This window comes from Coturnix japonica, chromosome 5 (genome assembly GCF_001577835.2).
Source record: "Coturnix japonica isolate 7356 chromosome 5, Coturnix japonica 2.1, whole genome shotgun sequence".
Taxonomy (NCBI): domain Eukaryota; kingdom Metazoa; phylum Chordata; class Aves; order Galliformes; family Phasianidae; genus Coturnix; species Coturnix japonica.
The window spans coordinates 26,001,866-26,059,941 of record NC_029520.1 but is presented as its reverse complement, the minus strand read 5'-3'; the positions used below and the strand labels follow the sequence as shown (position 1 = coordinate 26,059,941).

Here is a 58,076-nt window from a genome sequence, read left to right as displayed (position 1 = left end):
ATGACTACAAACAAAACACTTCATTTGGGTCCTACTTACTTTTTAAAATAAATATTAATGATATCGGATCTCCCATTGGATCTGAATGAAGTAACAAAATACTTCAGAAATCTTTCTGTATTTCCCTACTGAATTCTCCCCATCATCATCTGCAAGCACTCAGTCCTACAGCCAACAGCAGTTTTATTGCTGACTTCAAACAGGAGCAGAATTGGACCCAACCATTCAAATCTCCTCACACAGGGATTATCTGGAATCCAATCATTTCATAGCAGATGAGGATGTCTGCAGATTAATACCTGCAACTGTTCACAGAGGAGTGCAAACTGTTTCCAGTTTACTGCTCAACACAGTATACTGTCATTTTTTAACTCATACATTTTCTACTATAACTAAAGGACCTCCAAAAGTCAGTATTTAAACAGCGCTTTCCTATGAGTTTCCAGGCAGAGCCACAAAGCAACCCCTGAAATGCTGTGCACACAGCGACGCATTTACAAGCACTGGGTGGAATCCTGGCTCCACTGAAACGCGCAGCAAATTCTCACAGCCCTCCACAGGCCCAGCATTTCATCTGCAAGCCATATTCACTGGGAAAAATATTCTGATGAGCCACGGGTTCATGTGCCTCACAGAAAGCATGAAAAATAATCTACTGAATACCTAGAAAAATAAATGTGCGTGGTGGGCTTCAAATAGCAGCCAAGCAAAGAGGCAAAACATAACACTGGCTATTGAGAAAACCAAAGTGGTTACATCCCAGCGGATCAGAATGATTTTCTGCCTGGTTTATTACATATGAATTACAGAAAAAGTCTTATGTAATGTTTTCATAGTTATAGATCTGTATTTTTAAATATACAAGAAGGAAAAACAACAGCAGTTCCCACAGAACCATTTTAATTCCTTTTCCTCAGACCAAGACGGCAAAGCTAACATGGCTCTTCAGTAGAGTTCAGGTACATTTCCATTTCCAATAACTCCTTCACGTAAGTCATGGAGTTTCCTTTTTTGAGACGTTTAACTCGCGAGGGCAGCACCACGAGAAACAAAACAAACAACAAAATAAATAAATAAAAAAACAAAGAAACCTCCTCTAGAAAGGTATTTCCTCTGCAGGGGCCGTAAGCAGCAGCACCCGGCGTGCGCACGGAGTCACAAAGCACGTCGGGGCGGCCCCGCAGCCACCAGCCGCACTGCGAGAGCGCAGTAGCTCGGGAAACGTTTACACACCGGGCCCTGGGAGCAGCGCCGTACAGCGACATAAGAAACGTCTCGGAAAACACATTTCTACACGACCTCACGGGACTGAACCCCCGAGAGGAGAGAGAAGGCACGGCCGTGCGCGCTGAGACCCGAGTGGGTCCCGCACCCCGCCCCGAGCAGAGACTTCAGCGCGAGCAAGGAGCCCCCCGCCTTCCCCCGCCCCGCAACCGTAGGGAGGAACAGCGGGCAGCGCACCGGGGCATTTAGAGGGATGCGGTGGCCCCGAGGAGCGGGGTGCGGGATACACAGGGCCGCGCACTTTGCCAGCTTGCCTTCGCCGCGCTGCCGTCGGGTCAGGGAGGCCGCCTGCCCGGCCGGGCTCCCTGCAGAGAGGTGGCGGCACCGGCAGGACTCTCCCCGCGGGCGTCGGCCGCCGCCCAGACCCCCGGATCCCAAGGGGTCGCATCGAAACGGCCGGGCGGCTCATTCGCCCCGTCCGACGCCGGCAGGGCTCACGTCCAGCTCGGCAAGGGCAGCCCCGACGTCGAGGCCGACAGCTCCACCGGGCCGAGGACTCTCAGTAGCGGGGAGCGACAGAAGGACGGCTGGAGCGATCGGGGCGGCGGAGCCCTTCGAGTGCGGCTTACGTGGGAGTCGGTGGGGGGCGGCGGGGAGAAAAGGGGCGCTGCGCACGGCGAAGGCGCCGCCGCTCCTCGCTCCCGAGGACACGCGTAGTCGCACGCAGTCGCGTAGCCCGTGCCGCCGCCTGCGCTGCGCGGCCCCGACGGCGCTCGCCGCCTGCCCAGGCGGGACGTGGAGCGGGGTTGCTCGGCGGAACGGGACGGGATATGGGACGGGCCAGGGTGGGCAGCGGCGAGGCAGACACCTGGAGCTGCCCTCGACCCGCTCCGCGTAGAAGCCGGGCCGGGATTTCGCCGCGAGTCGGGTGGGCGCCGCATCCAATTTGTCGGGAGTGATGCTGTAGGCGGAGATGAGAGGCTTTTGCAATCCCCGCGCCTGTCAGGGGAGAGAGATGTCACAGCGCCCCGATCACCGGCGGAAAAGCTAGTGACAGCCCTGTGCCTCTGACAGGCGAGCCGGTGGCACCTCCGCACGCCCAGCAGCTTTGCTACGCACCGACGAACGACTCCTCCTCTTGCCCGCACCCCGGAGGTAGGAGAAAGGCACTACAGTTTTGCCTCCCGCACAGACTGGCCGAGCGGGACCCGTCTGCGCTCCCGCACGGCCCGGCGGCGCCCGGCTCACCTGCGCGGCGTCGGTGGCTCTTCGGGGGCCCGGCTCGGCGGCGGCTCCTCGGCGGGACGCGGCTGGGCTGAGTGCTGCGGGTCACTCGGCGGAGCGGGAGACGTGGGAGCCCGCAGCCACCCGGGAGTCCATAGAGGGCGAGGCTGGGATCCTGCCTACAAATTGCAGCAGCGCCGAGCTGTCTCCCATTTAAATGTCTCCCAGCTGAAGTCTCCGCTCCAAGCCCCTCCAGATCATTGGACAAGCGCCTCCGCCCCCTTTAACGCTTCCATAAACTTCCACTAGGGAAAGCTCTCTGGCGTGCATATAAACAGTCGACTACTTTATTTTAGGAGAATCGCTGTTAAGGTCACCACCCCTAGGAATTTTATCTGGAACCTACAGAAAATTCACATTTTCCATCCTCATTAAAGCATGACATTTAAGAAGAGCTCCCCCTGGCCCCGCCTGCTCCCTTCCCGTTCCCTCTGCCCAGGGCCGCGGCCCCGCTGGGCAAAGCTCGCACCCGTCCGGCTCCAGAGGGAGGGAGGCAGCGGCCTTCCTGGCCCCAGTGCCACCACTGAGGTTTGCTTCTGAAAGTGTGGCAAACAAACAAACAAACAACAAAAAGAAAGGTAGAGGGAAAGCCGCACTCGTAGCTCTGTATCACTGAAAGCCTTTCCCCTTTTTTTTTTTTCTTTTTTCTTTCTTTTTTTTTTTTTTTTATCACTGAAAGCCTTTCCCCTTTTTTTTTTTTTTTTTTTTTTTCTTTTTTTTTTTTTTTTTCCCCAGTTGCCCACAAGAGGCGGGACACCTCGGGTGGGCTTTTCCTCCCGCTTGTCTCTCAGAGGGCCGCGGGCACCTCGGCCATCCCGCGAGGTTGACATCCCTGAGTCGCCTGCCCGTCGGGGCTGAGAGCTCAGCCCGGCTCGAGGCCATGCCGTGGGCTGCCCGCTGCTGCCCGGCTCCGGCTCCCCTGGCCCTTTGGCGTCTTGCTGCAGGTCTTGATGCAACAATCTGCTGTTGTTTCCCTGGTTTCCGATGTGAGCTCGAACCACGAGGCACCTCGGTGGCTTCAGCTCACCTTGGGGCCAGAGAGAGGTGCAGATCTAGCAAACAGATTTGTGTTATCCCCGTTTTTGTAGATGGGGAGGACATACTGAAATTAAACTAAAAGGATCTGCTGCTTTAAGGATGCCAGGCCCAGGCAAGATGCCAGGTGCTGATCGTTCAGAGCCCTCAGCACCAGCTGGCTCCTTATTAGGGCTCCACTCAGTGCCAGCTACAGAGGTGAATGCTCAGTATACTGGCAAATTATTCCTTTTATTTTCATTCACACACATGGTTGGCAATAACCTAGTGAGAAAAAAATCTCTGTTCCTTGACCAGCAGCACATAGAAGTGCTGTAGAGGCTGCAGCCATGCCATGGTTGATTGCAGTATGAGTGCGAGAATGCGCTGGTGTGCGGGGGCACTGCAGTTCAAATACAATGAAGAAGGAAAGGACTACTGGCAGAGAATCACAGTAAGTGACATCTAGATGGATGGAAGGAGAGGCTTGGGGAATTTTTAGGATTTTTCGTTATTTTGCTCAAAAAAGCACTATTAGACTTCATGAATGTTTTTAATTAGCTGGGGTCCTTCTTTCTGAATCTGGAGAGAAAGTGATGATTCCCACCTCTCAGTGTGCTCACAGCCTTTATGTGCTTCTCCTTTGTTAAGTCTGGTGGTGGTACTGCTGTGTGGAACAGTGGCCTTGATCCCCTCATGTTCTGTGTCTCTGAACAACCTTAGGGCTAGGCTGGTCCCTAGGGCCACAGTGGGGCTGCTGCTGGTGGACCAGGAAAGCAAATGGCTGTAGCCATATGTGTTTCCATCAGATGGATGAAGGTAGAGGTAAAAAATAGGTGGCAGAAAGGAAGAATCATTGACGTTATGTTTATTTCTTAATGGTTGAGGGAAGCAGGGGAAAGCTTTTATTTTGTCCATTGTTTTTTTTTAGCATCAGGTATCTAGGTCATCTCCAGCTTAGAAATTTGTATCTCTTCAACTACTTGGTTCTGTAGCACAACACTCTGCCTGAATGGAGCTGCACTGTCAGACCCTGAGCGGAGATGGGGATCTCTTCAAGGTAGTGGGTGCACCTGGCATTGTGCTGAGGCCCAGCAGTGCTGTTGGCTGAAGCCCTTCTGCACTGAGTGCTTAGTGTAGAGCAGTCCTATGGGAATACGGACGTTTCTGTGGCATAGGTTGGGGCTGAAGAAGAGTGATGCCATGGTGCGATGGCAGCATGTACTGCCAGCCTGGCTGGATCCAGCTTCCTTCTCACTGATGTTTTTTTTTGTTGGTTTGGTTTGTTTGTTTGTTTCATTTCCTCTCCCATTTCTCGCTGGTATTTAGCGTGTGAGTTGTTCTTTGTTTTAGTGGAACAGTAACAATTGTTTTAAGCTTAAAAGAAGTGCTGTACTTAATTCTTGCATAGAAGAATGTTATTGGGCTGAGCTCCTGTCTGCTACCACTGCCTCTGAGCTCTGCTCAGTGCCTCCTCCCTGCCAGGACAGTTGGCGCCTCATTAAAAGCCTTTGCAGAGGAGCCAGGGCCTGACAGGGGCCAGATCCTCCTCTTGAGCACATTGGAATCACTTACAATAACTTCAGGGAGATGTCACCAAGTTCTGTCAGTGAAGGAGCTGGCCCTAATGCACCCCAAATCCAAACACTATTGGGCACATCCCTCCAGCTCAGGGGAGGCAGGAGAATGGACACCTCACCTGGGCTCTAGACAACTCTGCTGCACGGAATGCAGTGTGATGTGCAGGGCCATGTGTCTGGCACTCAGTTACAGAGGAGGAGCTAAAGGTGTGCATAGAACTTAGCTGCTGATGACAAAATGACTGATGCTTTCAGTGTTTTTATATGGCAGCAACATGAGAAACTTCCTCTCTGTCAGTAACATTCAAGAACAGTAATTCCAAGCCAGTCTGCTTATGTGTTTTGAAGGGGAAAATGTGAATGTGTGCATCCACCCATCAGCTCAGGCTGCCCAGGACCCCATCCAACCTGGCCTTGAATTCATCCAGGGATGGGGCATCTACAGCTTCTCTGATCAGCCTGTACCTGTGCCTCACCACCCGCTGAATGAAAAATTTCTTCCTAATATCTAATCTAAGCCTCCAGTACGACCATAACTTTCCACTTTGTGGCTTGCAGTCAGCTCTTGTGTTTGGAAGCTGGGCACAGGTGTTCCCAGCTGCCCTGGAAGGTATGTGATCTGCAGAGGGGCCTGGCTTTGGGAATGTGTTTTGCAGAACATGCTCACAGAAATGAGAGGTGTCATTGTTTTATGGGCACTGTGTCCTTTGGGTGGTGAACACATCTGGTTCCTGACGTCCAAGAAGAATGAGATGAGTGGCGCCTTGAGAGCAACCCATGCATAAGCAAGGCTGTATGCAGTGCATGTTGGGTAGTCTGCCCGGAGTGATGTAAGAAAAGCCATGTGGAAGGAAGAGGATCTGGGGCTGTTATTTGACAGCCAGCTGAACATGAGCCAGCCAGGTGCCCAAGTAAGCAAAAAGGCCATTGGCATCCTGGCCTGTATCAAAAATAATGTAGTCAGCAGGAGGAGGGAGGTGATTATCCCTCTTATCATCACTGATGAGGAAACATGGAAGTACAGCACTGAAGGATGTGGTTTAGTGGGCATGGTGGTGATGGGCAGATATCTGGGCCAGATAAACTTTGTGGTCTTTTCCAGCCTAAATGACTCTATAATTTTTGTGTTATCAGTCAGCATGGAAAAAGGGTTTTCACTTTTTATTTCAGACATTTTATTTAAGCAGGCAAAGAGTAATAAGTGACATAAAGTAAGGGAAGACTTCCTGTGCTTTCAGAGCCCTTTGTTAATGTACCAGTCCTGGGTTCTTTTTCAGACATTTACTATTTATTCTGGTGGAGATTATTATGTAAAAAAACCCAAAAAATCCCTTCATATACATCGAGTTGCTGAATTTTTATCTCAACATTATACTTTGTATCAAACAATATAAAATAATATATGAAAATCTGAAGCTAGTGTGAATTACGATAATTTTTTCATAGAGTCTAATGGATAAACGGTCTCCAGACTATGCTTCACATTTAGATTGACAGAACGTCATTATTTTAATGTATAGATTTTCATCAACAGAATGATTAAAAAATAAGCAAGGGGTAATGTTTATTGGTGTTGGTTGGTTGTGTTTTTTTTAAACTTTGCTATTGTTTTTTCAAAATATCACTTTGTCTAGACGTATACGTGCATTTCATTTATGAGTGCTCAGAAATAGGACATAGGAAATCAAAAGTATAAGTTGTTTTAAGATAAAATTGCTCGCTTCACTTCAAACACTTTAAAAGCTTCTCCAGCTCTGAAAGGAATGGTGTCCTGGAATGTCTGAAAAGCTTTCTTGTTTCAAATATAATATGTGTACAGTCAGTTTGTGTGCTTGTAATGCTCTCTGCACCTAGGAGCCATGGTCACTCACCAGAATCCACAGCACTGTGTGCTGCAGACATAGAATAAAAATATGTTTTCTGGCCTGAAAACACCTACGTATATAATGCATCCCATATGTGACTATTTTTCAAAAGCGATTTAGAAAAGCTTATTTTACTAAGATGAAGTTTGACTGTTGGACAAGTATGAACTTTTGTACCAAATGAGGAAATACAATTGGTCAAACTTACCTTTTATTTCTGTTTCCACTGTTTTGTTGGGGTTTTTTTTTAGGTCTTTTTTGTTTGGTTGGTTTGTTTGTTTGTTTTTTAAATTCATCCTTGGTATTTGTGGGCTAGAGAAAAAATCGCCAAGAAAATAAAAGCCATAAAATAGCTCTGAAAAATACTTCTGCATTTGCTTTAAACATCCTTCATGGTGGTACTGGCTGCAGGACCTGGGGGAGGTGTCTGCTGATGGGTTCTACATTCTGGATGGTTCTGGAGCAGCATGCCAGTAGGTGACTCCACTCAGCACTCTGGAGCTCAGAGGCCAATGTAGCTTAAAGCTGTGGCTGGGTATTAGGAAGGAGGCATCAAAGGAGCCTGGGGTTTTATTTGCTTACGTATTTTGCTCAATGACATGACAGGTATGAAATAGAGTTTCCAGTTATTCTGCAAAATGAACTGATTCCTTCCTGTGCTGTGCTGCATCCCAGGTGTGGGTGGCAGCATCTCAGACAGATTGCGTGTGCTTTCAGAACCTGTGTAGATGTGCCTTGGGCAGTTCTGGCAGAGCATTGCTGCCCTGCCATGGTGCTGAACAGTGCTGTGCTGTAGCAACATGGGGTGCAGCCATTCTGCACAGAACTGAAGGAGAGCTCTGTGTTACAGCTTGGTGCAGCACCCCAGAGTGTGATGCTGGCTGTGCAGCTAGGTGAAGTGACTGGAAGCTGAAACCTGGGCTTCTCCTGGCTCTACCACTTACTGTCTGTTGCAAAAGAAAAAGGAGTAACGAAAGCAGGAGAAATGTTTCATGATATATGAGGGTTCATAAGGTTTTTAGTTTGGGTTGTATGCTTTCCCATTGCCCTCTTCTTAAAATTCACATCTTATCTGTTTTTGTTTTTCCTGGCAACACCTAGGTAAAAACAGAATGCCAGATAAAGAAGTGGCTTTGCAGGAATGAAGGAATGTCAGCCCTCTTCAGGCTGTGACAACTTATTTAGACCGTGTGCAACTTATGCCTTTTATATTTGAAATGCAGTGAGACAAACACGACTGCTGTGTTACGGGAAGGGAAGAGCTCTGTGAAACCATTGTGTTCATCTTCTCTGAGTGAACGCTAACACATTCCTAGGGAGGAGGTAGTAAGAAACAGAGCCTGTCCTTACTGCCATGTTGTGTTTGGATGGTCTCTGCGTCAAGACGACGACAATGCATAAGATGTACAAGAACCCTCCCACTCCCTTCACTCACAGCAATTTTCTCACTGCCTCCATTTCCCCTGTGAAAGTGAACAGAGTTTTCGAAGGAGCCAGAATTGATTTGTAGTAAATCATTAAGGCTAGTTCAGTACCAAACTCACAATGAGATAAGCAGTTAATTGTAGTAAGAGAAGCTGGGAGTTAATATGAATCTGGGAAGACAATTTTAATTTTAATTTTATTTTTTATTTTTACCTTTTGCGTCTCCATACCTGAATGCATCCATTTAAGTTTCTAAAAGCTTTAAGTGGGGAAGAAGGCCTTCTGACTTCTGCAATTCCCCACAATAAAAAAAAAGCTATTTCCAGAGAATAAGCCAAGTTTTCATTGCTGTGGACAAAAAAAATAAAAATCTACAGGCAGACAAAGGAGTGTTTTAACCTCTTGTGGTTATCTAAAAAAGCTGCTGAAGATAAGGCAGCAACCCAGCAGGCTGTGTTGATTTTAACGGCATTTCAACTATATGCATAAATGCAAACACGCGGTTAAATCCTTTGCTGAGGAAGGTGGTCTTATGCGCACACTTCTATATTATTTTTTTTTTAAACAGAGATTGAGACCCCAATCCTGTAGGGACCTGCCAGATGCCCGCCTTTGTTTTCAGTGAACTATTCAGACTGTATAAAGTGAAGCGCATGCAAAAAACCCAGGGGCTGAGTCAGGAGAGCCTTCCGAAAGGACCCTGAAGTGATGTATGTGTGCCTTTCCTTGTAGATGTGTATATTAGAATGTTAACCTTTGCAAGCTGAAGAAATAACAGAACAACACAGTAATAATAAAATGCACAAAAAGTCTATATTTTTTTTATCTGTATGGTTACCAAAAATTTACTCTTTCAAAAATTGCCAAAAAAATCAGTTCTGGGAAACTACACAGGCAAGTATGGGGCCAAATCTCTTGTCCTGATATTTCCAACAGCTCTGTTTTGCTTCTTCTGTTTCCTTGTCAGAAGTATCCTGTTCAGCCTGTTTGGCTAAGGGCAGTTGGATATTTATTCATTGATCCTTCCCTTTCTTACAGTATCTTGAATTCTAATTAGCATTTTTCAAGTTATTTCACTTTATTCCCCAAATATAGCTACAGCAGACCTCATTCTTCCCCTTTTCTGGAGCTGTTCAAAGCCATGGAAGAGCTGTCATCCTAGGTTCTGTAACTAACCACGCTGCCTATAAATTCATCAGCTGCTTTCATTCGCAGTTTGATTAAGTTATATTTCTTTTTACACTTAGCAGTGTGCCTGGTAATGAGTAAAATCACTTGGTGTTAGGAGAGGCTCTGCAAATAGTTCAGGAGCTCTCTTCTAGGTGTTTGCAATTAATCAGGCACCAAACACTTGGAACATTTGGATGCACTTTTAAAAAGTCTGGAAATGTAAACAGGAAATCTTAATGCACTAAAGACGTAAGCGAAGAAGTTAAATTGCAAGTGACCAAATCAATTACACTTCAGATCAGACTGTGGCAGGGCTTTTTGGTCTTGGACCAGATGGAACAAGACTGTTTGTGAAGGAGGTATTATTATTTCTTGTCATGGTTTCAAAATGAGCATATGAATTCACAGTAAAAAATACATATTTTTCCTTTTGCAAAATATATTAAAGCATTTAGAGGAAAGAATCCTTGTGATCGGTGTCATCAAGAGCTATTGGATGCATTTTAAAAAATATATGTCTCTGTAATTATTTCTTGCTCTGACCTGACCCAAGCAAAACCAGAAATGAACATGACATCTTCCACTGGTATGTGGCAAAGTAGAAAATTCTGCTTCTTAATAGAATAAAGTCTTTGGAGCTTATGATTTCTTTTGTCAACGTTTTTCCTGTAGGCTGAGGTTTTTTTGCATTGAGGCAGCTGTTGTGAAGTAAAAATGTACCAGTGCAGTTTTTTTGTTTGTTGGCTTTTTTTTTCCTCCTTGCTTTAGTTTATTGATATAAGTCTGTTCTGTAACCTTGATTTTTCTGGAGACACAAAGCACTTTTATAGTCCAGTGGGAAGAGATGCGACAACTTGTTGAGAAACCTCTGCACAAGCCTCTGAGAGGAAGTGACTGTTGGAATCAAGTGTAACAAAACTTGCTTCCTAGATAAAGTCATCGTAGTCAAATGTAACTACTTTTGTTTCTGGTTTAGAGAGGCATTTTGGAGAACCAAATACTTATGTTTTGATATGTCAGATCAACTTGTTTGCTTTATTTGGCATCCCAGTCACTCTTTATTTGAGTATACCACCACCATCTTTTGTGAGAGCTTTGAAAATCACTTTAGTATTTGGCCCTATGTATTTAAAGAAGGAGAATTCCACTCGAAACCACCTTGGAAGGAGTTATCTCTGCTGATGTGGAGGTAAAGACTGTGACTGAGCTTTGGCACTGTAGATGGTTATAATCAGACATGTCCTGCTATTCAGAGTTGTCCATTACATGACCCTTAACAGGGCTTCTTAGCTATGCTGGAGCCATTGACCAACAAACCCCATACATGCTGAAATTTGCACAATTAGATTTGTCACTGGAATGCTAACAGTGAATAAGGAGATAAGGTCCTAAATGCTCCTTTTTCAATTAGCTAATGTGCTAATATTTTATTTATTTTATTTTATTTTATTATTTTATTTTATTATTTTATTTTATTATTTTATTATTTTATTTTATTTTATTTTATTTTATTTTATTTTATTTTATTTTATTTTATTTTATTTTATTTTATTTTATTTTATTTTTTCTTGAGTGCTGGCCCATGACCCAGATGCCATGTATTCACCTTAGACTGAGGTGAGAGCTGCCACACAGAGTACTTGACAGCATTTGGATACATGAGGTACTTCATTGACAAGAAAGTATAGGTATGTTTAGACTTCAGCTGCCTACGGAATAAGGTAAAGGGGGGCAGGATCTTCTGATCACGTATTTCGGTGTTTGTGTTCTGCACCAGATGCAGTGTAGGCACTTAAGGCTTAAGTGGATCTTGCCCTCAACCTCTTCACTTCTGTTCTACCATCTGTCAAATGGAAGTAGCTCCCAGTACTGCAGATGTTCAGCAAAATAGACACAATGGTTTTTTATGGAGCAATTGGTATTTTAGGGACTGTCTTTGAAGGTGTTATCATCAAGTTTGTGGGTAATTCTTGTCATTTTGAGGTCTCACAGGTTGATGCTGGGAACAAAAAAGGACAGCATGAAATGGTTGATACTGTTAGAGAGACAGAGAAACTAGAAAATCATCTCAACTATAAGAGTAGGGGATAATGTGGATATTTTAAATTGAAAGAAATGTGCACACATGGCTTTTATGTTGGATAGTTCTCATGAGAACTCCTGAAAAGAAGTCTTCAGAAAGGCTGCAGCAAAACTGGAGAATAGCTTGGAGAAGAAGCAGGGTGAACTTTTCTGTGTTTTTAACAGCATGCACATTACCTGTGTATGTACGTAGCCCTGCAGAAGCTGAGTCAGAGTGTTGTTTGGGAATTTAAACAATAGCTGTGGACTATGTGTAAACTTACAGCAATGTTTATGTGTTAGGATAATGGCTTTTTAAGAACTTGCTTAAATCAGTTATGTCTCTTTTTATTTGATAAATATTTTATGCAGCAATAAGGATGATTTTGTTAGTTCAAATTAAGTAACACAGCTCCAAGGACCATAAGTCTTACAGCCACCACACTGACAATTGTAGCCCCTGAAAATGTTGCAATCAACTTTGTTTCTGGTTGCAGTGTTCTTAAAAAATATATATATAAATCAAAATTAACCAATGATGAATTATTAGTCAGTCTCTGGATTACCTGCCTTTTTTTCTTTTATGGGTATGTTATCTTCATTTGGAAATACAAAATGCCATGATGTGGTATTTTATTTTATTTCTAAATATGGAGAGATGTTTTGCCTACGATAGTATGACTCTGGACCACACTTACCTATGAGGCTTATACCCCTTGAGTTTCAGACATTTTTTGATGATTTTTAGACATTAGGATTTAGGTAGCGCTCTGAAGAACTGTGTATGTTAGGTTGGTTTTGTTGTTTTGTATTGGTTTTGTTGCTTTTGGGTTTTTTGTTTGTTTTTCTTCTCAGAATAAAGATTTAATTATTTAATTTAAGTAAATTAAGACTGAATTCAGCATAAAACTGTATGCCCTTTCTGTGAGCAGCTCTTAAGTATTAGGATGCTCAGACCTAAAAAAGCCCCCAGACCTGTCTGTAAGGGTGGACTTCAATGGCTCTCAAGAAACTTACATTGTCACATGGTGATCAGTTTGGGACAAATGTCTGGAATAAAAGTAGTCTTTCTGTAGTGTTTATATGTTTTAAATGGTTTGTAAATGAATGATGCCAGTTAAAGAAAGAGGGTGAATTTGAGGCACACCATTTATATATTCTATTATGCCTCACTCCCTTTACAATGAAACATAACCACCAACTTTCACGACTGTTTTTCTTGGAGAGCAAAGTAGGTTGAAGAAACGCAACGATTGCATGTAAAAGACACCTGTGTTGTAATGAGAGCTGTATTCATATCTTTTGGTGACAGGAATTAGAGGAAAAAGAAAAGGTGATTCAGGTCTAGCAGGTCTTTATGTTTTGAAGCCATTCTCAGTTCCATCCACCTTGGGACATCCCTTACCTACCTGTGTCATGTACTAAAACATAGATATTAGTGACACTTTTCAAGCTCTCTCAGTCCCAGTCGGTAATGTTGTTGCCATGATATTCACATCAGTTAAGATTTTTTGTGCTCCCATGTGTTGCACACGTGGCCAGCAGCTATTCACAGAATCATGGCAAAGCATTTAGTATCATAAATGAAACAAATGTGGGCAGATACTACATACTTCTTCTGGTGAATTTGGATCATGAACTGGAATTCAACCCCATTCTTCACCAAACAGCAGAAGGCTTGGGTGTGTTAGACCTTGACCATGTATGTACCTGAGAATCAGTCGTTTAACTCTTTCATGGTCTCATATTTAGACAGCTTGGCTTAGGACAAAATACTGTAATATATTTGTGGTTCATGGGGCCCTTCATGATGGCAATTACACCCTTATACTTTCTTATTAGTTTTTAGCTAGTTTGCATCCAAGTAAGTATATCATTGCAAGCAGCTAAGCACTTTAAGAGAACTTACCATTTTTGCTCATGGTTAAAGGCTTGTGCCTTTGGCTAAGGCTAAAGCCTTTGGCTTTAGGCTCTGTGAGCAGGCAGGACCTTTTAAGGGACATGTTAATTATTTAAAAAGAAGTATCATTGTTTGAAATGATTCCTGAACATATTTTAAGATTACCGAAGGTACTTGCGTGAATCCAAATAAAACTGATTCACTGCTAATAAAGCAGCGAACCCATTCATCTCCCCGTGAGTCATGTGAAACTGTCCTTATACAGTTTACATTTCTGTGTAGAAGATGTTGTAGCATCTGCCCACTTTCCCTTTCTCCTCCCATAAATCTAAGTCTGTGAGGTTGGCTGAGAAGTTACCATCTTTGAACTCTGCAGCCTCACAATCCAGACATTCCAGACTGGCATGTAAGAAAGAAATATCTGCTTGAAAATTAATTCACGGGACATCACTACAAAAGAGGTAAGACCTGGTTTGACAAGCTTACAAGCCAAAAGGCCAGAAGTGTACAACTTTGTTTTGTGTTGATGTTGCTACAGGCTTTTTTCAACAAATTTAAATGTTAGAAAAATCTTAGAAAATGTTTTGAGTTTTGTACAGAATGAAAATGAAAACAAAGTCTTTTCAACTGTTTCATGCTACTACCAGCTACAGATATGGTTTGAGAGGACATGGTTTTAACTCTCCTCTCTCTCTCTCTCTCTCTCTCTCTCTCTCTGTATATATATGTATAATTTTTTTTTTTTTAAGTTCTTCATCCTCAGCTTCTGACATTTAGAAAAATAAGAGGCTTGAATGTTGCTTTATTCACAGCAAATCCAGAAACTTGGTGGTATTTATCTTTCTGCCCATATCTTCATCAGTTTTGCAGACTAAATTAGTTTACCACATTTCAGTAGAATAAGATTCAGATTGTCTTTACTTTGTGGTCCTGTGTATGATGCAGACAGTCAGCATGGTTTCGTTTGCCAACAGAATCCTGTTATTTTGTATAGATTCCTGCAGCAAATTTTATCTGAAATGTATGATAGGTAACTAATACACTTGTTTTATTAAAAAAAAAAAAAATCTAAACTTCTTTGTTTTCTAAATAATGAAAATTCTAAACAACTATAGGTATGTTCATGCCCCTTAATTCACATACCCAACGAGTGCAGCAGGGATGATTACACCTGTGAGAGGTGACCATCTTTTTCTGCTTTTTTTTTTTTTTTTAATGAATACAGAACTACTAATCCCAGTTCAGAAAGGTAGCTCTATTAAGGAACTGAAATTAGGTTGATAGACTCCATTAACATGGTGCAATAGCTGTATTTAATCAATATTTCACAGTAGTGCTACTGAGCTTTTGTGGGTGAATACTAAAGCTGCCTGCCTGATGGACTCAGACTGTGGCTGGTATGGCTCCGTATTTGACTTTTTCTAGCAGACAGTTCCTGCAAAACACAGCACTGTATTGTGCAATATATAAAAGTAGGTGGGTTTTTTTGTTTGTTTGTTTTGTTGTTGTTGTTTTGTTTTTGTTTTGCTTGTATTTAAGACAAAAATATCTCAAAAATATTTCTAAGGTGTGCAGTTTTCCTTTGCCTTCTGTGTGCACATCTGTCCCAGGTGGAAGGGCAGCTCCTCAGCTCTGGAAACTGTGAGCTGACTTGTGGAAGTCAGTTGGAGCACTTCTGATGCTATTAAGAATAAATTACCTCTTTGCCTCCCCTTTTTTTTGCCCTATATTTACCATATACTCATCCTTTATTGGTTTTTACCTTTATTACCTTCCTTTTTTTTTTTTTTTCTTTTTTGTAATTAAAATGGTTTTTACTGTAGATAACAAGGACACAGTGTAGCTTAAGTTTCTTTAAAAGTAGGTAAGAGTTGTGCAGCTGAAGAAATGCTGGATTCCTAGCAGTGGAAGTGGAGGCACTGGCCAACCAAAACCCTTTGTGGCAGCAGCAGGACTGGCTGTGGGATCAGAAGATGGGAATGGCAATCTGGGGTCCTCCACAGCTCCCAGTGCGTGAGTGAATATTGAATGGGAGAGAGGACAGTAATAAGTGTAGATGTGTCCTACCCCACAAGCAACTGGCCTGCTCTTGCCCTGCTTTAAGGCACTGAAAGCTGAAGAGACTCAGCATTTCATAAAACTCCTCAGTTTCATGCCATACGCAGTTATAAAGCCCACTCTTAGTTTTCTTTTCCAGCATTTTTATTTTTTTTTAAAGTGAAAATAAGATGAAAGGTATTAGTGCCATTCAAAGCTGAACTATGTTTTGCAACCCACCCATAAATAACTTGAGAGGAATGACTCTCTGCATGCATCATTTATTATGAATTACTTACTGGTAGGACAGAAAAAGCAAGTGCTATGCACAGTCATGTTTGTGACGTTAAATCATACGTAGCTAGGACCTTTGGTTTCCATTAATGTCTTATCTGTTTTATCTAACGGATCACTGTTACTTTACTATGACTCTTTGTAGGACAGGAAAGGAAGCTGTACAATTATTGTTTTATTCCTAGATCTGAACTTCAAAGCTGAAAGCTAATGCTGTTCCAGTGTCTAGTTGGGCTTATACGTTTTCAGATGCATCCTGAAAATAACAAAGATCTTATTTGATTTTATATTCTTGCATTCCAGAAAGCCAGACCTTAGTGTGCTGCCATACAGAAGTTCCTCAGTTTCTGATAGTAGAAGGACGGTGTCAGTTTCCCAGAGTGACATCCAGAGCAGCTGTAGCTACCAGTGTTATGAAGTACCACAGCTTTTCAGACCATCAGCTGCAGTCACCTTCACATCCTGGGTCTGCATTTGGAGGACGCTGGTACATCCTCGTTAACACAGATAACAGCCTCTGTCTTCACTTATCATATCCCAGGGTCATTAATTTAAGCACTTCATGAAGTGCAAATGCTGCTGCTAAGGCAAAAGAACAGAGGGGGAGATTAATTCTCATTGATAAAGAAGGAATATGTGCAAAAGGTTCAGGGACAAGGAATGATTCAAACTAACAAGAATATTTGAGTGGATGGATGCAAAAAGAAGCTCTTTAATTTTTAAATTTGCACAGAAATAACCGAGACAGATGAGCCTATGAAATATTTTGGAAAACGTCACTTTGCAAACCTTGTATCTTGCTTAAATGTTTATTAAAATAGACCGAAAGCCAAAATTCTCTGGTTAAGATAAATACTTTGTCTTTGCTAAGTAACAATATTTGTGAACAAAACATAAAACTATAATTTTCATGTGTCAAACATAGTAACATTTAAGGTTAAATGCTAAAGTAAGACAGGGCATTTTTTTTTATTTTTATTTTTTTTACATCTTCCTATTTACAAGCTGCTCATTAAGCCCATTTACCTCACGTTAGCTATTAAAATGACGAACATTTTTAAAGTTTTCTCCATGACTAAAATAAAAACAACAGAAATGTCCTTTTACCATAGCTTAACAAAAAACAGAACCATATTTTTGTTATCTAGGAGAACATACTGTTATAAATACAGCTGTTTTTCATCTGCAATTATATAAATAATAAACATGCTGCCATTCACAAGGATTTTAATAGATGATTATATATAAGCAATATTACGATCTAGCAGAGGATGGCATAAGTTTTCATCATTCATTTTTATTGTACTTATTCAGAACCCTTGTCTTCATCTGAAAAATGTGGAACAGACTTCTTTGCTACAACGTTGTCCAGTCGCTGTCCTTGCAGATATGGGTTCACACTCTGAAAAAAAAATATTTATTTATTTATTTATTTATTAGAAGCAGGGAAATGTAATGAGGGATAGTGGATGTATGAATATATTTCTTATCTGTCAAATACTTACAGACAAAAAAAAAAAAAGAGAAATGTTTCCCAGAGAGAAAATCTACAGTCAGTCACTGCTTTTTTTTTTTTTTTTTTTTTTTTCCTTCTAATATTTCTCTGTGTGTGTGAGAATTCAGACCAATCCACTGTAAGAATAACTAACTGCTACCTAGCCCACAGTGCAGGCAAGTAGAGGAGGCCTGCCCTGAGTGCCAGTCAGGCTGGGCTAACACTGTTCTGTGCTCTGCTCCTCCTTTTCCAGGTCGGCAGAGAGGTGGCAGGTCTACTCTCCGTACCCTTGGGACAGGACAAAACTCACCAGGAGCATACAGGTACATCTCAGCTTAAATCACTGCTCCCTGGTGGACTTCAAGCTGGGAGAAAATATAGTTACCACAACAGCTTTGACTGATGTTTCTTCTTCAGCACATCTCCTCACTGGGAAACCCATCCTTGCTTCCTTTCTTGATGCAGAGATTAAAAAAAAAATGCTGGCCCAGAAGCAGAGCCAAGCCAGGCCTTGGCGTAGGAAATGGCCTCGTACCATTGCCAGAAGGAGGGAATGCTGGAAAGAAGATCCCTGGCAAGAGCCTGCCTTCACTTTGTACCATGTAAGCAGCCCAACGTGAGACTGAAGATGAACAGACCTTGTCTCATACTGTTTGGACATCACGGTAATGTAGAAAGCCTCTGCTTGAATTTTGTCTATGCCGATGAAATAAAATGTGCTAACTGTATTTGCGAGTATCAAGCTGTTTTGCAGAACTCAGAAATAAACTTAAGTATTATTTATACCCACTGTATCTGTGTAAACAAAATTCAAATATATGCTCTCTTCATCACAGATATAGACAAAAAGTTTAGTGCTGCTTTTGATGACAATAAAAATCATTTGCCTCTCTAACTATAAACTCTGGAGGAATGCAGTGTTTCCAGTATCTCCTAATTCTCATCAAGATGCTATAGCATAGAAATTACTTTTCTTGAGATGCTTCTTTTACTAAAACCTGTGAGTTTAAAATAAGGCCAAAAAAAAAAAATCTAATAAATGCACAAAATATTTATATTCAAATAATTATCTGTAAGAGCAGGAAAAGTTTTGGGATTTGTCTCTATTTATGCCTAAGCCCTTGGATTTGTCTCTATTTGGGGAAGAGATCATTAATGCTTGATCAGAGCACAGAACAGCCCTTTTGCTTTGTTGTATTGTTTCTGAATGCTCTGCTTGCTACAAGTGAAAACAGAAAAATAGTAAGAACCAGAAATGAATGCGGAAAAATCTTTGAACATAAAACTAACACTAATTTAATGCTCTAAATTGTTAAAAATAAGACACATGTAAATGATTTGTTTGTGTTTGTTAAAAGAAGTTCTGTCTAATGTTAATTTAGTGAAATTCAGCTGTTGCATAAACTTCTAGGAATTATTTGAAGATTCTTAGGAAGATTAATTGGTCTTTTTTTGGAATGGTACTCGCTAGCTACTTTTTGAAATAAAGTAGAAGAGAATGAGAATACATTAAAAAACAAATCCTCAGCAGACAAAAGGGAACACAAAATATAATGCATAAATCCTGGCTGATATGGCTAAAATATTTTTAATTCCATACAGCTGTGCTGAGCTCAAAACAGTGGGGTTTGTGAGTACCTTTGCACACAGCTCCAAGTCCACACCAGTGTAATTCTGTTGTTACAGAACACTCTGATACTGAGGACCCTAGGTTATAGATCAGAGCGTGCTTGTGCCCAGCTTCAGCAAATGGAGAGCCGCTAGTTAAAGGCTGCATCATTTACTCTGCAGAGTGCAAATAGTTAACACAGTAGCAAAAAGCAAACATACATATACTCAGTATATATAAGAAACGTAGGTATATCTGTGTGGGAGGGGATGTGTATTTATATACATCCACATAAATATGTACATAGAGAGAGAGAGAGAGAGAGATTTTGCCTAATCCCACAGTCCCCCTCTGCAGCGCTGTATAGATAGATACAACACCTTTACTCTCTGTGGACGACCCAACTCCAAACATGACATGCTTTAGTCTAAAAACGGGTCTGTTCTGATCCCAGAGAGCAGCCTGTTGCAGCAGGCTTCAGCAAGCACTGCTGTGCAGAGGGCACCAACAGAAGCACAGGGGGTGGGAGGAGAGGCAGGTGGGCTCTTTGCAATCCAGCCCAGTACTCTGCTGCTCTCGCCCCTATGCTGCCCACCTGTTCTTGTGGTGAAAATTCCAAATTGTTCATTGCAGCATAAGTAACCATTATTGTATTACTCACAAAATAATAGAGAAATGATTGCAATGATAATAATTTACATCTAAATGGTACACATGGGCTAAGGGAAAAAAAAAAACAAACAAAAACTGCTGTAAAGCAAGAAGCTGAAGATTCATCTCCTAAATTCTTGGCTTTCCCTGACCGCAGGTCTGTCACGTCTCTGTATCCATTATTCCTTTTGTATCTATTTGATTATGTCAGTCAGCATAAATAAAAGTCAGTAAATTTTAATTCAGACTTGACTTACTTAAAATAAGGTGTCCACACTTTTTCTATTAACAAACTTGAAAATTAAGGATAGGTAAGTGGGAGGCAGACATTGAGCTGAAGGCAGATCACTAACTTATGATCGTACTGTATCTATTACTAGTGATGTGTGAATCAGTAAGAATTCAGCCCATCCCTTTTGGGGAAAAAACTAACTTTACTTTCGAAAGTTAAACAAACTGAACAAATAAATAAAAAAATAACTCACCTTCCCTTGCACTTCAACTATTTCAACCCAATTTGACTTACTTAATTTACAGTATAAACTGTGCTGCTGTATTATACAAAGCTACTTTTTGGCAGAGTTAGACTTCGTAATGTAAAGTCTTGTTGTCTCCTACACCAGCAGCAAAACTAAAGACTCTGCCGGAAAGAGATTTTTTGATAAAAGACAGACTGACACTGCTGAGAAAAAAAAAAAGAGAGAATGCAGTGGTGTGAACAATGCAGAAGTTCTCCGAAGCATTCACCTCCTCCTCCTTTATGCTGGGGCTGGAGAGGTGAGAAACACTCTCCTCACGCTCCACCCAGCAAGCAGGACACAGAGCTGGGAATTTAACTCTGAACTGCATCATGGTGTGTGAGTTAATAAAATGACATTGGTTTAAGAGCTAGTTCTGCTGCTGCTCACAACCAAAAGAATATTGAAATGCATGGGAAGAGGTGATTTATTTTGCCAATATTTTAAATAGTTAACTTTTTATTTGGTTTTAAAGGAATTTTTAACTTAAAGAATTTCAACTGGGTATATGCAATCAGGATCTCCACAAATAATGCAGAGTTTGTGAACAAATGCTTTACATTGAAGTGTGGCTTCTGAACACAACATGCTATGTAGAAAATTACATCTTACACTCCATGGGCAGTCACAGAGATGCTGCAGCAGTTTATCACAGAGACTTCTCAACTTTACGACTACCTGAGGTGTAATGCAGACACATCAGACTAACTTTTCATTTCAACAATATGATTTTATCCTTGCTAGCACTCTAGATGATAAAAGGGCTATAAATTATTCCGATACTCACCCTCTTTCTTCTTTTTGGACCACCGTTAATCTTCTCAAAGAGTAAATTCTTGCTCTGGAAGGGGAGAGAAATGTAGCCATCAAAATCATTACGTTCTTCTCAAATACCGCTCTTGCTATTAAATACTGCCATGTGAACATTTCAGAAGCAAGATTAGATGGGTACATAGTTTTATGGCAAAGATATTATCTAAATTATTATCAGGAAAACCCGAATAAATACTTGCAGTTCTTCAGGAGCAGTCAGGCTCATCAGTGATTGCAAAGCTGCACTTTGCTTCTGTGCTGTACTGTATCTTTGTTTGTGCTTAACAAATAAAGATGTTAAGTACATGCTCGAATAACAACATACATAGATTGGAAGTTCCACATCATGTATTATACAGTATAAATACGTATACATTTTTTAAAAAGAAAAAAAAAAGAATAGAAAAGATAAATAAGAGGAGGGGGATAGGGAGAGGGAGTACTGTTTCTGGTACATTTTTCTGTACACTTGAGGTGACAAGAACAGAAGCAAAAATACTTCCCTTTTACAAGGGATTTTCTAATTCATTTTTAAAATTGCATTCAGTGTCATTCCTACTGTTTTGTTGTCTTTGCTTATTCTCTTCCAGATATCAACACTTTCCAGAACAAAGTTCTGCTGAAATGAGTTCTGCGCCAACTCTTCCTTTGTTTAAGTAGTGCCCTCAATAAAGTTTCTAAAAACCATTTGGTCCATAACATTTTTAATGGCAAACCTTTTAAAAACTGCCAAAAACATCTTGGCAGAAAGGAAAGTTATGATGATGAGAAAAAAAAACACACACAAAACCCCTCTGACCACGGTTTATAAGAGCGCATCCACATATTGTTATATTTCATACAAGTAGTGAATTCTAATAAAGTCCGGAATAACACACACATGCTCAACACATTTTGTTTCAATTGTGTTTTATGCAGAAAAACAAAACAAGACCCTAACCTGAAAATGGAAGGAGAGAAGAATTACATGTATAAAAGCCAAACACTGTATAAACAAGACCATTAATTCTGTTATAAACAACTGACCTAATGTTGATTATATAAATAGAAAGTGTAATTCTAGCGCGAGACAAATTCACCAAACACTTCTACCCTCTGCACAGCCTTGATATGAGAAAAAACAAACATTTTCAAGTGTTACAATGAAATCTGCCAAAATTGTCTGTTTTGTACTTCTTGTGTTCATTAAGCCCAAAATTCGCGAGGCCTATCTCTTGCCCAACCTAAGTTATTTTATCCGAACTGTGCCAAAGGGGAACAGAGATGAAGTTGGCCAAGGGAGACATTCTTGGCTAGTCATGTGTGCAAACTTACTTAGGGAAAACGTAAATTTAACATTAAAAAAACAAACAACAACAACAAAAAAACACAACAACAAAGACATGTAAATTATTTTCTGTAGAAACCAAGCACCACTGAATCCCCTCTTCATGAACTATTTGAATGTATCATTTTAATGAGAAGAAAAATACTGTTGCTGAAATAAGAAGGATTTCATGACTACCTAAGTTAATGTTCCTGTCACTCCAGAAAATTCCTTGCAATTGAAGTGTTCCTGCTCAAGATGATGGTATTGGCCTTGTCTGCCTGGGAATGTGCTAAGTTTGTTTCTCCTACTTTTTAGCATTATGTGTAGTGCAAAGAAAATAGGCTTATGGAGCACAGTCAACAAGTGGAAATGGATGGCACATCACAATTATAGAAACACATCCCACTACATAATGGACTGAATTTGCCTGTGACTTTGAATTATTGACAATAGACTTTGAATTTGCTCCCCGCTCTCATGGAGCTCCTGGAGCTGGAGACAAACTGCATGGCCAGCAAGGAAATGTGGCTTCAGGAACATGGAGGGGATCTCCTGTCATGTTTTAGGGCTTCAGAGCTGCAGGAACAGCCATGGCACAAGGAGCCAATGCTTTGTACTCACTCCTGGAGCTTCTTATGCATCCACCAGCTGCTTGGAGGTGGGCATTTGAGGGAGAGAACTCAGGAGTTAAAATGCTTGCAAGCAATGCCAGAAAGACTGACCCTTTGATACTTCTGAGGTCAGAGAAACTTGTTTAGATCAGTAACAATCAGCAGCTCTGAAATCTGGGCTTGCACAATTATTAAGCAAAAGTGAAAAGGGAAATTGCATTAGCAAGGCTGCATGCTTTCAGGAGAACTTTTCTGTTCCCATATCAGTCAATGTGCATCCCATCGGGAATATCAAGCATGACAATTTATATCACCAATCATACTCTACTGAATTTGACAATTTGTATCTACTGCATGAAACTAAAGGGGGGCACTGGACTCACTGTAGCCCCCTAAATAATCACCACTGCCAACCAGATATTTAAAAATGTCAATTAGCAAAGCAAGATGCGCTTAACATTGCTCATTGCAACTGAAGCTGGAATGAAATGATATCTATGAGTGACTACTTTCAGGATTTCAGTAAAATTAGGAAGCCAGACATGGCAGCTTCTTTTAACAAGAAGTTCAATTTGTTGCCTGTTTTTATCCCTGCTTCCTATTTGCTTATCTTTATGTTGGCTTGGTTCCCTCTGCTGCAGCTGATAAGCACAACTGGCATTATTTCTACCCTGAGACTCAAATGTCATCCACAGCTTCAGTAAAAAGAAGTGTTGTTGAAAAATAGTGTTGCTTTTAATTTCCTATTTGTACTGATAATGGTATCAGAAAATACAGCTGAACTTCCGTCCTCCTTTTAACCCCTACATGTGGTATTGGTTAGCACTTGGGGGTTCAATCATTCTAAACCTCATTTGCATGTAAGTTATATACTTGTCTTGTAAATACAAATATCTTCATGAAAATCTTTGTGGATGCCAAGAACACTTCTTCACACCTTTCAAAGAATCAAGTTGCAAAATACAAAAAAGGCAACCCAAATGGACAATACCTGCCTCCTGCATAAAAATGTCTGAACCGATGGGAAAAGAAGATTTTTAGCCTGAAATCTCAGAAATCTTTGTTGCACACCAGAGTAATGCCACATCTTACTGTTCTCACTCTGTCTATACATGAAGGATAAAAAAGGGTGTTCTCTATTTCAGTGGACAGGAGGGAAGAGTGTAAGTTGTGTGTCTTGCCCTACCAACAGTCTGTTCCCAGACTCCCAGAGCTGAACACATTGATATACACAGAGTTCCGCCAGACAGAAAGATTCCCTTCGTATCTTTCCTCTCCTAACCCAGTGTACATTTATCATGGATTTACGTATTCATAACTTCATATGTATTAGCAAATATTTACACGTGATAGCATCTGAATGGAATCACACTTTACTACACAGGATGGTTTACCACTGAAAAGTATGTTACACTGGGTACTGCACTGGTCCCTTGGCTTTGCAAACACCAGAGTTGGTCACCAAACTAAACCTTTATAATAGCTGATGTTTATAGAGCTTTTCTGCAATTATTATTCCAGAGAGGGGAAAATAACCAAAAGGGCCATAAAATCACTGTCAGTGTATTTCCTAATCTCTCTAACGTGCAGTGATATCCAAGGAGGAGGCAGCTGGGGCAATACTCCTGGATCTCGGCAGAACATTTACTCATGTACATTACCAGCTGTTTCATCTCTAATCGAAAAGATCTGGGCTTCGCTCCACTACAGCTAGATATGATTACTGCCTGGGACCTAACGCTCTTTTTTTAATCCACGTGTGAGTAGTTTTTTCCCTGAATTAGCAGCGATGGATGGAGAAATGAAAAAAAGGCCAGTGCTCACTAGTGATTACCTATCATTTGTTAAGTATATAGGTTGCTGATGACAATGCAGTAAGTACACTGATTCTGAAATCATGCTGCAGGCCAAAGATCTGCAGAAGTGTTTTTATAGTCTTCAAAATGTCATTATGAAAGTAAATTACTTTTGAATAATAAGGAAACTAACAGCATTATCTGGCATAAATAATAAAGTTCACCATCTGGTGTTTTTAAAATGAAAACCTTTGATGGTAATTACTTAGAACGCAACGAGGGTTTCCAAAATTTGGATTTTTGGCATGACTCTCTCAAGAAATTTAGCACTCACATAAGTAATTAAGGCTATAAATCTTACACTGGTTTGATCATGAATGATGAGTCATTGTCTCACAATTACAGCAGAAGAAGAGGCTGCCAAACTTGTATATTTATCGATACATGCTTAGAAAGCACTGGCTTAGGGCAATCTTAAGAAAAGTGCTGTAATAATGTATAATGAGATTTCGTGATTTGCTCTAGAAGCATAAATTATGATCATTGTTATTGTTTTCCTGGCGCCTGAAGATGGATTTGGGATTGGACATTCAACTGATGTAATCTAAGATTAAGCGGCAAGAGCTCTCTTTGGAGCCTCTAGCCTGCAGAAATAGTCTAGCTGGAGTTTAATATTAAAGTATTGTATGTGTAGTGCAAGAGTTTTGCCCTCAGTGTAGCACGTAATGCATAAAATAGGTTTTCAATGAACTCCAGTAACATAACTCTGGGAGAGGCCACTGATGCTCCACACAAGCCAACAGCAGCGGAAGGGGAAGTCGCAGCTGGGTGGCAATGTTGGGGGTATGGAGAGGACCTGGGGACCTGCAGCTGTGCCAGGGCCACTCCAGCCCAGTGTGTGCCAGGCTCTCACAGGGGCCCCGCTATGTTTTGAAACCTCATGCTAAAATCTGCACTGAGTTTGGTTACAGCACACTGCAGTTTGAAATGTGGTTTGCTGCATTTACCACGCACATACATAGTTGTCATGCTTCAGGACATAATGAGAGAAGTATTTCTATTTTCTGCTTCCATGGGCTTCTCATTGATCCTTTTTTTCCTAGCCTCTATTTCTGCATTTTTAAGGGCTGGTTCATCTTTCTGAGAAGCTCCCTTCAGGGTGACAGTTCTACCAGCAATAAGCCCATTATGCTCCCTGTGACTCTGGGTATCCCATGCAACAAAGCCCAGGGCCACATGAGGCAGACCCACCAAGAGGCAAGTACTCACCCACTTTCCGGTGTTGGGATAGTTGTGCTCTGGATCAAAGAGGTGCTGGTGCAGCTGGTACTCCCTGCTGAACTCTGCGGTGTCCGGGGTGTTCTCTAGGCACCCATCATCTACTGCAAAAGCACATTAGAAAATACAGAGTGTTTAGTGACTTCAAAATACTGTGCCATTTTTAGCAGCAAACTTCTTAAATACAACTTTGCAGTTTAAAAAAGCATCTAAGCAACTGGACAACTGGAAAGTACCTTTTTTTTTGTTGTTTGTCTCTTTTGAAAGGAGTTTGTCAGGATGTATGCAAATTTTTTTGAAGAATATAACTTAATGAAACTCTAAAACCAAGCAAACTTCCAAATTCTCCTCCCTCCTTTTCGTTTCTCTTTTAAATCAGTGATTGAGTTTAATTTTACATAGAACTGCACATTCTGCTGATTTGGAAAGGATCCTATTTTCATTTTTTAATGCCCACAGGAGGTGGTAGAAATTGTTTAGGCAATACTTTCAAATTTCATGGTGAAACAAGTCTGTAAGCAAAGGCAGTTTCCTGCACTAAGTAGCTCTTGGTGGAGCTCCATTTCTGGCTTGCTACTTTGTTGAAAATGGCTGAGAATTGTTTATATGTCATAAGTTCCCTTAAAAAATGCAGTGTAGCAGAAGTTGTATGCCCAGGACATTTCTGCGGATCAGTAGCTAACACGACGAGTGCAGAAACCTCCTTTATCACAGTGAATGATTTTGCGGAGTGTCACATCAAAGATAATATCCTCTTAAAAACTCTTCTCATGGACTGTTTACCAAAATAAGCGATCTTTAAGCAATGTTTCAGGAACGTGAGTCCAGACCAGCCCTTTGTGCAGAGCCTGCTGGTGGGGCTCCCTTCCCACTGCCAGCATCGAGTACCTGCAGCCCCAGCAGCTCCCAGCCATGGCCAAGCGGATCCCAGCACCCAGGGCATGTCGTGGGGCAGCCAAACTGCTGCATCTGCAGGCACAGACATTCCAGAGGGGACTATCCCTTCTGTTCCTGTGTGATCATCTCGTAAAAAACTTGCAGAGGGACTATTTTTCCCTTCAATGTGGGAAACAGACAAGACTTGACTTAAAAATGAATTAATGCAATCCACTAAGGTTTATTCCAAGTCCAGTGGATTCTCCTTACTCTCTTTTCTCCTTAGGAAGAAAAAAATATGTTACCAGAAAGAAACAGGGCAAAAGTAACCACTGGGCTAACTAACCCAGAAACCATTATAGTTTAAAAGTTTCTTAAAAGAAAGGACAGGGTTAACCCAAGAGAGAAGCAGGTGACAACAGAAACATGGATTATCTCCTCATGGTGTAGTGTCTATGCCTTTGTGTCTTCTACCAAAGAGCAGCTGGACATGTGTCTGCCCTCTGTAACTGCTAATCAAAAAGTCTTCAAGCTCAAGTGCTCGAGGCTTATGTATTCCTGCTGTGGAATGCGCATATGTAGACAGTGACTGGAAAAATTGTTTTCCATTAAGCAAATCCACAGACCTGATTGAGGAAGGCCTCCGGTAATTTGTATGCATAATACAGTTTTAACAGTCACCACTTGAATTTCCATTTAAGGCTCTGAAAAACATTTTACTCTAATCCTAGCAGATGCTATCTTCACCCACAGAGTACCTATGGCAGAGTTTATCTATCTGCACAGACCGCACTTCTCAAGGAATTCCTTCTGTGCTCAGGTCTGACTGTTCTGCTCTGAATAACAACTTTTATTTCACCTAAGAAAGAAAAATTGAAGGGATTTTTGAGTAACTTCTCTGGAAGCTATGTTTTTATTATTTTATTATTATTTTTTTTTTTAATCTGGTCACAAACACAAGTTGGATGGGAAAGCAACAAACCTTCTTTATCTACGAAGCATGTTACTGTATGTGAGAAAACCTGTCAGACAACATCTACATTTAGCTAATGGAAGATGTTACATTCTTTTAGAACAGATACAGTTGTCATCACCAAGTGGGGTGTCATAGAAATTAGTGGGGAAAACTATTTGATTTTTTAGTATTTTTGAAGGAACGCAAAAGTTTGCAAAACTTCCCATGACTTTTTTTTTTTTTTTAATCAATTCTAAGCTAGTTAGAACAGTTTTAATAAAAATACAGCCAACTGTTCTGCATTATCCAAGGAACATTAGTGAAGACTAAACAGAAAAGATTTTGAAAAGATCTCTTAGCTCACAAATAAAAAATGAGAGACAAATAAGAAGTGCTCATTCTGATTCCCAATTCCAGCTTCCAAAGCAGCCAATGGGTGTTTTACTACTACTTTCAGTGCTGGAAATCATCCCTTGGCTCAAACAACAGGAAAAAGATCCATTTCCTTAGGGTATGTCTATATCATGCACACAAAGTGCTGTTTTGAGGTCCTTGAGCACTAGCCACTGAGGATGTGCCCAGCCCCAATGTATGGCAGGGACCCATAGGTGTTCCAGGTATCACACTGTGATCACCTTCCCCAGCTGCTCTGCATGGCTTGCTCACTAGCAATGAGTTGGGGTACAGCCACACAATGCTCCAATTCTTGGCGCAGATGCACCCTCAGTGAGCTATAAAGCCACGTGGATGGGAGCCAAGGTATCTTAAATATTGACTCATGGTCTGGGTTGGAGATCAGGGCAGACAGTTTCATTCCTCTTGGCACAATGAAAGTCTCTAAAATAAGGGTAAACCTCATCTGTACAGAATGATAACTTTTTTCAGGATCCAGCCTAAAAATGAACTCCCTCAGGAACAAGATGCTGTTATAAATCTCGCCATCTTTTTCTCCAAGGTCAAGCTGATTTCTTCCCCCACACCTTTTCTAGCAGTCATATATTAGTACAGGAAGTGCACATACTAAAAGAAATTTCATCTGGAACACCTGATGGCTCTACAGGTCTGTTCCTGGCATGCAGAATGAAAGGAAACACCCCCTGGTGACAAGCATTGTTCTGCTTAGTATATCATTGGAAAGCCCAGCAGCACAGTCTGTACAGTAGTGTGAAGGCCATGGCAGAATTACCTGTTTTCCCAATAGGACAGGGGTTTGGGGGGTCAGGATATCCTTGATCTTCACTGAAATCCTTTGGTATATTATCTCCTGTCAGTTCAGCCACGATGTTTGGGATATTGCCGTAAGGACCCAGGTGCTGGAGACCCTCATGCGCTCCACCTAGCAAAGAACATTTACACACAGTTGTTTCACAAGATGAAAAGCATAAGACCAATCTAAAAAATAAAATAAATAAAAAAAAAACAGAGACAGATCCTAGCTTAAGTTTCAAAACTCTGTTTTTGAAACATTGGCTGTGATTTAAATCAGATGACTTCAGTAATGAGAATTGAAGCTCAGAAACAAAGTCAGCCGCTTATTATAAACCTCATTTTCTCAATTTTTAAACTATGTAAGTTATAGGTAAGTAGATGCAAAGAAAAAGGAACATGAGAGAATAACGGAAATTAAAATGTTTACTTCACAATCATCCTCACTCACTGATGATGTTATGGTTCAGTGCAGCAAGCAGTAAATGAAGAAGATACAGTAAGACAGCATCGTGCCAAGTTAATGACACTGTAAAAATAAATGATCCCATGCTTACAGCCTAGAAATACCTTAATAAACTCAGTCATGGGAGGGGATCCAGGATACTGTACCAAATTTGGGTGTATACAGACATAAAGAAATATTTTAACATTGAAGCACCTATTGAGTGCAGATTTGAATTTTCTGGTGAAAAGTGATTAAGTCTCCAAACTGTTAATGGAATTCTTATGTACACACACCTGCGCTGCAGATATTTTGGTACAAAACATTGCATTCATTAGTTTTACACCTTTTCTTAACAAGTGACATGCTTTTATATTTGCCCTGTGAGTCTTGGGCACTATGGCAAGGTCGCTGCAGCAATGCAATGTGCTGTGGCAGTGCAGCAGATCACTGTAACCCAGCAGGGCAGGGCAAGGAGAGGTACTGCCTGCTTCTGGGCAAACACAACGCAACCAGTGTGCCACAGCTAGTGGGAATGGAGAAGGCAGAACAACTCACCTTCCTCCCACACACTTCAGCCTGTGCTCCTCCACTCTGACTTCCACAAGAGGTCTGGTAATCAAGCTCAGGCCAACCTCTCTTTATTCCTTTTTACAGTTACACATGTACTCAAGGTTGTTGTTTTCTGTGCACACATTACTGATCAAATGTATCTGAGTGCTGAAGCCCTGCTGCTTGAGCAGTTTTCTAAATGCTATTGTAGAGCATTCTTTTGAATTTTAGACAAATGAAAACTTAGTTCCAAGTAAGAGCTTTTGCCCTGCTGTAAAACAGATGCCACACACACTGTAGCAACAGCAAATGAAGTTATTGAGCACTGAGACAACTGTGTAATGGCAGAGCAACACATTGTACAGCCCTGCATAGGGAAGGATAGCAACACACAGCCCCCTGATAGACTTCAATAACAATGAACAAGAAGAAAAGGAATTTGAACAATGGGAAAACATGAATTAAAGAGCAAATATAGATAAAATCTGGTAAGTAGTATGATCACTGTCTGATCTCAATATAGTCTTATTTTCAATTTATATAATTTTCACAGATCCAAAAGGTAGGATCAAGTCTCAAAATGCAGTCTCCTCCAGAAGAACTCAAGCATTCCTGCCCCAAGTCACAAATAAATATAACCCAAAGAAACCACATCCTACATGCAGCTAAGCATTGTAAGCTAAAGCTCTGCCTTTCAGAAATTGCTACTTTTAGGTAGTCTTAAGAAATTTCACATTCATTTTTTACACTGAGAAGTATTAGTTCTGTCAAGTTGTTTGGAGATTGCAAATGATGTTGGCATTATAGCACCCGTTAGTGTATAAGCATATGTATTTCAATTTTATTTGCCTGTTTTTTCCCCTTAAATACAAGTTTCTTATTCTGTAATGCAATGTTGAAAGTAAGTTTTACACAGATGTAACAAAGACAGACACAGTCCTATTAAAACTTTTTGCAACTATTTTATGAGGTTTTCCCTTATAGCCAATTACAAGACCTGGCACTAAATAGTAATACATGCTATAACTTTATTATACATTTACAGTTTATAATCAACAAGGATGATGCTTGTAAGAACTGTATAGATTCACAGTCATGCTATGGTAGTGCATTAAAAATCATATAATATAAGCGTAATCTAATGTCAGTCAAACATGTAGTGTATAGCATAAAATTTTTCTTTAGTACTGAGCTCCTTCACATGAAGATTGATTGCATATCTGTACTTAAAAGCATCAGATTATGATTCTGCTGTAAACGAGAGAACCACATAATCAATACGTGTTTGAACATCCTGTATACAATGTGGTTCGCTATGGGACAATCCATCAGATGCAAGCATATCTACCCTTGCATGTGGTGCAGACCTCTTGGCACCAAAGCTCCATCCATAAAGAAAACAGAGGTACTTAGCAGGCTCCAGTGTGCTATATATACATGCAAGTTTAAACTGACTGCCAAGAATCCCTTTGACTGAGTGCAAAACAATCTTTTTATATTAATATAAAGGATTGTTTCCTTTAGGTATAAATGTTCAGGATCGTTTAAGGGTTTTTTCTTTCTTTCTGAAAGAATTGGAGACAATAGCACCTGCTCTGGTGCCATAATTTAGTACACTTGAATGATTTAATAGTGTTAGTGAAGCTCATTTCTTATTAACTGTGATAAATAGCACACTCAGTCAAGATTGCAATAATAAAAATGAAATGCTATGAATATACCAAATGGGAGTATAACGTACGCTAATGCACAAGCTGCATTAGTTTGGGTATTGTGATGTTACTGATCTGAAGAAACATATCAGAATTAAACACACGGCAGCTACCAAGTCAAAACATTGTAATATAAACATATACACTGCCATGTAAAAAATAGCACGAGATGGCTCTCTTGAACCGGGACCAAACCTTGAGGCAGAGACTGAAGGAAAAAGACAAGAAGACTAAATATTGAGGAGCTTTTTGTAATTCCCTGTCCAAGTGCAGCATGAGAGACACCATTGTTGAACTGTTTGAAACCAGACTAGAGAAACCCAGAGAAATCATACAGAGAACACTCCTGTAATGAGAAAGAGCAGGCTGAAAAGACCTATGTTTTTCCCATCTCTACTTATTTCTCATATAAACTGGCTTTTGTGCACCCCATATTAGCAAAAACTAAAACAAAAACCAAGAAAAAGAAACAAAAGCAACCCACTCCCTTTCATGCTCGGGATGTCTCTGAAAGCATGTGGTTATTTTAGTTCCCTACAGGATAATCTAGAAGTTTAGGTCTTTTGGACTGAGGTCTGTATTGTCATAACTCAGCTTTGAGTTTCATTTAAAACATATGCATACACATAGCCATATTCTGATAGTGGTTGTGAACTGTTGCAGAGAGAAGAAGAAAGAATGGATCAATATATCCCTGCATTCATGCAATTCTGGAGACCTCTTTGATTATCTCACCAACAGCCACTGTCATCTCCATTAGAGATACTTGGAAGGACTGAAAAACTCAAGTGCAATCATTTTAAGTTCCTTTCTCTGTAGCAGAAATACTGCCCATGTGTATGGGAGGACAACACGACCACTGTGCACTTGGAAGGAAAAAGGAAAAAAGAGGGGAAGGAGAAAGAAGGAAAGGGGAAAAGGAAAGGAGTAAGCAGTCTCCTGCCAGTATTAAATATTCTGATGAAACAGATCTGATGGAAAAGCTGAAGTACTGGTTGCTGCTACCCCTATTAGTGGCTCAGAACACAACTGATCAAATCTGCTCTCAGAAGCAATCATTCACATTGAATACAAACAGCCAGCCATGCTCTCTAGAACTTTTCCAATGAGTCCTCTTGGATCCAGAGATAGTTCATTTTCCTTCTGTTAGTTCTCCATTCCATCCTGCACTTCTGATATTAGACACTACTCCATCAGCTTTCCCTGTGTCACTGGGATGTGTCAAAAGGGGTCTATTCCCTAATCAAAGGTAAGTTTGCCAATGTGCTTCTTGATGTTCTTGCATCTTAAAATCAGACATCAGCCACCAACTTCCTTTTCCTTCTTTTATTAACTGCAAGACTCCCCACTATTTTATCCGATTAATTCAAACTATCCAAAAAATCCCAAAAGCCAAAAAAAAGGAAGCAACACATCTTCATTTTCATTTTCCTTACCCTTTCCAACATCATCAACAGCTTTAAAGCCCCCAGTGCTATTTTCCTCCTGCATCTTCAGCTTGCTTCATCCAAGAGAGTTCTACTCTTTGTTGCCGAGACTTATTAAGGTCAGGAAATGAAAGGCAAAGAAGAAATTACAAATGAACACATTTTCTCTATTCCAGAGAACCTGCTATATTAAAGAACAGGTAGAAGAGCTTGCACAGGAGAATCAAGAATGGAAAAATGCAAGCCTAGCCAGCTTCCCTACTCATTCAAGAGCATGCATAGGGAAACCCAAGAAAACTACAACTGCACTCACACAAGCATCCTGGGTCAAATTCTCCCTAATGGCACAAAAGTTCTTATAACTATAAAGATTATTTTAAATTTTCTCTGCAAAGGGACACTTCTAAAGTTTTAAGTACACACATCACACAATTACTGATCTCATTTCCAGTGAATGATTCACTTTTATCCCATATTTTAATTACAAACAGTACAAATAATTAATATATGGAATGCTTTTATTGTGAAATAGTTGGGACCAAGCAACGCCCATGCCTCTCTCACAAAGAATTTGTAACAGTAGCTTATATGCCATTATTAGTCATCATTCAAATTGCAAAGACAATACACATATCTAGCAGCTCACTCGCTGACAGAGCACAAAAGCAATCTTATGTCTCCTTCAGCTGAGCAGTCCTGTAATGGTGATATTAATCTGCCCCACACCCCTAGCAGAAAGCTTTCTCGCTTCACCATGTACATAAGCTCCTATTTATATGAAGTGCAACCTGCAGGAACAGGCAGCCCTAGCTACACTGGCTTCCAGCTTCTGTGCATCATCAGCAGGGCCATGGAGAAGTGTGTCCAGGAAGCAGCACACACCTGCACCTGGCATAGAGTAATCTTGCAAAGAACCTTGTGTGCAGCACGTGGCTTTATGAAACAGAGAAGCCTACTAAACAGGTGGCCTACTTTATCTCATGAGGTACGAGATGCTATTTCTTTCCAATGAATGCAATTGTGCCAAACAAAGAACAGAGGCCTTTATTTGCTGGCACTGACATTGGCTCTATGAGATGTCCAAAAGATCCTACGCTGCCAGCCTAACCAGGCACTGGCACCTGAAGGAGTCACCAGAGGTAAGAGCAGGCTGAATGCAGCTCTCCTGCACTGTGATAAGGACTTGGGTCAGGCAACCTGCTGCACTTGGACATCCCTGAGGGAGAAACTGGTTTCTTTCAACCTCTTGCCCGGTGGCCGGGAACATTCCACCCCTCATTCATTCCCTAAGCAGCTGTGAGGGCACTGCTGAAAGCATGCACAACGGGAAGCACAAGGAGAATAGTTTTGGAAACCCCTGGAGCATGCCAGAGATCCTATCTGCTGCACACTGCACCACAACCAAGAAAAGCAAGAATCTCTTCTTTGTCCAGAAGTTTATAATAACTTTTCATAGAACTAACTAAATAAAGGAATCCTTTCTTACTGCAAGTTAATTTAAAATCCAGATGGGGAAATGCACACGATGTAAGAACAATTACAAAAAGGTATAAAACCTAATAAATGCATCCAAAGACTTGTTTTATTCATGAGAAAGACAAGCAGGGAAAAATATTACTATACAAGAACTCATCATAATTTAGCTAATCTTCCCGGACAGGTTTTTAAACACTTCTGGGCATTTTTCATTGATACATAAGATTTCACAATCTTGTGTTGAATTTCTACACACTGTCTGCCAACACAAGAAAATAGTGTACTGCAAAGCATCAGATAACACAGAAGCTATAATTTTTTCATCTTCTCCTCAGATTTCTTACCTCTCTTATCAGTTAATCTCCTCCTATCTACACATTAAATACATAATTTTGTATATAACTACTTGTCTAATCCAATTCTAATTGATTAATTAACTTTAGGTACATGAAATCTACCTCAGTCCTCACAGACCCACCACCTGTCTTCCCCCAAAGGGTCCCATCTCAACCTGCCTCGTCCTTTGGAATTATCTTCTGAAGATGGCTTTGTGACTCACGGTAGAACTCTGTAGCACACAGCAACAGGTCACAAAGTCAACATGAGATTCAGAGAGCTGAGGTCGTTTTATCTTCTTGGTTATCCAGAACAGGGACAGATAGTGACACCCACACTACCTCCTATCACCATGATATTATGGGCCAAGCTTTCCAACTCTTTAATAAAATAAAGAAAAAATAAATCATTGATCTCACTGTACTGCTGTTTATGGAATTACAGCTATAATCCATTTCACATGCAATTTCTTTGTAAAACTCTGTCACTTGTACAGAGTCTGTACTGTCAGTTCTCCACAAAAATATTAAGGTAATGGTCTTAGAGTTTCACTACCTCAAACAGTAACTCCTTTTTATTATTATTATTTTTTAATTTTATTTTTTTCCTGGAACAAAAACAAGCATATTTTTCCCTTCAAAATAACTAAACAAAAGTCTTCCTTTTCTCAGTTGCTATACGCGGTCTCTGCAGGAGAGCAAAAAGCTCTGCATGTTCGCAAAGAGACATCATATTTTCATATTCCTACTAAAGTTCAGGATTTAAGAGACATTATCAAATGTTTTCACTGAGGTTTACAGCGCTGCAACTCTTGCTCTTCATGTTTCTAAGAAATAAAACCAAAACAACCAAACTGAATCAAAACCAACAACAAAAAAAAAAATCAAGAGAGAGGCAACAAAATGTAAAGAGACAATATCTGCAACACTAAAAATCTCCTCTTGCCATTTCAAAGTGCTATGAATTGCCCGACCTGGACTCCTGGTGCCCCCGTGTGTTTAAGTGAGATGTTAGTGCTCCGCTGCTGTCAGAGCCCTGACATCAGAGTCACGCAATACATTCACCTCTCTGTACCTTCTGCCCCCCAACAAAACTACATATTGGCAGCATTTATAAGCACACAAGAAAAGAAAACAAAACGAAACAATGTGGTCTCTTGCTTGTAAGGCAGGAAAACGACTGTCAGGAAAAAAAAGCTTCAGTTTTTGAAATGCAGAAGGCACCTATTTTTCTCTTCGATGTTAGCAGAGATGCCACCCACTTATTCTCAATAGGGAATCTGAATGTGGCATAGCATTACTCACACAGTACTTTAGTTAAAAAAAAAAAAAAAGTAACCACGGAAACACAGTTGCTCATTAAATAACAGTATGATTTTCTAGATTCAGGTTTTTTCCCACCTCTTTATGTCTCTGCCATGCTTCTTCCTAATCAGATAAAATAACAATGCGAGAAAGTATGACTATAGAAATGACAGCTGTCTCTTCAAACTGAAATGATTCTATTATTCGATGTATTCATAGACTTCAGTAAAAGAAAAGACAGTAATTTCTCTTTTTTAACTAACAAATTGTACATTGCTGGTTTTTTTTTATTTGTTGTGGTTTTTTTTTGGGGGGGGGTTGTTTGGTTTGGTTTGGTTTTGTCCATCGGGAATAAAACTACCTGGCCATTCTGGAAAGAAAAGGCACAGATAAATTCATTTTCTGACACATGTCAATCTCCTAACTGTCCTTGGTGCTCAGTGAGTTCATGACTGCGCTGACTACTGCCAAGACAGCCCTAAACTTTTTAAGGGGGAAAAAAAGACCATATATAGTTCATTGAAACACTGTTTTTGGTGGTTTTAAGTCAGAATATGATGATTAACACTGGAAAAAATGTAGATACCAGAGATGGAAAAAGGGCATAATTAGGAAAACTGTTTATGAACTAACAGCAATAGCATTTTTATGGATAAAATTAAGCTCTTATTCAGCTGGAAAAGGTTATGATGATAATCACTCAGAAACTTGCAAACATTTCATTATATTAAGGCAGTTAGCATAAACTTGTCTATATTATGGCAGCTTAAATTTGTTTCCAAATTCCAAAGCTACGCAACTTATTTTTTCTTGACAGCACCTCGTTCGCAATAGTACACACGTAACTGGTGAAATGTTGGCCTTTTGAAAATCTTTTGGAATCCTGGCTCTGCTGAAACTGATGGCATGCACACTTATCAACACAGCTGTGGGTGTACACTAGAGTCGGTGGTGCAATTTCTGACAAAAAACATTTTGTTAAGAAAAACATGTTCGGAACAATTTTCTGCAATAACACAATAAATTTATTAAATTGTGAGTGGTAAACTTTGTTTGCTTTCTCTCTCTTTTTTTTTTCCTGAGGTGCAAGATCTGGTCAAAATGAGAAACAGATGCACTCCAGAACAATCTGTGGGCTGATGGTGATGACACCGGCATGAGATGAGCCATGCTTTAACTGTCCACATTGGTCACTGCAAACTGCAGTCTGAAAAATGGCCGGATGTCAACACCCTGGTCAGCTCAGAATTTTGTTCAGATAATTCCACTTTCATACCCATTTCCGCTACTTTCAGGCAAAAATTCCCAGTGAAGACAGCATCTCATGAGAGCAGTTAGTGAATTACCATTTTGCTATTGATGATGTTCTCTATGAAAATCCTATTTTAATATGAAATATTCCAGTCCCTGCCTCTCCAACTTAAACTAAAGAGAAAACTTCCACTGACATCTTTCATTGAATCTGTAGAACTTCTGCCCTTCACTTTCTTCCTTTCCTTACCACTTAGTTTTCCTCCTATTACCTTGTAGATCTTTCAAATTACTTGCATGCATTAGCAGTGATGACCATGTTACTGTACTAGGGAAAGCCCACATGTAAACCCCTAAGAACATGCACTGATGTCATCTAAAACCACATGCAGCTATCTCTTCCTTAGCTCAACCATAAATCTTTTATCACTGCTATGCATACTTCTGGAAATATTACTTACAGTGCCTCTCTCTGCCAATCAAACAATACCACTGCCAGCCAACACCAGCACTACAGGCATAGGCATCTTGGCTTCCACATCTCAACCCAGGCTGCAGCTTCTTGTGCTCCAGTCCTTGTGTGATGGTCACAAGGCACCTGATGCACAAGTGAGCATCGGTCTCATGGCTTTAATGGATCAGTGAGCAGACTGTGGGTCACTAATGCAGCTTTTCAGGCACATAACACCTGTGTGACTACTGCACATCTCTTGCAAAACTAGACTATTCTGTGTCTCAACATACCATGCTGGTAGTTCTGTTTCCAAAGCAGAACCTAAAAGCCCAACCCACTATGCAGTTTTCGCTGAAATTATGCAAAAATAAATATACAAAGAGGATATACAAAGAGTATTGTTAACTCTGAAGACTTTCATGAGGTAATAGTTAAAATCACCAGTAGAGATCCAAATTCTAGTTTTGTTTGCTTAGTTGTTCAATAATGCACAGTCTCTATTTAAAAAGAAACTCACGGTGAATGTTTACTTTTTAAAAAGGCAAGATAAGAAAACATCATGAATAATGACAAATCATGTTAACTTTATAACTGGAATCAACACTTTCAAAACATTCAGAAGTGTTGTTTTTCCTTCAACTCCTAATCCACTGTTTTAGCAGAAAGCTCCGTAACTCTCCATACAGGCAGACTAAAACCACAAGAAGAAACCAAGGAAAGGGCAAGTGGCTGCTATCTGAAAAGAATTGATGAATAAATGTGTTTGACACGAAGGTTGGATTTAAATATCTGTTCCAATTTCTTTGCTTAAAATGTATGTACACACATACATATATACGCTAGTACAAGCATATGGAAAAACTCAAGAGTCAGAGACTTGCTATTTCTTATGCTTTTAAAGTGGAAAGGAATGAGAAAAGGGAAAGGGGAGAAAGAGATGGAATGGAAATGTACCAGAAGTTTACCAGAAATTATCCCAAAATTACCAAAACTACCGATCTGTTTCTCTACATATTAGCATTAATAAAGGAAGGAATAGCACAGACCAAATATTACTCTTTACCCTACTCTCTCTCTCGCTTAAATCTGCAGAAAAGTAGACAGATGAAAGTTTCTTTAGGTCTGCAGTTATCATGTAGAAATGTATGTTCAGATTTAATCTTCTCCTCAGCCTTCGTTAGGGCAATTTTATTTCTTTAACAAGGACAGTCATTAGACCTGAATGCAAAGAAAAAATGGATGCAGACTTTCTGTGAACTTCAAAGCAACTACATTTTGTGAAAGCAGCTTCATGTGGAGAGAGAGAAGGGCTGAGATCTTGTGCTCTGTTTGGATGTCTGCACACTGACGGCAACATTCTGAGTTGCATACTGTCAACATTTTACTATAATCCCAAAGTAAGGGTCAGTTCATCACAACTCGAATAGCAATGCATTTTGCAGCATTTCCCTAATATCTTAACATTTGAGCCAGATGTTTCAAATAGTTTGCATAGTTAGAAAAGACTGATTGCAAGGAAATTTTACGCTCACAAAGCAAGACCAGAACCACAAGCCAAAACAATGAACCTAAGCCTGTTGCATTCATCACAGCAACACAGTCTTGAGGTGCTATTATTGCATAGCAGGGAAAAGGGCATATATGTTCTTCACCGCCCCTCACCCCCACTGCTCAATACATCATTGTTGCCTCCCCTGATGCTGTACAGGCTTCAGAGGAATGTCAGATCCCCCCTCAGTACCTTGGATGACACTGCAAACGTTTGGTCTACTCTGGTCCACAAATGTTTCCAAAAATCCATGAGATTTGGAACCTACAGCTTACATTTGTTTCACGTTAAGGAAGAATTTTGCAAATAGTGTTATTAAGTGGTATGAGGGATCAATAACTTCATAGACAACATAGTTTCTTCTACAAATCTTGTGCATAGAAAACCACTGCTTCTTTAGCCCAAATCATTGTTTTAGGGAAGGTAAAAGATAACTTATTTAAAGGCAGACTTTGGACAACAACAGGGTGCAGAAGCCTGTGATTTTAAGCTTGGAATATTCTGCATAAATACATCAGCAAAGCAATAATTGCTTCTAAAACATACCAAAAAAATTCACCACAAGCAAAAGAAGCCAGATACCTTCAATGCTCTGTGGGCCCACCAGGTTCATGGCCTGGTGTGCTGGGTACTCCACACGGGGCCGGGCGATGCCCAGCTGCTCCATCACCCCATGGAGCAGCCTCTGAATGTCAGCTTCAGAGACCCTGTCTGGAGTTCTGGCGCTGTGGCTGTAAGCTGAGGCCAACCCGAACAGCAGCAGGAACGTGGTGGTACGAAGCATGGTGCTTGCCATCCTGGCAGCCAACTGCAGTCTGGGAAAAATAAAGAGACCCGATTAGAAATGGTCGTGAAAATGAAGTGGGAATATTCCTTATTATTACACAATGCAGCTCACTACCTCCAGCTTCTAGAGTCAGACGAGGGTCTTTGGGGGCCAGAGGGGAACAGCAAAGAGCTTCTTCCCTTCAGAAAAACAAAACAAAGCAAAACAAAACTGTGAGTTGCCCAAATCTGTGTTCTGCTCTGTGTTTCCCTGCTGTGCTCATTAAGCAGCCACTGCAAACAAAATGGATCCACTGCTTCATTTAATGAAAATTGGTTTCCCCTCCCCCACATGTTTGTTATGCTGTTTTGTAAACCTCTGGGCTCAATATAAAGCCTTCTTAAAATGGGAAACGCTTCCCAAGCTGTACACTTGCACTGTCTGAAAAACCAAAGCACTGGGAACAGCAGAACAACCTTCATTGTGGCTTTATTTCTGCCATAAGACAGGAGGCTGCCTACTGCACATACATCATCTTCCCACCTGAAGCAGAGAAGGGTTCATTCGGTTCCCCTGAATGCTTTCACTAAAAGGCTACAACGTACATCTTAATTAAACACAAAAACAAAATTAAACTAATCACTATTGTCTCAGGCTGAATTTTAATCAGAGCATTTGGTTCCCAACGCTCATTTTCCCATCACACTACGGTCACAACGCTTATCTCCAATCTCTTAACCAAACAAAGATCCGCTCGGCCCCCCTTTGGCCTCCCAGTTTTTCCGCACCAGATATCAGGGTGTTCCACCAGCCCTCGCCAGGAACCCTACAATGACTTTAAGGCAAAAATGGCTGAAAAAACAACGCTGGTAATATTCCCCTCTCGCCTGCGCGGCTCCAGCGCACCGCACATCCCCACCAGCCTCTGCAGGAGGCAGCTTCGCACAGCCTGAACAACCGTCTGCTACCTAGAGAAAACTGCCCGCTTTCTGCGCATTACCCGCACGACGAGGCGGAGGGCAGCACGGCTCCCCGCTGCCGGCAAGGAGCCGGATGAAAGCGGGCGGCAGCCCCAGCCGTAGCCCCAGCCCCGAGCCTCGCCGTACCGCACTCACCTCCGTCCCACTCCCGGCTCGGTTCTGCGGGTGCAGCGTCTCCGCGGCCGCGCATCCTCCGTGCGCAGCCCCGGCCCCCCCGGGCACCTGGTGCTGCCGCGCACCGCCTGTGTTTGTTTAACGGGTATTGAGGATGCCCGCTGCAACACGCCGAATGCAACGCTCCGACAACTTTCGGTTTATATTTAGTAGATTGACGCCGTTATAGGGATGTCACCTCTTGTTTTCAACGCCGCGCTCATCTTCTAGCCCGGATTTTTCTTCCAGAATAGGATGCTCCGCAGCCGAACAACTGCGGGCCGGCAGCATTACGTAACGGCAGGATACAAGGCGACCGCACGGCAGCTCCCAGAGCTTGCAGGTAAAGGGCGGCTGCAGGATAAGCACGTCAGCAAACAGCAGCTCGAGCTGCCGTTAACAGAAAACACTGTAAAAGAATCTCTCCGTATCTGAAGTCTACAATTCATAGCACTCAGCAAAACAATCCTTTCTAATGACTGTTTTGTTTAACCTAACTGCTGCTGCTGCGAATTTCATGCCTTCCATTTTAGAATGGAGATACCTATAGAAACCTCCAGCCTTGATGCTTCAGAGAACACAAGGCACAGAAAACGCTCTCAGCAGGTGCCTGACGTTCATTTCCTGCGCCCGCTCCCTTTTTACATATCAGTAACTCGCCCAGAGCAGGTCTCAACTGCTTAATCCTGCACCTGCTATTTCTACTCCCTTTCTCCAAAACGCCTGTTTACAAAACGAAGCGATTATGTGCCTAACAATTCTTTGTAACCTCTAAAATCAAAGCTTAGCACTTCCTCTGAAGGTCTTCGTTGGATTTTAAGGGTTGGTTTGTCAGGCCCCCACCAAAATCTCCCTGATTTAAGTTTGCTAATTTGTGATCAAAATAATTAACTTTTTCTTCTCTTCCAGGTAACACCTCACTTGTTTTAAAGCCTCTCAGTCACCTTAGCCGGCTGGCTTCTGGAAGTGAGCCTACTTTCTTGCTTGCTTTGGGTCTTAAACCCATTATTAGTAAGCAAAGACATTCAGCTGGTATTGAGGTAGCAGTCATCTCCTAAACTATCCACCATAATAGCCTGAGATGTTGACAAAAGAAAGTAACTTGGAATTTGGATTGCAGCACCTCACTTTACAGATGATTCAGCTTAAAGCTTCTAAAGCCCAAGAAGCAGATCAGTCCAACTGCCGGACTTGTGCAAAGATCTGTTGTGCCTTCACATTACACATTTATCGGAGAAAGCAACAAACAAAGGAAGCAATACATAATCACAAACCACATGCTTCTTAAACTGTTTGCATGACAACTTAATCTAGAGCAGAATCTAGAATAATTGCTACTGTGGATCCCCGCTCTGACACCCACCCCAAATAAGGGAAAGAACCAGAAAGGAAGCAGATCCAGTCCCCTCATTAATAGCTCACTTTAAAAGCCTACTCTTGCTGATGCTAGTAATGAAAATCACCGACGCACATCTTTGAGAGCCAGAACAGAACTATTTCTGATTTCAGCACTTTCTGACTCGCTCACTGATGCTCACAGTCTTTGTGTATATGGCAACATAAGCTAAACTTCTAAGTCATTATAGAAGAATGGGCTCAAAGAAGGAACAAAACCCATGGTTTTATTAAAACCAGAAGTATCCAGTGCTTTCAGCTCTTATATTTTGCCAGACAATTTGCACATACAGAAGACTAACACAGTTTCAAGCGTTCACTCTTAAATAATTTTACAATTGATGACAAACAGTTTTCGTTCCAAAAGATGTAAACAATTGCTTGTGCAAATCAACTTTTGACAGACTATGGCTTCATACAATCATCCCCCCTTGCAACAACATCAGCATCTAAAATCATCTTCCGCACGATCCAGTTCACACTATTCTATTGCTCTAGTAATAAGTTAAGACTGTCTTTCCATTGTAAAACATTTTGCTGCCCACAACTGAAGATACTTGGTACACATTGAAGAAGGCATTGCCTGAAGAAATGTTAGGACTTCCCTTTGCCTGAGTATTTAATCCAACAGAAATAAAGTACATTTCTCAAAAGCAGAATTGGTAATAGGCCCAACTTAAGTGTCAAATTGTGCTACAATGCATTTGAAACTAGGAAGTAAAAGAAATCAATAAGATCCAGCACCCAGACGTTCTTTACATGTCTGTTTGTAATTGGTATTTAGTCTAAATGCTGCAAGATTTGTTGTGGGACACACAGGGTGCTCTTAGAAGCTGAGGTAAACAAACAAAAATGCAAACATTTGTAAAAACACTAAAATCAAATCAAGTTGAACGAACTGACTAGCAGTTATAAAAGCATAAGTAAAAAAAACCTCAACTTAAAACCCAAGTTGTAATGTACAATGTATAGACTTGTACAAAGCACAAAAACAATGTAGATTTCCCAAAGGCGAGCTAAGTTACAATAAGCTCATTTCACAATCATAATTAATCCTACAAATCTACTGGTTTTGCAGTTGGCAGCAGTTTCACTGTAGATATTGGATTCTTTGGAGAGCCTCTGTAACGAGCTTTTTCTTTTCCTGGAGCACTTCTTGTGACTGTAGACTTTTCTGCTGCAAAATCTGGAATTTTTACATCTGCATTAACTTTTAAGCAAGATTTCACTGTTTCCTGATTGGTTACATCTTCTAGAACAGACTTTGGATGAACAGTCACTTTCTGTCTGTAGATTCCAGCAGTTCTTACAGAACCATCAGGCTTGTCTGATAGAAACAGATTTCTGCAGTGTGGTTTGGATGTTAAGTCAAGCTGAATGTGAGATGCAGAAACTTGGTTAAATGCCCTTTCGCTCCTGAGTGACAAAGCACTGGAATTCTTATTGGGTTTTTCTGTGCAGGAGGAGAGTGCAGAATCACAGCTCAAAGATTTTACAAGTGGTGAACCAACATCATTAGCTATACTGAGCTGAGAGCTTATGGATCTTTTGTTAGCCTCCAATAAGGAATTCATTCTTCTTACAGACTGCCGAACAGGAGTACGTTGGAATTTAAGAGGTGGCTTAGTTTTGCTTGCTGAACTGGGGTCATTTAACGAAAGCTTGTTAAACCACTGTATGTGGTCAGAAACCTTTCCATGGTCAGGAACAGCTGATGCCTTAGTTAAAGCTTTAGCAGAACTTTCACCTTGCAAGTGTTGGTTGCCCACTTCATTTCCTGATAATTGCAAGGCAGGAAGCTGTTCTGCCCTTGGAAGTTTAGCAGTACCTTCTCCTAAATTACAGCATTTTACCGTACCATCTTCAGCTGTTTGTGAATGCATTAGCTCTAGTTCCTCTTTTCTTCCAAAGGAATCTGATTTTTTTAAGTCATCGTTTGATGAACTGTTCTGAACCGTCAAATTGCCTTCTCTGGCCAGTACCTGTGTCACTGGAGGCTCTATTACATTTCTTGTATCTGGTTTCTGGACCTGAAGTTCAATCTCAATAGAAGTTCGGAAGGTTTTTTTCTCCAAAGTTTTAATTTCATCTTTTTCTGGTTGCTGCTTATCAATAGCATAGGATTGACGCGGTTGGTGGAGCAGCTCTCTGGACTCTACCTTTGCTGGACTGAGAGAAACTTCAGCTACAACTTTTTTCTGTGGACTAAGTCCTGTGAGAGATTCTTTGAATGTTTCATCTGTTACACCTGAGAAAGACGACTTTGTATCAGATCTCCCATGGTGAAGATTACTTCCAGACGCTGAGAAAGCTTGTTTAACTTTCAGTAACGTTTCTGCAGTTAAATTATTTGCTTCTTCACAAAGCTTTAACCTGCTGTCTTGTTGATCTTCAGCTGTAGGTCTGTAGTCATCAGGAAGAACTGAAGGCTTTTCAAATATGAAAGCAGATTCTGAAGAACTATTTTCTAGCTGAATTCCCTCATTGCTGCTGATCTCCTGAGAATCTGTAACAGTAGGACTATTCCATGACATTCTGTAAACAACTTTGTTGCGGCATTTTGGAGTTAACAAGTTTTCTTCTGACTTGCTCACGTTCTTTGAACCTTAAAATAAATGTTACAGGTGTTTAATAGTAACATATTGCAATTTAAAATTAAAGGACAAAATTTTTGCTAATGAAGGTTACCATTGCAGCACTGAATTTAAAGGTGCCATTAAACTCTGTCATTTTAGAGATGCGACTTCAGTTCTTCATAGTATGATCTTTTTTCACATCTCATCATGTTTAACCAGAAGAGAACTGCTAAGATACATTAAAAACAAAAGCTTGTCCTAAACAAATTTCCCCCCCCTCCAAAGAAGCCACTATCATTTACTTGTCCTTAGCTTACCAGCTAGAAACACTCTTAATCCAATTGTTCTCTGCAAGAAGTTACTTTTGCCTTACAAAAATTGCACCCTCACCCCCCACCTCTGTGTTCTGTTAGATATTTACCTTTCTTACGGACTTTTTCATTGATACATGGGCTGAAGAGTACACCTCTTTTTGTACATTCAAAACCATTTTCCAAACTTTGTTGACTTGCAAGACGCCTTCCGATATTTTCAGCTCTATTAGCAACTGTACATCCTGATGCAACATTCTTGTAAGAAAATAGAAAAAAGTGGAGCCGCATTTATAAAGAAATCACCAGGATAAAGCTATGCAAATCATAGTGACAGCAACCTTTTCCTGGCCACACTTCATCTTCCCCCCATTATCTGTTGACCTACATAAGAAACAGCCTATCTGCAGCACTCTATGAATACAGTGACTGCATGCACAGCCTCTGCAAAATTGGAGGTTCAGAAACAGTGAGAACCATTGATCACAACTGCATTGGACTCGATCCAGCTGTCAGATAAGTCCCTATCCATTTGCTTGCTCACTCTGTCTCCAGCAGGTCATCAGTGAGAAATGGAATAGGAAAGAACAAAGAAAAAAAAAAAAACACCATTATAAAACAAACAAAACCTCAGAAAAACTTCTATAAGTGATGCAAAAGCTCATATCAGTCAACCATCAGCAGACTGATGACCAGCCAGTCCCCAAGCACTGGCCACTTAGCAATACAAATTTCGTAAGAATGACATTACACAGTATGGAATAATAGTCTTTTCAGTCAATTCAGGTCAGCTGTCACAATTGTGTGCTGTGCCAGCATCTTGTTCCACTCCAACCAAACCCAATGCAACAATCAGTTACTGCTATTAAAACACACCTACAGATTCTTGCACTTGATAGCAGGTCCAGTTGCACTCTTATCAAGCTGGTGCAAAGCAACGCCCAAAACTTTAGTCAAAAGTTTGCATTGTAATAGAAGCAGCATACTTACCATGTCCCTACTGCTTTTCCCCAAACCAAACTTCAAGCGTAATGACCTACGAACCATTTCTTTTCGGCTAATTTTAGGAGAAAAGCAACCTGTTTTTCCTGATTCAGCCCTGGGAAGAAAAAGAGGAAGAAGTGACACTGAAAACTCTTTGGAAGGCGATGATAACATCCTTACACTTCTTTCCTCTGCTTTGATGGCTCCTATTACCTTCACGTCAAGCTTTTTTAGTAGGCACAGAAAGGTTCCCTTGAAGTCATTATATGACACTTTTTTGTTGTTTTGAACTAGATTTTACTGCCTATGATGATTATGAAAATTATTAATAAAGTCTGTTGTGTTTTAAACACAAAAAATCATTTTAAAAACTGAATGAGATTTTACACACAGTCAAGGAGCTTAGATCAATTTGCATATTATTTGAGAGTTAAGGCTATTTCTTTATACCTGTACAATTTCTTGCTTGCAAGTCTTTTACTTCTTCTGTTCCCTGTGCTGGACAAGTGATTTTCACCACACGTTGAAGGAGATAAAGTTTGAGGGGACTCAAGAGACACACAAGGGCTTGCTTCAAACTGAACTATAGGAACAAAATACATATTATTCTTAGAATAACCATCAAGTTTTCAGGTAAGTATTAAACAGATAACGTAGCAAAGAGTAGATCAGATACTTCACTTATTTTCTGCAGGGATGGCTTCAGTTACTTTGACTTCCCTTTTTTTTTTTTTTTAAATATTAAATGGGGCTGTTGCTTTAAACATTCATAGAAGAATTGGTTAGCAATAAAATGTGTGCTACAGAAAAAAAAACTACTTCAAGCAGCAAGGGGAAAAAATTAAGACATCATATTTACCTGATGCTGGTGTGGAGCTGCTATTAAAAATACTACTTGGTAACAACTCAAAACCAAGACTGTGCATAAAAGATCTTCTCTTCTTGCTGGACAAGCCCTGGGAGCAATCAGCTGGGAGCTTACGCTTAGTACTTGGGGTAAGAACCACTGGAGTCACAGATGGAAGGACTGAAAATAAGAAAATCAAAATTTTCAACAACAGCTTAAAAGGGTGAGAGTTTACTACTAGAACACAGCATTGTTGTTTACCCCAAAAGGTGATATAAAAGCTTAGTTAAAGAGCATGCATTTTGAACAGGCAAAAGCAGTCAGTATAGCTAAGTTGGTTTCATTTTCTTGGGATTTTTTGGTGGTTTTTTTTTTTTGTCTGTTTGTTTGTTTGGTTTGTTTTTTGGGGTTTAGTTCTTGCTTGGCTGTTTTATTCACAAGCTAGTGTGCCAGAAAGGAAAACCCAAAGCCACATACTAATAATGTAGGCAGTACAAAAAAGACAAAGAAAAAAGTACAGTCATTTCTCTTCAAGAAAGACTAAAATTGAAGGAAGTCCTTCAATTTTCAAGTCGAGATAAAATTCTACACTACTGAAGCCTTAATGCACGTTAGACAAAAAGCAAAGTTATTATGCTAGAACCAGCCCACCGCTGCAGTGATTGTAGCTGCTGCAAGAGCTCAACTAAATGCAGTATCTTGAACAAAAAATTGTATCTGTGTTCATGGTTTTACACAACTGAAGCAATCATTTATGTTCAGTTAAAATTCTTGAGCTGTGCCATGGGATATGGCATACAAATCCAGAAGATACTGCACGCGCTCTATTTAGCACAAATACACCAATACCTACCGCTTCTGTCTTGCTGAGGTGTAGTGGAGGGTGTTCGGTTAGATTTAAATTTATTCAATGCTCCACTAACAATATCTGAAACGCAAGACACCGAGCAATCAAATTTAAACATGAAATTTGTCTTGCTCTATTTTCAAATGAAGTTTAACTTGCATTCATTCAAGACTTTCTCACAGAATTCACCAAGCAATTCTCTTGGACCTGAGAAGAGGTTTGCGCATTTACCTTAGGCCCAAACACAAGAATTAAATTCTGGTCTTGCAAAGAATGTACAACTTCTATTATTTTGTCTTAGAGGAGAAATGAATCCCATAGAACACAAATGAGTTTTCAACTGTTTTTCCTGCTTCTAAGAGAGTAAAACTGAAGGATTTTTATGAAGTACTCCTGCAACATACAGCTGCATTTCCACGTGTTCACTGCAAAGCTCAGCAAACTGTAATGCTGTGGTGGGGAATTCTATGGTGACTGGCAGCTGTCAGACAGTTTTTCAGATCTCAGATTCAGATCAGTATACACTGAAATATAGTAATGTTACGTTTTATCACATCTGGAGAACACAGAAGTTGCATATTACCAGAGCCTATTCCATAGAATTAACAAGTTCTAACTGCTTCTCCTTAAAACTGGAACACTCACAAACATTTATCACTTGGGTGACATCCGTTCTTCACAAAATATTACACAAAAGCATGCCTTGGCTAAACATACACAGCAATAAAGCCTTAAAGTCAGTTGTTGTCAGGTTTAATATTCCAAGAGTTAGTTAAACATACATTCAAATTTTTCTAACAGTACATACAAGATTTGTATTATAGTTACAATTAAGTTGTGTAATTCTAATGACCAATGTAGCTTCTTTGTTTCAAAGTAAGAAGTACTACATCCTTTGAAAGAAAAAAAATGTAATTCAGATCTCGATAAAATTTACCCTGACCTTACCTTTTTTAAGCCATTAAAAAACCATTTTCTCATCCACCTAGGTTTTTTTCTAAACCTAGGTTAAACCAAGAGCTTTTAGAAACTCACAGAAGTGTGTTTAAATCTCTTCTATTAAAGCTGTGCTGTCTGAAAATAAAGCAATCAACTAAACCAGTTCAGTAGGAGTTGCATCAGTTTCAAGTCCCACAGAAATCAATTTGATTTCAAATATAAAGATGTGCTATCCTACATTAAATATTTCAGAACTCAGTAATAATGAATTGTATTTATGTAAACCGAGTTTAAAAGTACTTAGAAATTAATAAAGTGGATTAAGAAAATTTGCACATATGCAATATATGTTAAGTCCACAGTGCATTTCCCTAAACATTCATGATCATATATACACAAGACACACAATTGTGACAGCGTTCATTATATCGCATCTGATTCTTTGAAAGTTCCTAATTTCCACAGAAATAGTGCACTTCCAGAAGTACAATCTTCCCAGGTCAGGCACACCTGAAGCTGCAAATAACATGTTTCAGTGGCTAAACCTTTCACATGAAAGACTTACCCCCAACGCTTCGGTGCCTCCTCCTCTTACATTCACCAGGAGATTCATTTTCACTGTCTTCACAGCCTCTTACTGAGGGAGTAGACTGAAAGGGGTCAACTCCCAACATTGCAGGAATCTTTTCCAAGATAAATTCTGGTACCTGTCCTGGATTTGTTAAGAAATATTTTTTAAAGTTATTTTAGAAGTTGAAAAAGTTGTATACAAGTAAGTACAAGACAGTTTAACAAACATGATCACTTACCAATTTCTTCTGCGTGGTCAATGAATGTCTGCACCACAGCAGCCTGCAAACGAATTTTTTTTTCTGTACTCGTAGACAACTTCTCATTTTCATTTGAGTGCAAGAGGTTGGGTGCGAAAATCACTGCCAGGTTACTGCTATCCATTCTGTTTTCATTAGATCTTAAGAAAAGTAAGAGTATACTTTTAAATGCAAGTTACTGGGACATAAGCAGCAGAGAGAGAAAGAGAAGAGCAAGCAACAAATACTGCTGGAAAAAATGGAGCCACTCATTTGGGTGCTCACATACCAAGACTAGTGGGAATGCTTATGCCACCTAGGCACAGCAATCGCACATATTGAACTCAGTATTTTATAGCTTCCCATCACAGAATCAAAGAATTACCCAGGTTGGAAAAGATCTTGAAGATCATCAAGTCCAACCGCAGCCTAACCAGTACCCTAACTCTAACAACCCTCTGCTAAATCATATCCCTGAGCACCACATCCAAACAGCTCTTAAACACATCCAGGGATGTGATTCAACCACCGCTCAGTTTTTGGAAACGCAACATATGAGATTAGGCTAGTTTAAGTCCCCCTTCAGCTTTTCAAAGGATAAACACAGCATAAGGTTTTGTAAGAAAGACTTTTGGATTTAGGAAGGAAAAGACTGAGCCAATTACAGGAAATGGCTGCAAGTAAGAAAGTTTTCAAGTCAAAACCAAACACAGGAAGTATGCCCGAAAAGAGAAGTTCGCTGAATTTAGGAATATTTACAGTCACTGCTTTACATTACACTGACCTTAGGGACACGGTTCTCAGAAAGTTGAAGAAGTATCGCAGAGCTTCGATTGTTCTGTCAGTCATTAAGCATGAAAGCAACATAGTTGCAGCTTTCTTCCCGTTTGCTAGCTGCTGAGCTTTGAGAAGGCCATCTTGTAGATGAGGTGAAAGGATGGGTTCTGGCAGCTCTCTAAAGAACTGCTTGAGAAGCCCTGCAACATCACATGGTAGCGCGGCTGAGAGGCAGTTTTCACCTTGATCCAGCTTATTCTGAAATTGTTCAGAAGAAACATGATTTCAAGCATTCAGCGACAGATTTTTAAGATCATGCATTAATTCTGTAGGCTGCACCAGCCTTGTCTTTCATTTATTTTACATATCTACACTATCCATAAAGAGGTACAGATGATGTTATCTGACAAGAAGACTTCAGTTACTGGTTCTCCACTATTCACATCCTTCTGGGAAGAACACCACTAAATACCAACACAGCACCTATACCTGCTAACAACTTTGTTTAGTCACAAGTTTCTTCCGATAACCTGGGAAGACGAACAATTTACTGAGACATAACTAATGAAAAAAAATAAGCTTTAAAGAATACCTTTAAGGCTTTTAAACGAACCAGAGATCCAGACTTCCTAAAGAGTCCTTCTGTATGAACATGTTCTTCCAGATATTCACAGGCATCAACGAGAAAGCTAAGGAAAGAACAGCAGTATACTTCTGAACTTCAGAATATATTCTTCAGAGAAAAAACACTTCATGATAAATAGATAAAGCATAATGCATAGAACCGTTTCCCCATGACAGTAAATGTAGAGACATTCAACAGTAGCAGCCAAGGCTCTGATCTTCCCATCTAAGTACTACCTTCCTCCTCTCCAAAGTGGAGCTGTTCCTATTCCCCCATACAATTTAACAAATATGGAATATTATACCTCCTCCGATGAGATCATAAAATAAACGTAGTTCTAAACAACACTAATTTACCTGGGAATACACCCATATTCTGGCACCAGCGATTGCGGCAGCGCATGAAAAGATGTTCCAAAGATTTTACCCTAAAATACAAAATTCAGTTAGTATCATGCAGAATTGATGAGCTTAGTAACAAGTTATCACAGAAAGACACATACTCCACAAACAGAAGGATAGTTTAGACAAAAATAAATAAATAAGAGCAAAGAAAGTCTTTCAGAGGATGCAAATAAATGTTGTAAGGAAACGCTCCATCACCTGTAAGCACTGGGGCCTATCCTGATTCTAGTTACAGCTAATGTAATAGTGTACAGGATTATATAATGTCAAATAATATACAGGTTTGGTTTTTTTGCAATATATTTTGCATAATTTTATTTTGCAAGGAGTCAGTTTTCTCATAAGGCCACAAAGCTGGTAACGGTACTTAGTAACAGGCTCCTCTGGATTCTCACCTTTTCAATTTGCTCAAGTCACATTTCTCTTTAAAAATATATAAAGAAAACAACCAACACAATGACTTGGAATAATTAATTCTTTAAAAGAAGAGATTTTCTCTTTATTTGATGCACTCAGGACTGCTCTTTCAATGAGGGTTAATCTCCACCCTACAGTCCAGAGAATGTTTCTGAACTCCTGTATTCAGGATAAGCATTTAAGAAACCATTATAAAACTACCACCTTATAACAAGGCATCAGAGTATTTGTTACACACTAGAAAACATGCAGATTCTTCAGCTGTTATTATCAAAGTAGACCTACAGCATTCACCTTTTTTTTCTTTGGTTCTGAATGTTTATCTGAGGTGACTGCAAAGTTGTACTGAATTGTAAGCTTGTATAACTGAAACAACTTGTATTTTTATTTGTTTATTCCACCTCTTCTCTATATAAATTACAGAAAACACAAGCTCAGCCCAACACAAAAGGATCACTGTCATTCTTAACTCATACTTTTATTATCAGAAATGAATGCAGACTCCTGGTTATCTATGCCTGAAATTCAAAGTGCTGACTACAGAGGGAAAATAGTTAATAACTAACCCAGCAGGGCACCTTTGGCCTATCTGTCCTACAGAAAACAAACATCACAGGATAGAGAAACAGCAAAAAAGCTTCTGTTGTTGCAACCCAGGTAGCTACCATAAACACAAAAAGAAAATCAACTCCAAGATACAATCTATTTCTGTGTTTATGAAATGAAGTAATCAGGAATTCCAGCATCTTACAATTCAATACTTAAGATCTGTAACTGATATGTGGACAGACTGATCCAGTGGGTAGCAACCCCACAGTAGGTAGGAACTGGGTGGTCTTTGAGGACTCTTCCATCCCCGGCCATTCTATAGTTCTATGACATCACTTGCTCTAGGCTGTGGTTGTTATAACAAAAGTCATGTTTTATCATAAGAACTGAAATGAAATTACGTCTGTTTCCTTATAGTAGGAGACACAATGCCAAACACATGCTATTCTCTACCACATCCTACCTTGCTCATTTATTATTAATAATAATTTTCTTCCTCCTATAATACTTAAACTCTACAGGCAGCTATACAGGCATACATCAATACATGTTCAGTCTTTATAACCTTCTCTTCCAGTACTAAGAAAAAAAACCTAGATCCATTGCATTAACTTTGAGAAGGGGGCCAGAAAGCTCATTTTGGCTCTGCTCTTCCTCTCCCCTTTTCCACATACCTCAACCCAAGCACACTGTTTTGTAATATCTTCAGCTGACTTTGACCACGGGTTACTGCAGCATTTCGTAACATCTTCAATGAAAATAGTGCTACAGAAAGCTGGCACCGTTAGTGCTCAGCTCTGCATCACACCACTTGCATGGGGATCTTATTTAGGCCTTAGGAAGCGATTGATTCCTTGTCTTGAAAAGTAGGTTCTGCCAGGGTATCAGTGTTCTGAATTAGGCTTCTGTGGTGCACTGATCGCTCTCTACTGAGATAGCTCATATCTTAACTCAGAGGCCTGAGACAGGAAATTCTTTCAGTGTTCTAGTAGGAACTCTATCCTGTGATGATGTTTGATTAGCAGTAGGAATTTAAGGTAACAGGACATTTAATTCTTCAGAGTGCAGGCAGAGGAAGCGCAGGCCTGTACCAAAATACCCATAGGCACGTCTCAGGCCAAGAAACCATACAAATAAAGTCCATCAGGACACAATTCTAAGAGTACGTAGTACCTACATACACCAGCAAAGCGATTAAGATTTCGCTTTCACAGCGAGTGACGCTGAGTGAAACGGTGGAACCTGCTTCTTAACCACGTTAACCACGGGCACAGCGACAACCGCCAGCCCCTCGATGACCCCAGGCTCCGCGCCTGCCTCGCCGGGAGCGGGCCGAGGTGGCACCGCGCCCCGCCAAGCCCTGTCGTGACCGCCGCCACGTTACACCCCCTACCTCTGCGGCCCCCACCGCGGGCTGCTTCGCCGCCGCCAAGCAAACCGCGCTCTTCACTTTGATCCCGTAGGACACGCGCAGCTCCTGCAGCACCGCCAGCCGCAGCAGGCCGCGCCGCTGCTCCGCCATCGCTGCGCCGCCGGCCCTCAGGTCCCACGCACCATAACCCCAACAACGTCCGCCGCCACCTGGCTCAAACCCAGCGCCAACCCCGTCCTCGCCTCCCATTGGCCGCCTCCCGTTCGAATTTAGGCCCCCGCCGCCCAACGGCCGGGCAGGGCTGGCCCGGGAGCGCCTGCTCCGCTCTGCCACTCGCAGCGCCGCATTCGGGGCGCACGGTGGCGCTGTCACCCGCCGCCTCTGGTGTCAGACCCTGCAGGAGGGGGTCGCAGTTGCGCCTCCCCGGTCTTGCTCCTGGACGCCGGAGCAAAGTTGTTCCTTTTGCCATCCCTGGCCTCCAGTCAGAGCCGTGTCACCAAGTTGGCTAGTTTGGGAATAAATTTCGGTTAAAATACCAAAACAATAAACTATAGTCCTAAAGTACCACTCAAGTACAAGAATAAAAATAGATGAACCTAGACTGATTTTAAAGTTTATTTATTGAAATATAAATTGAAATATGCAATGCAAAATAGTCTCATTTACTTCTGACTGGACTGGGTAAGAATTAGGTAACTGAGTAAAACAGCCCCAGTTTAAGATTGTAGAACACAATTTATAACTAAGTATCTTAAAATTTACCTTGAGCAATCACGACACAACTTGGTTTTCTGTAGTAATGCTGAATTACACAAGAGGGAGCTGTGATCTGCTAAATATTTTTAAAGCTCCAAGTCTTCTCAGAATTCACACAGAAGAAACCGCAGGATAGCGTATGTTATATTTGGTGTTTATCATTTTCCTTAAAAGTGGTGGTGATCTTCTTACTTTTTCCATTAGATATTTATGTCAAATACATTTGTCAAGTCTTGTCATATCCTTTAAGTCATTATTTCAAAACATTTCTGCTTTATTTACAGGTAGAGACTGAGGCAGAAAAAAAAATACTTTGCAAATAAGAAACAGGCATCTAAATTAGGAGTCATTTCCAGCAACCCAACTCAGATCTATTACACTCTTTCAAAAAACAAACTGGAAAAAAATAAAAAAGATAAACATCTTATTGGCCCCCTTTTTAACCTATAGGAATGTCTAGCAATTGGCATACCTGGCTTCTGGTTTTTAAGGTCTGTGGTGAAAAGCCTGTACTGAATGGCATTTATGGCAAAAATTCTTGTTTCAGCAACCACTTGGAATACTCAGTGGTTGAAACAACCAGAAACTCAGCTGCAGGAGATAGAAAAAAGCGGTTTCAACAAGCAGAGTATCATGCAGAATAGGGAAAACAAAACTCACTCCTAAGTACTCCTCCCTGAAGAAACTCAACCTGGGGGGAAAGGGTGCAAGCACCTCTCACTCTGGTACGACATTGCCTCCTCATCCAAACAAACTCAGGGCAGAAAGATGAGCTAGAGAGGGATATTTACATATTGATGTCTTCAGTGTCTTTAAGTATAGTTTATTCTGAGTATCCTTCCTCATTCTAGCCTCTTCCTGGCTTTATCTCTAAATGAGAAATTATGGACCCAACTTCCAGTTGTCATCTCTGCACACTGTTCAGGCTGCATTTATGTCAGTTATGTTTCATTTCCCTCTCTCACTCCTGCCACTGCTCCGTCTTGTCATTAGTAAAATTTTTTTTCCCAGGACAGAAAATACTGGTAGAACTACCTCATGCAAATATCAGAATTATGTCAGAACCAGAACATTCTTTAAATTCTGAATACCCTTAGAATTTAAAGCTAAGTATATTCCCTGCCTCTGCAGGTGAAGCTTGATGAAAACTAATTCCGGATCAATAAAATAGTAAAGAAGAAGATTGTATTTAAAGCAAGAAAATAAGGATAAGGTTAGAAAGAATGCCTTCAAAACTGACAACATGAATTTCCTCTGAACAGTAGGTTTGGGATAGAGTAATTCTGTTTAACTCACCTTACAATAAGGCTGTGAATTTGCTCTTAGGTTAATATCTTGTGCCTAAATGTTTTTGAAGAGACTACTGCAGAAAATAAGATATGACAGCCTTAAAACCTTAGTTATATAAATTGTTAAATCTAGATTCAAGCCTGCTCCTCATACTGTGTTCCTGTTTCTGTTCCTGAGGATAGATAATCAAAGCTATTTCATTAAAGCTTGAATATTCCACACTAAGAACCACCAGAAATCAATCTAGATGAGCAGATTTCAAGTTCACTGTGTCATCTGGAACAGGGTTAGAAAATAAAAAATTGAAAATATATGAAAGCAACAAAATTTGTTGAATTTTGTTGAATTATATTATATATCTCCCTTTTACCACACAAGAGGAGAGAGGACTTCTTTGAATCCACGTACTGTCTTGGAAACCTTTAAAATATACGGAATGCTTCTAAATCAAATCAGTTTAGCTACTGATGATATCACACCACTCAATTCACTAAAGATGCTTTCTGTTGTAAGTGCTTGATGGCTGAAGTGCATCATGGCAGAAGCTAAGATTTTTCTCTTGACACTGTACATGACATTTTGCACTTATCATACATTTCATTTCATCTTTAACAGCATTAGTAAGAAGATTGGTTTTTCTCTTCTGGTTTTCTCTCACTTTCAGTTCTTGTGCTTGAGTGGTTGAATTATCTGAAACTGGCAATTTGTCACTAATGGAATGATTTAAAGATTACGTGTGCTATCTTCACCTGCTCTCTTCAACTCTACAATACAAAATGTAAAATAATGGTGTTAAGATAACCCTAACAAGGGCAACGTTTAACATTCTTCCTCAGTGCAGAAAATTCTCCAATAAAACCAAAGCTTTGATCTGTACATCAAGATGTATCCTGTACCTTTAAAACAAATGCAAAGTTGAACATGCTAAGTAAGGACATGAGCCTTCCCATCTGCTGCTTAATACCACTTAACTTCATTCACAAGTTAAAGTATAGATGAATGCAAGCATAACAAACCATAAAATAGTTACAGATTTCTATTTTAGTGACATCATAGACAGCGAGACAGCTTAAGCAACATGGAAGGAAGGCAGATCAACTGGTACTGCAAAATTGCAATAATAAATGAAAACTAGTAATATGCATCTCTGGGTTGCAATTATGGCTTTTTAAGTTAAAAGATAAAAGAGCTACTTGGTACGCTTCCTACCTTAGAAGTCGCATTTAAAACAACAGAAATACCCAGAAGAAAAGTGTTGAAATAGAAGGGTAGTACGGTACATGGACTGCAGCTACGAGACAGGGGAAAAAGTCTTTTTTTCCTTCAGCACATCTCCTTTACAAACTTCCAGGTAGTTAAAGGATAACTTGATTTTTTTCTTCATACTCATTCCTCCCAATATTTCATAAATCCCAGATCTTGAGAGAATACTCTGTCAGTGTGACATTTTATTTCCTTTTTTTCAAGCAGAAACTGTGCTTAAAGCATTTTGAAATGCTTCTGGCACGATATTTTCATGTAAAAATTATAAATAATTAAATCATTGAAGTGCTGGAAAATTTATATCCAAAAGACAAAATCTGGGTATTTAAAATCCCTCTGTGTCATGATTTGGTTTATTTGGGTAAACACTCTCTCAGAATACAATTGTGTGACAGTGACTGTGGTTATAAGGGAAGCAGATGCTAGTTTGAGTGAGGTTACAAATGGAGCTGCTGAACAATATTGTCACTATTTGCTTTGTGGACAAACTATTCCCCATCCATTCTTTGGAAAGAATGACGTGTTGTATATTTTTTCTG

At 40.4% G+C, this 58,076-nt stretch overlaps 2 protein-coding genes and 1 long non-coding RNA gene across 6 annotated transcripts in view; 1 reads left to right on the top strand and 2 right to left on the bottom strand.

Moving 5' to 3' along the window:
- GREM1 (gremlin 1, DAN family BMP antagonist) overlaps positions 1–2,998 on the bottom strand; it is a 10,181-nt gene extending 7,183 nt beyond the window's left edge. The window contains exon 1 of the mRNA XM_015864885.2: positions 2,473–2,998. The gene's annotated coding sequence lies outside the window, so the exon portion shown is untranslated. The remainder of the gene's footprint in view (positions 1–2,472) is intronic.
- Positions 2,999–15,821: 12,823 nt separating this feature from the next.
- LOC107314969 (neuroendocrine protein 7B2) lies at positions 15,822–54,503 on the bottom strand. Of its 4 annotated transcripts, XM_015864874.2 has the most exons (12): positions 54,250–54,503; positions 51,843–51,913; positions 51,454–51,550; positions 50,869–51,119; positions 50,085–50,245; positions 49,841–49,987; positions 48,343–48,417; positions 47,502–47,669; positions 47,093–47,225; positions 46,649–46,757; positions 45,769–45,916; positions 42,978–45,376 (listed from the first exon to the last, which is right to left on the bottom strand). In XM_015864874.2, the coding sequence occupies exons 1-12, from the start codon at positions 54,475–54,477 to the stop codon at positions 43,827–43,829; spliced, it is 3,138 nt and encodes a 1,045-aa protein (XP_015720360.1). In that variant the 5' UTR covers positions 54,478–54,503; the 3' UTR covers positions 42,978–43,826. The 4 variants fall into 4 exon arrangements, with proteins under 4 accessions (XP_015720363.1, XP_015720364.1, XP_015720360.1 ...); XM_015864876.2 differs by lacking the exon at positions 48,343–48,417 and having other exon boundaries at positions 54,250–54,501; XM_015864877.2 differs by lacking the exons at positions 42,978–45,376; positions 45,769–45,916; positions 46,649–46,757; ... (7 more) ...; positions 51,843–51,913; positions 54,250–54,503 and adding exons at positions 15,822–17,256; positions 20,915–20,968; positions 25,926–26,038; ... (2 more) ...; positions 40,379–40,443; positions 41,359–41,444.
- LOC116653476 lies at positions 17,263–21,627 on the top strand. The gene is made up of 2 exons (XR_004307364.1): positions 17,263–18,014; positions 21,531–21,627. It is a non-coding gene; the product is annotated as an uncharacterized LOC116653476 (long non-coding RNA).
- Positions 54,504–58,076: the final 3,573 nt, after the last annotated feature.

Excerpts from the sequence above, each read along its gene's own strand:
- LOC107314969 (XM_015864874.2), bottom strand. The coding sequence starts at position 54,477 with ATGGGAGGCGAGGACGGGGTTGGCGCTGGGTTTGAGCCAGGTGGCGGC. Across the intron at positions 51,551-51,842 it reads GAATATGGGTGTATTCCCAG|CTTTCTCGTTGATGCCTGTG; the intron begins GTAAATTAGTGT and ends TTCTTTCCTTAG. Across the intron at positions 47,226-47,501 it reads CAGCTCCACACCAGCATCAG|TTCAGTTTGAAGCAAGCCCT; the intron begins GTAAATATGATG and ends TTGTTCCTATAG.